The sequence below is a fragment of the Capricornis sumatraensis genome, chromosome 11, assembly GCF_032405125.1.
Source record: "Capricornis sumatraensis isolate serow.1 chromosome 11, serow.2, whole genome shotgun sequence".
Lineage (NCBI taxonomy): Eukaryota > Metazoa > Chordata > Mammalia > Artiodactyla > Bovidae > Capricornis > Capricornis sumatraensis.
In genome coordinates this window covers 92,717,097-92,789,185 of record NC_091079.1, presented here as the reverse complement: position 1 = coordinate 92,789,185, position 72,089 = coordinate 92,717,097, and the positions used below count along the sequence as shown (strand labels likewise).

At 39.0% G+C, this 72,089-nt stretch overlaps 1 protein-coding gene across 2 annotated transcripts; it reads left to right on the top strand.

The window, feature by feature from the left end:
* The first annotated feature begins 24,134 nt into the window (after positions 1-24,134).
* RIPK2 (receptor interacting serine/threonine kinase 2) lies at positions 24,135-57,289 on the top strand. Of its 2 annotated transcripts, XM_068983741.1 has the most exons (12): positions 24,135-24,307; positions 34,013-34,166; positions 38,149-38,304; positions 43,316-43,473; positions 44,445-44,494; positions 45,321-45,482; positions 50,019-50,108; positions 52,874-52,959; positions 53,998-54,091; positions 54,962-54,979; positions 56,020-56,163; positions 56,739-57,289. In XM_068983741.1, exons 1-12 carry the CDS (start codon positions 24,135-24,137, stop codon positions 57,080-57,082), a joined length of 1,629 nt encoding a protein of 542 aa, XP_068839842.1. In that variant the 3' UTR covers positions 57,083-57,289. The 2 variants fall into 2 exon arrangements, with proteins under 2 accessions (XP_068839842.1, XP_068839844.1); XM_068983743.1 differs by lacking the exons at positions 24,135-24,307; positions 54,962-54,979 and having other exon boundaries at positions 34,033-34,166; positions 50,019-50,104; positions 52,876-52,959; positions 56,008-56,163.
* Positions 57,290-72,089: the final 14,800 nt, after the last annotated feature.

The window sequence follows — 72,089 nt, the reverse complement described above, 5'->3', positions numbered from 1 at the left end:
TGGCAAATAGCAAGGATCCTTATATTAGGCTTGAGTGTGGATGCAGGTTACAAAGAGCAAGAAGAAAATAAAATAGAATAATGACCCTCATAGATTGTCAGCTGTCCTGCAGCCTGAAACTTTCAGAATGGCACCCATCAAGTAGGTGTAAGTACTTCTAGAAGAAGAAAAGAGAATAAGAGCAAAATTGTTAAGAACAGAAGACCTGAAAAGAACACAGAATGTGCAAGGATTGATAGAAGTACAGAATGAAAGGATATTCTGTAAATAGTAATGACTATACCAGCCAAGCCCGTTTGTACAAAATCTAAGCTACTTGGACTAGGCAACAAAAAAAGATATAGGAGAGAGAGGAAATAAGAAAAAATAAGCAAATGGCAAGGACCCAAGAAGACAAGCAAAACAAGTGTCGGGAGAATAGAGGCATTGGAAGTGACAAAAAGCTGTCACATTGACAAAAAAGAAGAATTAAATTAACAATGGAGATAGAGGTGCTAGTAGAGCTCTGAAGTCTAACAGGATGACAAAATTCAATGTTCCTCATTTAATCATCATTACAGTGACTATTTCCAGGAGCAAAAATTAAGAATCCATGTAGTAATCAACCCAGGTTTACTCATAAATTCAATGGGTAGAATGCTAGGTGTTTGACACCTAAGGAGGTGGGAAGGAGAGAAATTAAGTGAAAAGAGATTCAAGTCATATAAATCATCTCCCAAGGCCCCTGCAGTCTATCTTATAGGGATGTTCTTCCCTGGGATTTGCTGAGAGCATCCAATTTACCTTCATTCAGTCCCTGCACAAATGTCGCCTCCCCAGCCTCACTAGCTAAATGAACCACTCAGTCAACTCAGTCACTCTGTAACTCCCTAATATGCTTCTATTTTCTTTATATAACTTACTGTTATCTGAAATTATATTGTGCCTTTCAAGTATTTCATTTTCTGCCTTGACTGAGGGCGAGCACATCATCTTGTTCATGACTGTATTATACAGCCTTGAAAAGAGCCTAAGTGTTTGCTGACAGAATGGATTAACGACATTTTCACATTGATGTTCTAATTCACACAGACCTAGGTTGAAATTCTAGGTCTGTGTGTATTAGCAATTTCCATCTCCAGATTTGTAGTGGAAATGTGTTTTCTTTCTCCCCAGCACATTTTGGAGAATCTCCCATCCCTAATCACAATCCAAGTGGCCCAGGAGACTGGACTCATCTTCCAGCTCCCAGGCGGCAATAAACACAGGATGGGCCACTCAGAGAACCCAATTACCCTGGCCTCGATGGTTTGTCCATGGATTGGCATGGAATCTAAATTAAGTCAGTTGATACTCATTCCCAGGGCTTTTTCTGGAATTATCCGGTACATATACTCACTGGGATCTCTTGCAATTAAACTAAGCTTGGAGCCACCAGCAACTCTTTGTGTTACTGCATGGAAGCAGCTACCAGAAAATAAATCCCACATGGAGGGAAATCCACAAGATTGAATCCCTGGATTTAATGATGCTCACAGCCTTCCAAGAATGTGAGATAATCAAAACCTCTGTTTAAGATAATTTGAGCTAGATTTCTCTCACTTGCAATAGAAAGAGTCCTCACTGATGAAAACTGTGAGAATTTGGGAGAATCTCAATTTCATTATTGGAAAAGCAGGGATAATAACACCTATGGGTGCTGGAGAAAAATCAGTACTAGTTTAAATTACAAAAATTAAAATAAAATACTTCACACAGAGTAGATACTCAGGAAATGGTAAAAAGTGGCACCTGAATTATTTATAAAAATATACTAGCAAGAGCAACAGCAGCAGAGTTCACAGTCTGTGGGACATAATTGCTAGTATTCAGAATAAGCAATAGAAAGACATTTTAATGTCAGACCTGTCCATAAGAGAGAGGTCTTATGTGAGGCAAATTTGGACATAAAATGTAAAACAACAGAAGAGAGAAGATAGATTCAAGACAGATATGGACAGGAGGGAAAAATAAAACAGTAAAGCAAATTAGGTCAGCAAGTTAGGGACACGAGTTGATAAGAGATGATAGAGAAGTGAGGTTGGAAATACTAGAGATGAAAAATACATATACAGGTGGGTAGGGACAGCTGAGATGGTATTGTCATCATATGTACTCATCCTGTCACAGAGACGCTGAGCTGACTCACTACAACAAAGGATACATCTTTGAAATGTCAGAAACTTTGCCTAATGTAGTATATTTAGAATCAACTTACCCCAATCAATCAAAGCTAGATACAGACATCCTCTTGAAATATGTACTGTTTTCTTTCTCAAGCGAAAAACAAAGTTTTAAACAATCTTACTCACTCTGAAAGAGAAATGAATATCTGTACATGACTTGAGAAGAGATAATCCTGGAACCAGCTGGATCAAGCAGTGTGCAATCCTCTACACTATTTAACATCAAAAGGGCAGCTGGTCACAGTCTCTGTAATTCTTTAATCAACCAATCATTGAGTATTACTGTATCAAGCAATTATGCAAGCAGTTCCCAGTAAGATTATTTCCCTATCACAGGTTAAAAGTTAAATGAAAATAAATATAAATGTACATATGAGCAAAAAGAAGAAATGTCACTCAGTCGTGTCTGACTCTTTGTGACCCCATGAACTACACAGTCCATGGAATTCTCCAGGCCACAATACTGGAGTGAGTGGCCATTCCCTTCTCCAGGGGATCTTCCCAACCCAGGGGCTGAACGCAGGTTTCTCACATTGCAGGCCAATTCTTTACCAGCTGAGCCACCAGGGAAGTCCATATATGAGCAAATATGATATATTTATCCACAAGTACTGTCTGATGTGGAGAAGGAAATGGCAACCCACTTCACTATTCTTGCCTAGAGAATCCTCTGGACAGAGGAGCCTGGTGAGCTGCTGTCCATGGGGTTGCACAGAGTCGGACACGACTGAAGCGACTTAGCAGCAGCAGCAGCAGCAGCAGCAGCAGCATTGTCTGATGAGTAATTTGATAAGAAACATCAGAGAAGGCTAACAACAGCAGCTTACGAGAGACTTCAAAAAACTTTGTGCCAAAGAAATATAGAGAGTTTTCCAGGGAATCTAGATTAAAGTCAAAACCTCACTCATCCTCTAAAATCGAATCCAAATGTCACTTCCTCCAAGAGGCCTTTTTGGTACCATACCTTCCCCTAAAAGAGCTGCTTCCTTTTTCAACCATGTCTTGCCCATAACCCTGTTAGGACATTCTTCACTATAAAGTGCTCTTTCTTTACTTTTGTTTTCCCATTCACCTCCATTAACTCAGTCCCAAAACTGCGACCTCCTTAAAAGCACATCCTTGTAGACCTAGAACTTAATACAAAACCAGCACCAGGCAGGTGAACAATAAGAGGATGACAACCAAATGAAAGAGCACGGCAAACCTGAGCTGCTTTACACTGCCACTCAAAGGAATCTGCTTTGGCAGACCTTATCATTATCCTGACAGCTGCCCATGAATTAAGATGACATGAGGTTAAAAGGATGAGTGAATTGATTGTTTTAGCATTTGCTAATCTCAAAATTTCTAATAACTTAGAAAATACCATCATCTAGGAGCTTCAAAGATATTTACTCCTTATTACTTACACATACAAGCTAATTCATGGATGAATGAATGAAAAATATTCTTGTATCTTTATCATCTTTTCATATCTTTAGTGGAAGTTAATTTCAGACCTGTATGCTTAGCTGAAGATAGCAAAGCTATTCTACTGCTATAATATCGAAGAATTCACTCCTAAAATGCAAGTTTACTATCTGTTAATATTCTCAGCATTTTCCTATTCTCCATTGTTACCTCACTGAGTCAACCAAAGGGTCAGAGTGTTTCCCAAAATATGAAATGCTATTAAGATTCATCTAAAGGACTAACCTAAGAGTTCTAAGTTCATTACAATATTATAAAGGCAATTCCTGTGATATTGCATATAGTGAGAATTCAGAGTCAAATGTTACAGACGACTTAAAGGGAAAATGTGACCCAAGGTCAATAAGCAGAATTGTTAATGTAGAATAATGAGTGGTTAAGAGCACACACTCAAAGCTAGTGTGTCTGAGCTTAAATCCACCACTTATAGTTAGGGAATTTAAACAAGTTACTTCATCCCTCTAAACATCTTTATCATCTGTTAAATGAAAATACCAATAATAACGCCTACCAACAGATTAGATATTCCATGTGAAATAAATCTTTCGTTACATTTTTAGCTATTATTATTATTGCCCTATGATTATGAAGATATTTTAGGCCACAGGCTTAACTGAGTCTTTCTAAAGCTTCCTGACATACATAGTGAAATAAGGATTATACCTCTTTCCCACAGTAAGGCAAAGTGGTTGTCTGAGGAGGCTTTACAAGTATCTGAGACAAGAAGAAAAGTGAAAGACAGGGGAGAAAGGGAAAGATATGCCCAGCTGAATTCAGCAATGTTCCAGAGAATAGCAAGGAGAGATAAGAAAGCATTGCATTATTCTTAAGTGAACAATACAAAGAAATAGAGGAAAACAATAGAATGGGAAAGACCAGAGATCTCTTCAAGAAAATTGGAGATGTCAAGGGAACATTTTATGCAAGGATGGGCACGATAAAGGAGAAAAGGTAAAGACCTAACAGAAATAGAAGATATTTAGAAGAGGTGGCAAGGATACACAGAACTATACAAAAAGAGATCTCAATGACCTGGATAACCAAGATGGTATAGTCACACAACAAGAGCCAGACATCTAGGAGTGTGAAGTTAAATGGGCCTTAGGAAGCATTACTATGATTTGTTCATAGTGGAGGTGATGAATTCCAACTGAGCTATTTCAAATCCTAAAAGATGATGCTGTTAAAGTGCTACACTCAATATCAGGAAATTAGGGAAAATCAGCAGTGGTCACAAGACTGGAAAATGTCAGTTTTCATTCCAATCCCAAAGAAGGGCAATGTCCAAGAATGTTCAAACTAACATACAGTTGAGCAATTTCACAAGCTAGCAAGGTAATGCTTAAAATCCTTCAAGCTAGGTTTCAGCAGCATGTGAACCAAGAACTTCCAGGTGTATAAGCTGGATTTAGGCAAGAGGAACCAGAGATCAAATGGCCAACATTCATTGGACCATGGAGAAGGCAAGGGAAATATATATATATATATATATATACACTTCTGCTTCATTGACTATGCTTAAGCCTTTGGCTGTGTGAAAGTGAAAGTGAAGTCGCTCAGTCGTGTCCGACTCTTTGTGACCCCGTGGACTGTAGCCTACCAAGCTCCTCTGTCCATGGGATTCTCCAGGCAAGAGTACTGGAGTGGGTTGCCATTTCCTTCTCCAGGGGATCTTCCTGACCCAGGGATCGAACCCAGGTCTCCCGCATTGCAGGCAGATGCTTTAACCTCTGAGCCACCAGGTGGATCACAACAAACTCTGAAAAATTCTTTAAAAATATGGGAATACCAGACTACTTGTCTCCTGAGAAACCTGTATGCAAATCAAGAAGCAACAGTCCTGGACATGGAACAACAGACTGGTTCAGAATTGGGAAAGGAGTATGTCAAGGCTGTATATTGTCACCCTGCTTATATAATTTATATGCAGAATACATCATGTGAAATGCCAGCTGGATGAAGCATAAGCTGGGATCAAGACTGTTGGGAGAAATAACAACCTCAGATATGCAGATAATACCACTCTAATGGCAGAAAGGGAAGAGGAACTAAAGAGCGTCTTGATGAGGGTGAAAAAGAAGAATGGAAAAGCTGGCTTAAAGCTCAGCATTAAAAAAGATAAGATCATGATCCCATCACTTCATGGCACATAGTAGGGGGGAAAGTGGAAACAGTGACAGATTTTATTTTCTTGAGCTCCAAAATCACTGTGAATGGTGCAGAGATAATATTACAAGATGCTTGCTTCTTGGAAGAAAAGCTATGACCAACTTAGCATATTAAAAAGCAAAGATATCACTTTGTCAACAAAGGTATGATAGTCAGAGCTATGGTTTTTCCAATAGTCATGTGCAGATATGAGAGTTGGAACATCAAGAAGGCTGAGTGTCGAAGAATTGAGGTTTTCAAATTGTGGTGCTAGAGAAAACTCTTGAGAGTCTCTTGGACTGCAAGGAGACTGAACCAGGCAATCCTACCCTAAATATTCACTGGAGCTGAAACTCTAATACTTTGGCCACCTGATGCAAATAGCAAATTCACTGGAAAAGACCCTGATGCTGGGAAAGAGTGAAGGCAGAAGGAGAAGGGGACGACAGAGGATGAAATGGATGAATAGCATCACTGACTCAATGCACATGAGTTTGAACAAAATCCAGGAGATAGCGAAGGACAGGGAAGCCTGCCATGCTCTAGTTCATGGAGGTGCAAAGAGTCAGACACTGCTTAGTGACTGAACAGCAAACAGCAACTCCTTCACACTCAGCAAACTCCATGCTAATAAAGTAGATATATAACTCCTGAGTCAATAAGAATAAATGATTTGGAATTGGCTAATATTAATCTTTGAAAGGATACTGCCATCTATACAGAGAAGGAAAAAAAGAGGTTTTCCAGAAGGCTGGAGAACCATCTGGTAAATAGTTCTTCATCACAGAAATGCAGAACACAACACTGAGAGATGCTCACTCCAAACATTGCCCTAAAACTTACTTCCTGATTGATTTATTTTAATTGGAGGATAATGGCTTTACAATACAGATTTCTGCTGTAGAACAAAGCAGTATATATATATATATATATATATATATATATATATATATATATATATACAGTTTGGATTGATTTGCTTTATATATATATATACCTCCCTCCTGAGTCTCCCTCCCACTAACCACTATCCCTCCCTTCTAGATCATCACAGATCAGCAGGCTGGACTCTCTCTGGTATAGAGCAATTTCCCACTAGTTACCTATTTTACACGTGGTGTTTATATGGGGCTGCCCTGCTGGCTCAGCAGTAAAGATCCACCTGCCATTGCAGGAGACACAGTTTTCATCCATGGGTTGAGAAGATCCTCTGGAGAAGAAATGGCAATCCACTTGAGTATTCTTACCTGGGAAATTCCATGGACAGAGAGATATGTCTGACTTTTTGAGACCCCATGGAAAGCAGCATGCCAGGCCTCCCTGTCCTTCACCATCTCCTGGAGTTTGCCAAGTTCATGTCCACTGAATTGGAGATGTTACTCAAACATATCATTTTCTGCTGCCCTCTTCTCCTCCTGCCCTCAATCTTTCCCGGCATCAGGGTCTTTTCCAATGAGTCGGCTCTTCGAATCAGGTGGTCAAAGTATTGAAACTTCAGCTTTAGCATCATTCCTTTCAATGAGTATTCAGCGTTTTTTTTTTTTTCCTTTAGGATTGATTGGTTTGATCTTCTTGCTGTCTATGAGACTCTCAAGAGTCTTCTCCAGCACAACAAGTTGAAAGCATTAATTCTTCAGCATTCAGCCTTCTTTATGGTTCAACTCTCACATCCATACATGATTACTGGAAAAACCATAACTTTGACTATATGGACCTTTGCTGGCAAAGTGATATCTTTGCTTTTTAATACACTGTCTGTTTTTTCATAGCCTTCCTTCCAAGAAGCAAGACTCTTCTAATTTCATGGCTGCAGTCACTATTCACAGTGATTTTGGAACCGAAGAAGAAAACATCTGCCACTGCTTCCAATTTTCCCCCTTCTATTTGCCATGAAGTGATGGGATCAGATGTCATCATCTTAGCTTTTTTAATATTGAGGTTTAAACCAGCTTTATGACTCTCCTCAACACTCATCACAAGGTTCTTTACTTCCTCTTCACTTTCTGCCATTAGAGTAGTATCATCTGAATATCTGAGGTTGTTGATATTTCTCCCAGCAGTCTTGATTCCAGCTTACGATTCATCTGGTTGGGCATTTCGCATGATGTACTCTGCATATAAGTTAAATAAGCAGGGTGACAATATGCATACAGCTTTGTCATACTCCTTTCCCACTTTTGAACCAGTCAGTTGTTCCATGTAAGGTCCTAACGGTCTACAGCTTAGGACAACTTAGCAACTAAACAACTGGTGGCCCAGTGGTAAAGAATCTGCCTGCCAATGCAGGAGATACAAGAGACGTTATTTCGACTTCTGAATCAGGAAGATCCCCTGGGTAGGAAATGGGAACTCACTCCGGTACTCTCACCTGGTCAGAGGAGCCAGGCAGGCTACAGTCCATGGGGTCCCAAAGAGTCAGACGGGAGTGCGTTATGTGTTAATGCTACTTTCTCAGTTCTTTCCTTGCTCTCCTTGCTCCACTATGTCCACAAGTTAGTTCTCAAGGTCTGTGTCACCATTCCTCCTCTGCAAATAGGTTCGTCAATACCATTTTCCTATGTTCCATATATATCTGTTGGGCTTCCCTGGTGGCTCAGAGGTTCAAGCGTCTGCCTGCAATGGGGGAGACCTGGGTTCAATCCCTGGGTCGGGAAGTTCTCCTGAAGAAGGAAATGGCAACCCACTCCAGTATTCTTGCCTGGAGAATCCCAAGGACAGAGAAGCCTGGTGGGCTTCAGTTCACGGGGTCACGAAGAGTCGGACACGACTGAGTGACTTCACTTTGCTACTTTCTCAATTCTTTCCTTGCTCTCCTTGCTCCACTGTGTCTGCAAGTTAGTTCTCAAGGTCTGTGTCACCATTCCTCCTCTGCAAATAGGTTCATCAATACCATTTTCCTATGTTCCATATATATCTGTTAGTATATGATATTTGTTTTGTTCTTTTTTACTTTCTTCACTCTGTATAACAAATTCTAGGTTCATACACTTCATTACAAATGACTCAAGCTTGTTCCTTTTGTGGCTGGGTAATATTCCATCGTATATATGTACCACAACTTCTTTATCAGTTTATCTATTGATGGGCATCTAGGTTTGCTTCCATGTCCTGGCTATTTTAAACAGTGCTGCAATGAACACTGGGGTACATGTGTCTTTTCGAATTGTGATTTTCTCAGAGTATGTGACAAGTAGTGGGTCATATGGCAGTTTTATTTCTAGTGTTTAAAGGAATCTCCACACAGTTCTCCATAGTGGCTGTATAAATGTATATTCCCACTAACAGTGCAAGAGTGTTCCATTTTCTCCATATCCTCTCCAGCATCTGTATTTGTAGGTATTTGATGATGGCCATTCTGATTGGTGTGAGGTGACACCTCACTGCAGTTCTGATTTTCATTTCTCTATTAATAAGTGATGTTGAAAATCTTTTCATGTGTTTACTGGCCATCTGAGTGTCTTCTTTGGATAAATTTCTGTTTTAGGTCTTCTGCCCACTTTTTATTTGGGTTGTCTATTTTTCTGGTATTGAGCTACATAAGCTACTTGTATATTTTGGAGATTAGTTCTTTGTCCCTTGTTTCCTTTGCTATTATTTTCTCCCATTCTGAGGGTTGTCTTCTCACCTTCCTTATAGTTTCCGTCACTGTGCAAAAGCTATCAGCAGATGAATGGATAAAGAAGTTGTGATACATACACACAATGGAATATTCAGTTCAGTTCAGTTCAGTCACTCAGTCATGTCCAACTCTTTGCGACCCCATGAATCACAGCACGCCAGGCCTCCCTGTCCATCACCAACTCCTGGAGTTCACTCAGAGTCACGTCCATCAAGTCAGTGATGCCATCCAGCCATCTCATCCTCTGTCGACCCCTTCTCCTCCTGCCCTCAATCCCTCCCAGCATCAAAGTCTTCTCCAGTGAGTCAACTCTTCGCATGAGGTGGCCAAAGTACTGGAGTTTCAGCTTTAGCATCATTCCTTCCAAAGAAGTCCCCGGGTTGATCTCCTTCAGAATGGACTTGTTGGATCTCTTTGCAGTCCAAGGGACTCTCAAGAGTGTTCTCCAACACCACAGTTCAAAAGCATCAATTCTTCAGTGCTCAGCCTTCTTCACAGTCCAACTCTCACATCCATACATGACTACTGGAAACTCAGCTATAAAAAGGAACACATTTGGATCAGTTCTAATGAGGTGGATGAACCCAGAGCTTATTACACATGGTGAAGTAAATCAGAAAGAGAAGACAAATATCGTATATTAACACATACATATGGAATCTATAAAGATAGTCCAGATGATCCTACACGCAGGGCAGCAAAGGAGACCCAGACATAAAGAACAGACTTTTGGACCTGGTGGGAGAAGGAGAGGGTGGGACGATTTGAAAGAGGAGCATTGAAACGTATACATTACTGTATGTAAAGTAGATGACCAGTGAAAGTTTGATACATGACGTAGGGCACCCAAAGCCAATGCTCTGCAATAATCTGGAGGGATGGGGGGGGGGGAGGTGGGAGGGGGTTCAGGATGGAGGGGACACATGTGTGCCTATGACTGGCTCATACTGATGTATGGCAGAAACCATCACAATATTATGAAGTGATTATCCTTCAATTACATAATTTTTTTCAAAAGAAAACAATTCCTTAATCATATGGTGACTTTATTAAAACCATAGTGTCTAGCTCTTGTAAACAATTTAGAAGTATCCATGAAGATTACATAAATAAACACAACAGAGGCAGGCAGAGGAGAGATAATAAATCAAATCTGACTAGCACAGCTAGATCCTAAAAGCCAATTTGGTTACTCTTGGAACATTTTGCCAATTTCCATGTGTGAGATAACATGCTACATTGTGTGAATTTAAGTGTTACATTTAATTACTTGATCTGCCTGTCTTATGTTAGTCGGTGGAGAAATATTTATTGCGCTCCACACAGATGAGTAAGTTTAGAAACCATGTTAGCAGGAAGCCATCCAAGGGTGGAATAAATGCTAAGCCTCTAAAAACTCTCTCTTCTCTTAAAACTCCTGGAAGGCAGAAAATAGCTCGTGTTTTTCTGTATGTGCCTTGTCCATTGTTCACCCTCAAATGCCACTAAACTAGAATAAAGAAAACCTTAAAAAAGAGCTATCCTTCAAAACTAAAATTAACTAATACGTCGCAATTCATAGAGCACTTCTTCTATGAGTGAGGAAAGCTAGTTTCAGTAAGGATAAGCACCGCAGGTACTAAAATATGGAACCTGACTCTAAAACGCTTTATTGCCCAGAGTGTAGTCAGGCAGGTCCAGACTTCATCTGCCAGTCAATTGCTCTTTTGCAGCATGCAGACCCACCAGTTGTCCTGAAAGATGTGATTCTCATTCTTGGATATTGTAGCCCTCTACAAAATGTACCCAAGAAGTCTCTGAAAGCAACTAAAGTGATTCTTTCCTTTGAACTGACTTTCAGATCATCCTTTCCCATAAATTTTTCCCAGTCATTCACACTTTACAAAATAATAGTGATTCAATTCCTCATTCACTAACTCTCGGGTAACTTCCATATTTCAGCATGAATATAACCGAATCTTTTTATGATGTTTTTGTTAAATATTTGTATGTAAAGTCATATGTACACTCTGCTATATCTCCAATGATAGCTTCTTAATGACTGAAGTATTTCAGGCATTTAATTCAGTGTTATGCACAGCTTGAGTACTCACCAAATATATACAATGCTTTTATTCTAATATGTTACCTGTTGAGCCACAAGGGAAGCAATAAGTTCATCACCTCATCACAAAGCAAATATAAAGAAAGCTGCAAATTTATGATAGTTGCCTTTGACTTTTATATGTATAAGTCCTAGCTTTAGTGTAACTCTAGGAGAGTGTATCACAGACCTCATTTACAAGGGTCCCCTGATGTAATAAACCTGAAATAAACTATCTGGTTTACTCCCAGTTCTATCACTTGTTACTTTTAATCCTTGAGGCTAGTCAATCTACTCTTAGACTCAGTTATCCCATCTTTGAAATGGAAATTGTTGGGGAGAACACTTACCACCATTCACTCATTCCAGATATTATCTTCCAGGAGGAATTCTTTCATTGGAATAATATACCCAGCCAATGGCTGTACCATCCATGCCCCCTCCCTCATCAGGCCTGACCTCCCTCTGGGAGAAAAGGAGTATTTTACCTGACTTGTGAGTTTGGTAACATAGTAGCTCACCCTTTTTTCTTCCCTTTCTCTTTGGAATCTATTACAACACAAGCTTGTCTTATCATATTATATTTGGTAAAACATAAAACATTTTTATGTGTGAGGAGTTAGTATTTGACTTTAACAATTCTATCATTTATTTCACAGTAAGTTTTTAAAGGAAGATTGCTTTACTCATTCAATCAGATGACTGCTTTCGCTAAATCTACTAAAGAATAAACTTAAGTGAATATTTGTAACTATGCTTGAAATAAAACATCTTCCATCCAACAGATTCAGTTATACATGGTTTATTTAGTAATATTTTAAACTTCTAAATAGCTGAAAGAAAATGCTGGATACAGTCTAAGAGTTCAGAGATACGGTTTAGATTCAGAGAGTCATCAGAATATTGGCTGCAAAGATTTTTAGAAGTCTGGTACTTTCATCGTAACTTTACCTCTGTGAACTCTAATGATTTTTAAATACGATCTTGTAACTCTGAAAAGACAAAAACTTGAAATGAGCACACCAGATAACTCCACATGCTTTTCACCCAAGAACTGCAGTCTTCTACTGGCCATAAGATCCTTCCACAGCCTAAAGTGACAACAGGTAGATTATTATGACTTTCACTCATTGCCCTAAGTAATGTTGAACAAGACAGATATACCCCATGTTTTCACAGAGCTCACATTTGAAACAACAGCATGGGTACACAGTTAAGCCACTTTTCAGCAATTCATAAGCCAACCTTGACAATCATCTTACAAAGTTGATCAGTTAAGTTCAGTCTCTAGTCATGCCCAACTCTTGCGACCCCACGAAGTGCAGCACGCCAGGCCTCCCTGACCATCACCAGCTCTCAGAGTTCACTCAAACTCATGTCCATCGAGTCGGTGATGCCATCCAGCCATCTCATCCTCTGTTGTCCCCTTCTCCTCCTGCCCCCAATCCCTCCCGGTATCAGAGTCTTTTCCAATGAGTCAACTCTTCGCATGAGGTGGCCAAAGTACTGGAGCTTCAGCTTTAGCATCAGTCCTTCCAAAGAACATCCAGGACTGATCTCCTTTAGAATGGACTGGTTGGATCTCCTTGCAGTCCAAGGGACTCTCAAGAGTCTTCAACAGTTCAAAAGCATCAATTCTTTGGTGCTCAGCTTTCTTCACAGTCCAACTCTTACATCCATACATGACCACAGGAAAACCATAGCCTTGACTAGACGGACCTTTGTTGGCAAAGTAATATCTCTGCTTTTGAATATGCTATCTAGGTTGGTCATAACTATCCTTCCAAGGAGTAAGTGTCTTTTAATTTCATGGCTGCAGTCACCATCTACAGTGATTCTGGAGCCCAAAAAAATAAAGTCTGACACTATTTCCACTGTTTCCCCATCTATTTCCCATGAAGTGATGGGACCAGATGCCACGATCTTTGTTTTCTGAATGTTGAGCTTTAAGCCAACTTTTTCACTCTCCTCTTTCACTTTCATCAAGAAGCTTTTTAGTTCCTCTTCACTTTCTGCTGTAAGAGTGGTGTCATCTGCATATCTGAGGTTATTGATATTTCTGGCAATTTTGATTCCAGCTTGGGCTTCTTCCAGTCCAGTGTTTCTCATGATGTACTCTGCATATAAGTTAAATAAGCAAGGTGACAATATACAGCCTTGACAGACTGCTTTTCCTATTTGGAACCAGTCTGTTGTTCCATGTCCCGTTCTAACTGTTGCTTCCTGACCTGCATATAGGTTTCTCAAGAGGCAGGTCAGGTGCTCTTGTATTCCCATCTCTTTCAGAATTTTTCACAGTTTATTATGCTCCACACCGTCAAAGGCTTTGGCATAGTCAAGAAAGCAGAAATAGATGTTTATCTGTAACTCTCTTGCTTTTTCAATGATCCAGCAGATGTTGGCAATTTGATCTCCGGTTCCTCTGCCTTTTCTAAAACGAGCTTGAACATCTGGAAGTCCACGGTTCATGTAGTGCTGAAGCGTGGCTTGGAGAATTTTGAGCATTACTTTACTAGCATGTGAGATGAGTGCAATTGTGCGGTAGTTTGAGCATTCTTTGGCATTGCCTTTCTTTGGGATTGGAATGAAAACCGACCTTTTCCAGTCCTATGGCCACTGCTGAGTTTTCCAAATTTGCTGGCATATTGAGTGCAGCACTTTCACAGCATCATCTTTCAGGATTTGAAATAGCTCAACTGGAATTCCATCACCTCCACTAGCTTTGTTCGTAATAATGCTTTCTAAGGCCCACTTGACTTCACATTCCAGGATGTCTGGCTCTAAGTGAGTGATCACACCATCATGATTATGTTGGTCATGAAGCTCTTTTTTGTACAGTTCTTCTGTGTATTCTTGCCACCTCTTCTTAATATCTTCTGCTTCTGTTACGTCCAGACCATTTCTGTCCTTTATTGAGCCATTGGTTAATGAAGAAGGAGACATTTCACTCCATTAGGTATCAAAGCCTCATATATTTCTGCTAGAATCCAATAGGTTAATGCCAATTATATCCCATGGACTCTCCAGGTGGCTCAGTGGTAAAGAACCCATCATCTCAATGCAGGAGCTGCAAGAGATGCTGGCTTGATCTCTGAGTTGGGAAGATCCCCTAGAGGAGGAAATGGCAACCCTCTCCAGTATTCTTGTTGCTGGATAATCCATGAACAGAGGAGCCTGGCAGGCTTACATTCTATGGAGTTGCAAAGAGCTGGACATGACTGAGCACACTCACACACACACATATGCTGGGGTTCAAATTCCTAAAGAGAGACATTCTACAGCATTTGCCTTGATCTGGTCATATCCCAATTCTAAGTTGCTATTACAATAAGGAAGATTTCTAAGGATAAAAATGATGTATATAAAGACTTTAGTCATAACTTTTGTAGGTAGCAATGTAAAGCTTATTTGTCCTGTGTGTCCCATTCTATGTACCAAAGAGCCATTCACACCATAGACAATAAATGCCGAATTAAAATGTTAATGCATAAAAGATAAATGATAGCCAATAGGATTGGTTCCATAAAGTTTAAATTATTCCTAACAGATACCGTTATCAAAAAGACATATCAACACTTTAAGATTACTAGACTGAACTTCTTTAAAACATATCCTTGCTCACATATAATATAACTCTTCATATAAAAATGTACTGAAAGTGTTAGCCAATTAGTCATGTCTGACTCTTTGTAGCTCCCTGGACTGTAGCCTGCCAGGCTTCCTATCCATGGAATTCTCCAGGCAAATACACTATATATACAAATTCTCCAGGCCATTTCCTATCCCAGGAGATCTTCCCAACCCCGGTATTGAACCCAGGAATCTGCGTCGCAGACAGATTCTTTGCCTTCTGACTGACCAGGGAAGCCCTAAAATTGTGTTGAGTGGGGCCAAATCAGTCATGCTCCATCTCTCAGTACTCCGTTTTTGAGAACAGTTGAACTGATTCAGAATACAGCAATATAATTTCTTTTGTTCAGTTGCTGGCTGGCTCTGCCTCTTAATAGCTGTGGGACTTTACACAAGTAATGAATGTCTCTGTGCCTTGATTTCTACATCTGCAAAGTGAGAATGATAATAGCATCTACTGTATAGTGTTGTTGTGTTAAATTAATTACTCTATGGAAATTCCTTACAAGAGTACCTCACACATAGCAAGCATTATATGTGTTAGTTGTTATTGCTGTTGCTATATTGTTGTTTCCATTTTAGAAATTCAGTACCTCGTGTCCATAACCCCATAATCCACAAAGGGCTTGAAGGATGAGATTATGGCCAGACAGAATCTCTTCCTCAGGAGTTCTGTGTTGTGAAACAGAATCAACACCATAGACGTGTCCCTACAGAAGCTGGAAGAGCTGAGACGCAGATAGTGAGGGCTCCAGGCTGGGCAATAACTGCTCTATGAGCCTGTCAATGTCCTCTAGTCAAAGACCATCAGCAACACATCTGCAGTTCTATGAACTGGATTTACTGACTCACTGCAAGCAGGAGTTCTGTAACACTAGGAATCACAGGACATTTCAGTAAGAGGATATTAGAAACAATTTGTTATAGGATTTGGGCTTATTTTAGGTGATTTTGAGGAGCATTCAAGAAAAACAGGTATCTTCCCTGCGTTGGATACTATCTGGAAGAGGAGTGATTCTCTGATTGGATATCTTAATTTGTATCTAGACAAGGAGAACAATGAGATCAAGTTAAAGCTAAAATTGTTAAGGAAGCAGTAGGTACTCACTATTAGCCAAGAAAGGGGGATGTTTGTCCATTTTTGTGGTTTGAACAATGCTTTTACCTCTGTCTGTTCAAACGTGATCATGAAGTGGTCTTATTTTTTCTTGCTCTACAGCGGCAAAGGAGTCTTGTCTGAGGTTGGTGTCCTATGAGAGTTACTTATATTGAACAGGAGAATCCTACAGATTCACTGAGAATGCCAGGCCAGCTCCCCGCTAATAGCAGCTGCTTTTCTCTTTCTCAGACTAGGTAAGAATGTTTTGCTTTAAGGGCAAAACTTGTAAAGTATTATTATATTATTTACATAGATTGACAGGTTTATAATTTATAGTTTTTTACGTTCGTTGTATAACTCGAGTCTCTTAGAACAATTTTGGGAGAGAGGTAAGCCATAAGGCCTCCACGTTGTGTAACACTAGGGGGCCCATTTACATTGTGTTGCACACTGGCGCCTCCCCAGCGGGAATAGTGTCCCCAGGAGTTGTACAACAGGGTTTCCCTGGCAGGGCAGACATTTCTATTCCTTTTTACAACTGGGAAAATTAAGAAACTTCCTGCGTGTTCGTTAGTTCCCAATAAACTTTAGAGTTCTCTCTAGCAACCTGTTCAGCTGCTGCTGCTGGATCCCTGCTTCAGTCATAGTTTCTGATTACACAAGCCTGTGCTGTTATGACCTAGACTATATTGGATACTACAATAAGAAACGTTCTGCCTTCTTCCACAATTTTGTCTGTGTCTGCCCAAAAAAAAGGACGCTAAAAAGGGAACTAAATTTACAATCTCTTTCATACAGTCACTGCCTAAAGCAAAAAAAAAAAAAGTGTGTGTGTGCATTGTCTAAAAAATATACCTTAGTATATTTTGCATACAAGATAAGAATGACAGATGGAGAAAATGATTTTGAGTTGTGAAGTCATTTTGAAAAACAAAATATCCTATTAAATTCAGAGGCTAAAAATTTTAAATGCAGACGGAGCTGCTAGTAACATGGCTTTCCACCCTTGGAAATCTGCCAAGTAAAACATCAAAAGCAAATGGAATTTCCCATGAAGTGTCCATTAATAGTTAGTTTTGGTCCATCATTGTCTTTTCGTAGCTGGGCAATTCCCTCTTGCTACTAAATTCCTCTCCTGGGACATCATATAATGTGAAAATGAAAATGGAATACTCTAGCAGTTCCTGGAAAGAATGTGAGCTTTAATTCAAATAGATTTGTGCAGGAATCATGTCCCTGTAATTGAAACACTCTGTTGACTTTGGGTAGTTGCTTTGCCTCTCTTCATTAAACTACCATCCATGCTTCTTTTGCCTAGCATCCAAGTGTGCTCTGGACTTCACTATCATATGCTGGACTTCCCTATCAGAACAGGTATCACACTCTAATTGTATGCTCAGGTTCTATCTCCCTTAGAATACTAAAAGTATTTTAAGGATAGAGATCACTTGTCTTTGGTTATCCTTGTAGCACCTACATTATGGCACATAACATTTGTTAAATTTATCTGTTGCCTTAGGGAGTTGGATTAGAGATCTGAGGAATCAAGGAAAGCTTACCTCTCATTTACACGTGTGCTTGCTCACTCAGTCGTGTCCAACTCTTTGTGACCACATGGACTGTAGCCCACCAGGCTCCTCTGTTCATGGGATTCTCCAGGCAAGGATACTGGAGTGGGTTGCCATGCCCTTCTCCAGGGGATCTTCCTGACCCAGGGATCGAACCCAGGGCTCCTGCATTGCAGGCAGATTCTTCCCTGCTGAGCCACCAGGGAAACCCATCTCATTTACGTACCTTTCTTATAATTCTTGTGGTTCTTTGTTATGGTAGTCCCAGGAAACTAATACACCCAAGTTCAACTTTTTAACACCTTTTATTTGGAGGTGATAATCGACTCACAGGAAGTTGCAAAAATAATACAGAGAGATCCCTCATATCCTTCACCCAGTTTGCCTCAATGGTTACCAGATGCATTTAGACCAAACAATAGAAAAAAATTAGAATATGAAATGTTTTTAAATCTTTTATTTGTACTTTTAATAAGTGGTTTATTTTTCCACTTTTCTGTCTTGTTTCTAATTTAAGAGACTATGAGAGATTTCAAGCATACCACTTCGAGCAACTATGTCCCTAAAATAGCACATACAGCATAAATAATTTTTATTCTCAGTAAATGGAAAACTGTGTCTAATGATTTTACAGAATTTTGAACAGATGAATTCAACATATACATATGATGCTTCTTTTTAACCTCATTTCCATAAATATTCTCATTTTTTGTTTCTCATTTAGATGATATAGTTTAGCATCAGTATTCTTTAGGTTTTCTGCCTTTAGCCATTCTTTATGGGCATTAATTAAACAGTATACATACCACTAAGACTCATTTGAAAGGACCCTGACACTGAGAAATATTGAAGGCAAAAGGAGAGGGGGACGGCAGAGGATGAGATGGTTAGACAGCATCACCAACTCAGTGGACATGAATTTGAGCAAACGCCAGGAGACACTGAGGGACAGAGAAGCCTGGTGTGCTACCGTCCGTGGGGTTGCAAAGAGTCAGACATGACGGAGCACACACACACACAAACACACACATACACATGAGACATAATATATATATACGTGTATGTCCACATATATTATTTATTTTGTATTTAAATCTATTAACTTTTTATTGAAGTGTAACCATATATATATATATGAAAAGTACACATTGTATAACCTCAAAGAATTTTCATAACTGAGCATACCCATGTAACTGGCACCAAGAGTCTAGGTCCTAGATCAAGAAACAATATTTCTATCACCCCAAAAGCCTCATCATGTCCCTTCTAGTCACTATGACCACCCTACAAGAGTAGCTATTATCCTGATTGCTGAAAGAATAGGCTATTTTGCTTATTTTTGTACTTAATGGAAATTGACTCATAAAATGTATACTTTTCTGCAGCTTTTTTCATCTGATATTATATTTGTGATTCATCAATATTGTAGCCTATTCAATACCATTGCTGTTTCACATTCCATTGTGTTAAACATGCCACAAATTATCTACCCATTCTACTGTTTATGGATATTTGGGTAATTTCCAGTTTGAAGCTATTACAAATAGCATTATTATGAAGATTCTAGTATAAGCTGTGATTAATTACTCAGACGTGTCTGACTCTTTGTGACCCCATGAACTATAGCCCGGTAGGCTCCTCTGTCCTTGTGGGTTTTCCAAGCAAGATTACTGAAGTAGATTGCCATGCCCTCCTCCAGGAGATCTACCCAACCCAGGGATCGAACACAGGTCTCCTGCATTACAGGCACACAGATTCTTTACTGTCTGAGCCACCAGGGAATATCAGTATACCTAGACAATAGAATAGGAAAGAGTAGAGATCTCAAAAAAATTAGAGATACCAAGGGAACATTTCGTGCAAAGATGGGCTCAAAAAAGAACAGAAGTGGTATGGACTGAACAGAAGCAGAAGATATTAAGAAGAGGTGGCAAGAATACACAGAACTATACAAAAAAGATTTTAGTGATCTGGATAACTATGATGGTGTGATCACTCACCTGGAGAAGACATCCTGGAGTGAGAAGTCAAGTGGGCCTTAGGAAGCATCATTATGAACGAAGCTAGTGCAGGTGATGGAATTCCAACTGAGCTATTTCAAATCCTGAAAAATGATGTTAAAGTGCTGCACTATATAGAAAACTCAGCAGTGGCCACAGGCCTGGTAAAGATCAGTCTTCATTGAATGCCAAAGAAGGGTAATGCCAAAGAATGTTTAAACTACTGCACGTGCATGTGTGCTAAGTCATTTCAGTCGTATCTGACTCTTTGCCACGCCATGAACTGTAGCCCACCAGGCTCCTCTGTCCATGGGATTCTCCTGGCAAGGGTTGCCATTTCCTTCTCAAGCTACTGCACAATTGCAGTCATTTTACATGCTAGTAATCAAAATTCTTCAAGCTAGGCTTCAACAGTATGCGAACTGAGAACTTCCAAAGTTCCAAGAACTTCCAAGCTGGATTTAGAAAAGGCAGAGGAACCGAGTCAAATTGCCATTATCTGTTGGATCATAGAAAAATCTAGAGAATTCCAGAAAGACATCTATTTCTGCTTCATTGACTATGCTAAAGCTTTTGATCGAGCAGACCAAAACAAACTGTGGAAAATTCTTAAAGTGGGAATACCAGATGACCAGAACTGCCTCCTGAGAAACTTGTATTCAGATCAAGAAGAATAGAACCAGACATGGAACAAAAGACTAGTTCAAAATTGGGAAAGGAGTACAACAAGGTTGTATATTGTCACCCTGCTTATTTAACTTATATACAGAGTACATCATGCAAAATGCCAGGCTGGATGAAGCACAAGCTGGAATCAAGATTGCAGAGAGAAATATCAATAACCTCAGATATGCAGATGACACCACCCTTATGGCATAAAGCAAAGAGGAACTAAAGAGACTCTTGATGAGATAAAAGAGGAGAGTGAAAAAGTTGGCTTAAAACTCAACATTCAAAAAACGAAGATCATGGCATCCAGTCCCATCACTTCACAGCAAATAGACGGGGAAAAATTGGAAACAGTGACAGACTATTTTCTTAGGCTCTGAAATCACTACAGATGGTGATTGCAGCCATAAAATTGAAAGACACTTGTTCCTTGGAAGCAAAGCGATGACAAACCTAGACAGCATATTAAAAAACAGACATTACTTTGGCAACAAAGGTCCATATAGTCTATGGTCAAAGCTATGGTTTTTCTGGTAGTCATGGTTGTAAGAGTTGGACAGTAAAAAAGACAGAGAGTTGAAGAATTGATGCCTTCAAACTTGGTGCTAGAGAAGACTCTTGAGAATCCCTTGGACAGCAAGGAGATAAAACAAGTCAATCCTAAAGGAAATCAACCCTGAATATTCAGTGGAAGGACTGATCCTGAAGCTGAAACTCCAATACTTTGGCCACCTGATGCAAAGAGCCAACTCATTGGAAAAGTCCCTGATGCTGGGAGAGATTGAAGGCAGGGGAAGAAGGGGATGACAGAGGATGAGATGGTTGGATGGCATCACTGACTCAATGGACATGAGTTTGAGCAAACTCCAAGGAGATGGTGAAGGACAGGAAGCCTGGCTTGTGGCAGTCCATGGGGTCGCAAATAGTCAGACACAACTGAGTGACTGAACAACATACCTAGACAAGGAATTGCTGAGGATGTGAATATCTGTAACTTTAATAGATTCTGCCACAGGGTTTGAATAGTTGATTATACTGAATGACACTCCTATCAGCAATGTACAAGAGTTCCAATTGCTACAAAACCTCATCTGCACTTGGTATATTCTGTCTTTTTAATTTCAGTTATTCTTGTATTTGTGTAGTGTTATTTCATTGTGGTTTTAACTTGTAGTTCTCTAATAACTAATGATATAGAATACCTTTTCACATTCATTTGCTATTTACTCTTTAGATATCTCCTTTTGTGAAGTATCTATGTCTTCTTCTTAATTTTCTATTGGATTATTGGTCCTTTTAAATTTTTAAATTTTGAACCATGTGACTATAATACTATTTTTTAATTTAAAAGAAATGCAATTAAAATATAAATTTTATAACTTCTATGCTGCATGTTCTCTCCTTCTTAGAGATTTATAATATACTAGTATTTCAGAAGCTCTAAAAAGTCTTAAACTTTTCACAACCACAGAACAGTTTGCAGAAATGCTGCTTCCATTCTTGTATAATCTTTAGTTTCATGGAATTAATTTCTTTTTTTCACTTTCCTACAGTTTTAAATCTCCTGCTCAAATTTTATCACATATTTCTTTAGATCTATCAAACATCTAGCAATATAACTACACACAAATACTCAAAATTAATCATCTAAATACACAATTTTTATCAGCCTTTCTTCTTGGAATCTGCCATCTTGCTCCAGTGAAAGCAATTGCTCTCTATTCCTGCCACATATCTTTCACCTGGCATTTCCCTTCCCATCCTTCTGGTCCTGTTTTCTGGGCCCCATGTCTTTCTTGTTTTGCTGTCCTATTCTATTGGAGTACATCCTCTAGTAGTTTTCTTTTTTTTTTTTAAGTAGATAGATGGAAAATAAATGTTTTTGCATCCTTATATATGTGAAATGCTTTTATTCTGCTCTTATACTTTACGAATAGTTCGACTACAGAATTCTAGATTGGAAGCTATTGTAATACAAAATTTGAAATTTCACTGCAGTGTTTTAGCATAAAAGCATTATCACTGAGAAATCAGATGCCATTCTAATATCCACCCGTTTGTTCTTGTTTCTTCCCTCTGAATTCTTAAAATCTTCTATTTGCTCTTAGTGTCTTGATCTTTTTAATGATGTACTTCAACATAGATCTTATTCACTGTGGGTGCTGTGTGTGTGTGTGTGCGCGCGCGCGTTCAGCTGTGTTGGACTCTGTGACCCCATGGACTGCAGCCTGCCAGGCTCCTCAGTCCATGGGATTTCCCAGGCAAGAATACTCCAGTGGACTGCTATTTCCTCCTCCTCTTCCCACCCCAGGCATCAAACCGGCGTCTCTTGAATCTCCTGCACTGGCAGGTGGATTCTTTACCACTGCAGCCACCGTAGCTGGTAGACCCTTTCAATATGAAGACCTTTGACCTTTGATCCTGGCAAAAGTGCTTGAGTTATTATTTTGATAATTTCCTCCCTACTTTTTGTTCTCTTTCTCCGGAGCTCTTAGTTTGTAAACTGGATGAATGAGTGAATGAATGAATACGAAAAGTTTTCTAAGCACTTTTTGTAGCAAAAAGCTTATTTAGAAATAAACCAGATTATCAGACCATAGCTTTAAAGCTAAGCAATTTAAGTTACCAGATTTCAAAACAATCTTAATTACAGCTTCCATTAATTGCAAAATGTAGCATTGCTACTCACGTTTTGGGCAATAAAGAAATACAGGAAGCGTTGAATTTCCCTAGGCAGAAATCCCTGATTCAACTCAAGCATTTCCTATTAATTACGTTTTCGAACTCATTAAATGCCTAGCACGAACTTGCTATTGTGAACAATATCTGCAACACACGTTGCGAAACAGCCATTTCAGGTGTAGACCGGTGTTTAAGGTAAAAAAAGACGAAAAGATGCTTCCATCGTTTTTTGGTTGGCATTAAATACTGCGTTCTTCCCAGATCTATGAGAAAGAAATGTCTGCAGTCTCATCTGAAATCAGAGGCAAGGACTCTCTCAAGGTTATTTTTCAATCTCTGACTGTAATTATGGGCGTCAGGAGACAACATGGGTGAGGGGAAGAAAACTACGTTGCTAACAGACGGGACCAGAGGAGAGGCTTCCAGGCGGGAGGGCCTGCGGACCAAGTGTGAGGCGGCTGAGGGGAAATTTCCTCACAGGAAATCCTTCCAAACCCTGGCTGGTCGGGGACGCGGAGAGAAGACGCACCGAGCGCCCCGGGCTCCTTTCCCACTCGCAGGCCGTCGCCGGTGCCGCGCCGGCCCGGGACACGCGGTCGGAGCTCCCGGCGGCGGCGACCTCGGGCGGACGCGCGGGAAAGCCCCCAGCTCGGCGTCCGCCCGCTGACGTCACTGGAGCGTCTGAGGAGGCGGAGCTCCGAGCGGCGGGCAGCAGAGGCTGCCGCGCCCTGGAGGGCCGGATCGGTGAGAGGGAGCCCGTCACCGGAGTGCCTCGTCGCCTCGGCGTTAACCTGTCTCCAGAGGGAGTTCGCTCGGGCCCTGGATAAGGAGCGTGGCGCGGGCCGCCTCGGGGATGAACGGCCTCGCGACCTAGTGTGCTGCCCGCACCGGGGCGGAGCTGCGGGCGCGGCGGGCACTTCCGGGAGCGGCCGGCGGCCGGAGGGCCGGCACGGCCCGCCGCCATGAGCGCGGAGGCCGTCTGCAGCGCCTTGCCCGCCATCCCGTACCACAAGCTCGCCGACCTGCGCTTCCTGAGCCGCGGCGCGTCCGGCACCGTGTCGTCCGCCCGCCACGCCGACTGGCGCGTTCAGGTGGCCGTGAAGCACCTGCACATCCACAGCCCGCTGCTCGACAGGTAGGGCCGCGGCGCTGCCCCTCTCACTGGCTCTCACCCCGGGCACACGGGCTCTGGAGCCCCGACGACGGTGACCGCCTCCCCTCGAAGCGGCCCTTCAAAGCTTAGGCTCACCTGGGGGAAACGGCCGGCTTCTCTGGAGATGCCGCAATCTCGCTTCTTGTCACTGCTTTGGTATTTTTTTCCTAGGCTTCCTTTCTCCAGACACCAGAGCCAGCAATCACAGCCCAACTCTAAACGTCCTCTCTATTGAAATTCAGTTGTGTTGGCTTCGTTTCTTCCTTTTGAAGTCTAACTCTAGGGTCGCATCGCCCAATGGGTAGCTCTTAGCCACACATAGCTGTTGAGCGCTGAAAATATGGCTGTCCGAACTGATAAGTGTTGTTAGTGGGAAATACACGCTAGATTTTTAGCACTTACTTTCAAAACTTGTAATATCTCATGTATAATTTTATATGATATGCTTAGATGGTATCTTTTGATATGTTGTGATAAATATATTGGTAAAGTTCACTTTGCATATTTCTTTCTACCTCTTTTTTTAAGTGGCTACATGAAAATTTCAAATTGTGTATGTGGGTCACATGGTTTTATTGACCAGCACTGCTGTAGAATCTGGGACGTTTTGCTTTGGGCTTTTTGTGGTGGCTTTTGGTTTACTACATGTAGTCAGAGAAGTTTAGACATCAAACTCAACTCAATTTAGTTTCTCCTCACTCTCACGGGAAAGGAAGTCTGTCTCTGGAGGAAACTTGTGTGATTTTTACTAACGATAAACTGGAATCAGAAGACTGTTAAATGACAAAACTTTTGAATGCCTCTCCCATTGAGCAATTTTAGTGCACTATCCAGATTTCATGGGAGGGCTAGCATTAGTTTCTGTTTCCAGAAAAACCTTTCAACTTTATGTATTGGTAAGAGAGTTTAGTCACTAGTCTGTTTTCCTTCCGGTAGAAATCTTAACTAGGCTCTGCGTTCAATTCTTAGCAAGTTAACACCCATGACTGCAAACATTCTCCTCTTCCCCGCCCCCATGAAAGTGAAAGTTGCTCAGTCCTGTCTGACTCTTTGTGACCCCCATGGACTATGCAGTCCATGGGATTCTCCGGGGCAGAATACTGGAGTGGGTAGCCGTTCCCTTCTCCAGGTGATCTTCCCAACCCAGGAATCGAACCCAGGTCTTCCCCCTATATCATATAAGCGAAAATACATCATGCTAGATGCCTGATTTATGGCAGAAAGTAAAGAGGAACTAAAAAGCCTCTTGATGAAAGTGAAAGTGGAGAGTGAAAAAGCTGGCTTAAAGCTCAACATTCAGAAAATGAAGATCATGGCATCTGGTCCCATCACTTCATGGGAAACAGTGTCAGACTTTATTTTGGGGGGCTCCAAAATCACTGCAGATGGTGACTGCAGCCATGAAATTAAAAGACGCTTACTCCTCGGAAGAAAAGTTATGACCAACCTAAATAGTATATTCAAAAGCAGAGACGTTACTTTGCCAACCAAGGTCCCTCTAGTCAAGGCTGTCGTTTTTCCTGTGGTCATGTATGGATGTGAGAGTTGGACTGTGAAGAAAGCTGAGCACCGAAGAATTGATGCTTTTGAGCTGTGGTGTTGGAGAAGACTGTTGAGAGTCCCTTGGACTGCAAGGAGATCCAACCAGTGCATTCTGAAGGAGATCAGCCCTGGGATTTCTTTGGAACGAATGATGCAAAAGCTGAAACTCCAGTACTTTGGCCACCTCATGCAAAGAGTTGACTCACTGGAAAAGACTCTGATGCTGGGAGGGATTGGGGGCGGGAGGAGAAGGGGGTGACAGAGGATGAGGTGGCTGGATGGCATCACAGACTCGATGGACGAGAGTTTGAGTGAACTCTGGGAGTTCGTGATGGACAGGGAGGCCTGGCGTGCTCCAATTCACAGGGTCACAAAGAGTCGGACACGAGGGAGGGACGGAACTGAACTGAACTGAGATGCCTGATTAGCTGTCAGTATCCAACAGCAGTTAAATTCCTCAGTTTCAGCCCTGGTAATGCTGTTGACTTTCATCTGCCTGTGGTTTTTTTTTCATTCTCTTGCTATCAGGCTTGGATGGGCTAAGTCCCACAGTAAGTTTGAGATACCTCTAGGGATTGCTTCCATTTTTTGTGTACCATGATTCAGATTTAGTGATATACGGGATATGTTTACCCTAGCTCTTGAATTCTGTGTAGCAAGTATGGGGCAATACGAGTATGTGTATGTATATGTAGTCAACGTTGAAGGATGGTAATTGGCTAGAGAGGGTGGATGTATTTTAGAATCAACTTAAAATAGATGAAAATCGAGCAGTTATGGACTCATTAGGTATTTTAAAGCAGATTGATCCTCCCATTTTGAATGCTGCTTCTCAAGATTTTAATTTATCTAAGTTTTGTGCCATTTGGAGCCAAGAAATGAAGGGGGAGTTCACTTTCCATGTTCATTAACAGTTTTCATAATCCAAAATTCCTGCCACATTGGGTAGGAAATTAATTCTGCCTTCAAAGAAGCCTTAAGGACCAAGGCAACACTCTGGCATTACTGCATCATGTATTTCCTCCTACTTGTTACCTGGAATGTTAACATTAGCTGTGTTTATGACGTCTGAGCATAGGACTGGATATGTAGTTGACTCACAGGATGTTTGTGTCCTCACTTATGAAGTGGGAATAACAAATACATGTACTTCTTGGGCTCTCGTGTGGATAATGTTTGCATTGTTCTTTGAAAGGAAAGAAAAATAAGTTTATGTGCTATTACATGTTCTTATTTTAGTGATTGGTGAGTCATTCTCTATAACCTGACTTCTGCCCAATGAATGGACCTTCCCCAGCAATCTCCCAGCTCCTTATGAGTATGTGAGTTTGACTGGTTGTTCAAACACCTTGTGTAAACAGTTTAACTGTTTTGTGACTGAAATTTTCTATTTTGCCAATATGTCTGTAGAAGCTGTATTTTATGTTTCTTTTATCTTTTTTTTTGTTTAATATATTGGGTTGGCCAACAAGTTCGTTCAGATTTTTCTGCAAGATGGCATGGAAAAACCCAAATGAACTTTTTGGCCAACTCAATAAAAACCTATTTTTAAACTGTTGTAGCTTATTCTGTTTTCCCACTCTCTCATTCTTTTCAAAATATAACTTCAGGAATTTTCCTTCTCTGATTAAGCAGTGATAGGAAAAAACAAAGGTGTTAGAACCCACTATTGCAATTCAAATCTGACTCCAAACCTGCCACTTATTATTAACATGACCATTAGAAAATTATTCATTTATCTAAGCCCAGTGTGGCACCCCACTCCAGTACTCTTGTCTGGAAAATCCCGTGGACTGAGGAGCCTGGTGGGCTGCAGTCCATGGGGTCACTAAGAGTCGGACACAACTGAGCAGCTTCATTTTCACTTTCGCTTTCATTCATTGGAAAAGGAAATGGCAACCACTCCAGTGTTCTTGCCTGGAGAATCCCAGGGATGGGGGAGCCTGGTGGGCTGCCGTCTATGGGGTCGCACAGAGCAGGACACGACTGAAGCAACTTAGCAGCAGCAGTGCTCTCATAGGGATAATAAAACCAACTTTAGTAAAGTGACTGATACATAGTAGGATCACAAGAGAAGGAAGAATGCCTCATACTCCTAATGGGAGGAGGAATTAGAATGTTAAATATCACCAAGATTTCCCCTAGCATGCCCTCTCTATAATTCTCAGGGTATCTAGGAACCTTCAGGTCAATCTTGTGTTTTCCCTGCACAGGTGCTACTCTGTAACTGTCTTGTTGATCTACCTTTCTTAAGGCAAATACAGACCTGTTTCAGTTTAGGAAACAAATTTAAATAAACCTGGTCTCACAGACAGGTATAATTGGTTGCCTCACAGTTTGGGTACTCTGCATCTGAAGAACAGGAAGAAGGATAGAGGCTCTTTATGTATTTTTGTAACGCTTGAATTTAGAAACATGTAAATATATTACCTATTCAAAACATGGATGGCTAAGATATTTTTGCTTTATTTTGTTTATTGTTTGTTTTTAAAAGGAAGCCTTATAGTCTGGTCTGGAATGTGTTTTTCAGCAGCCATTCATCAAGATCTTGGGTGATTTAAACAAAAGCATCCAGAAAAATTATACATTATATGCAAGATAACAGTTAAATGAACTTCTTTTAAATAAGCTTTTTAATGAAAGCATAACATCTGTATAGAAAAACACAAATATGATTGTTTAGCATGACATCACAAAGTGAAGATAACTACAGTCACCACCCACATAAATAACTATATCCCTTCTTAGTCATTACTCGTCATCCTTCCCAAGGGTAAATACCATCCTGAATTCTAACACCAAAGATTAGACTTGATAGTGGTTAGCCTTTAAATAAATTGAATACATAATGTATCTTTAGTTTCTGGCTTCTCTTATCTAGCATTGTAAGATTTATCCATGTTGTTACCTGGAGCAGGTAACATTCATTCATTCATTTTCATTGCTATAAAATGTTCAGTATTCTGCTTTGTGTTAGTTGCTCAGTCGTGCCTGACTCTTTGCGACCCCATGGACTGCAATCCACCAGGTTCCTCTGTCCATGAGATATTCCAGGCAAGGATACTGGAGTGGCTTGCCATTTCCTTCTCCAGGGGATCTTCCCAACCCAGGGATCGAACCCAGGTCTCCTGCACTGCAGGCAAATTCTTTACTGGCTGAGCTACAAGGGAAGATAACACATTTATTTATCCATCCCATTGTTGATAGAGATGTTTCCATTCTTTGGCTGTTAGGATGAGAGCTTCTATGAACATTGTTGTGTATGTCTTTTGGTGCACACATGTATGCATTTGCATTGTATTCTCTTATTACACCTAGTAAACAACTTAAGGAATTTTTTGGTCCCTGAAGCTTCAGTCTTAGTAGTTTTGGAGGTTTTAGTACTTAAGGGAGGAGTGTTTCCTAGGAAACTTGGTTTCAGTGAATTAAAAGTGCACATGGCTTGCTGGCAGGATTTTTTCCTGTCATTAACCAATGCAGGTGGGGGGAACATTACTGACGGAGGAGAAAGATTCGTTTTAAGAGGGGGATCTTGGATTGCTGTTGCACAGTGGAGTAAGTCCCTGGAGAAGGAAATGGCAACCCTCTCCAGTATTCTTGCCAGGAAAATCCCATGGATAGAGAAGCTGGTTGGATGAGCCACAGTCCATGGGGTCACAAAAGAGTCGGACACGGCTAAGTGACTAAACAACAGTCATCATCTCTTGCCAGATAGCTTCTACTAGAGAGTGAAAGTGAAAGTCGCTCAGTCGTGTTCGATTCTTTGCAACCCCATGGTCTCTACAGTCCATGGATTTCTCCAGGCCAGAATACTAGAGTGGGTAGCCTTTAGTGCAGTGTGTTATACTTCCTTAATAAGGTATGTTATACTCCCTTAATCAGTAAAGTCAGTCAGTCATCACAGCCTGGGCATTCTATTCAGCTAATGTTTTTCTTCCCATTTCCACTGCAACCTTTATAGCTTCAGACCCTCATTGCTTCACATTTTTTGTTGTTGTTTTGCTTTTTTAAATTAATTTTATTGGAGTAATAGTTACTTTACAATGTTGTATTTTTTCTGTACTGCAGACTGAATCATCTATGTATGTATATGTGTGTGTGTCTATGTGTGTATATATATATATATATGTCTCCCCTCTTTTTTGGATTTCCTTCCCATTTAGGTTACCATAGAGCACTGAGTAGAGTTCCCTAAAGTATACAGCAGGTTCTCATTAGTTATCTACTTTACCCATAGAATCAATAATGTATATATGTCAGTCCTTATCTTCCAGTTCATTCCACCACCCCCTTTCCCGACTTGGTGTCCAATGTTTGTTGTCTGTGTCTCAATTTCTATTTTGCAGGTAGGATCCTCTATACTATTATTCTAGAATCCACATATATGCGTTAATTATACGATATTTGTTTTTCTCTTTCTGACTTAACTTCACTCTGTATGACAGTCTCTAGGTCCATCCACGTTTCTGCAAATGATCCAATTTAGTTCTTTTTTATGGCCAAGTAACAATTTTCCATTGTATGTATGTACCACATCTTCCTTATCCATTCATCTGTAGATGGATATCTGGGTTGCTTCCATATTTTGGCTCTTGTAAATAGTGCTGCTGTGAACGTTGGGGTGCATTTATCTTTTGGAATTATAGCCTTTCTCTGGGTATATGCCCAGTACTGGGATTCCTGGGTCATACAGCAGTTCTATTTTTAATTTTTGAAGGAATCTCCATATTGTTCTCCATAGTGCTTGATCAATTTACATTCCCACCAACAGTGCAAGAGAGTTCCCTTTCTCCACACCCTCTCCAGCATTTATTGTTTGTAGATTTGTCTTTTAATGATGGTCATTCTGATGGGTATGAGTGATGTCTCATTATAGTTTTGATTTTCACATCTCTAATAACTAATGATGCTGAGCATCTTTTCAGGTGATTGTTGGCCCTGTGTATGCCTTCTTTGGGAGAAGTGTCTATTTAGGTATTCCACCCAGTTTTTGATTGGGTTGTTTGTGGGGTTTTTTGTTGTTGTTGTTTTATTTACTTGAACTGTTTGTATGTTTTGGAGGTTCATTCCTTGTCAGTTACTTCATTTGCCAGTATTTTTTCCCATTCTGAGGGAGAAAATATTGGCAAATATTTCCTTGTTTGTCTTGTTTATGATGTCCTTTGCTGTGCAAAAACTTTTAAGTTCAATTGTGGCTCAGCAGTAAAGAATTCGCCTCCAATACAGGAGATGTAGGTTTGATCCCTGGGTCGGGAAGATCCCTTGGAGGAGGAAATAGAAACTCACTCCGCTATTCTAGCCAGGAAAATGCCATGGACAGAGGAGCCTAGCGGGCTGCAGTCCATAGGGTGGCAAAGAAACAGGCACAACTGAGCAAATGAGCTTGTGTGCACATAATAAGCACAGATCCCATTTGTTAATTTTGGTTTTTATTGACATTATTCTAGGAGATGGGTCAGCAAAGATCCTACTATGATTTATTTCAAAGAATGTTCTGCCTGTATTTTCCTCTAAGAATTTTTCAGTGTCTGGCCTTCATTTAGGTCTTTAATTCATTTTGAGTTTATTTTTGTATATGGCATTAGACTTCTAATTTCATTCTTTTACAAGCAGCCGTCCAGTTTTCCCAGCACTACGTATTGAGGATGTCTTTATTGTATATTCTAGCCTCTTTAGTCATAAATTAGGTGACTGTATGTGCATTGATTTGTTTTTGGGCTTTCTATCCTATCCCATTGGTCTGTATTTCCACTTTTGTACCAGTACCATACTGTCTCGATGACAGTAGCTTTGTACTATAATCTGAGGTCAGAAAGCCTGATTCCTCCAGGTCCATTTTTCTTTCTCAAGGTTGTTTTGGGCTATTTGGGATCTTTTGTATTTTCTACAAATTGTAAAATTTTCTGTTCTAGTTCAATGAAAAATGCCATTGATAATTTGATAAGGGTTACATTGAATCTGTAGATTGCTCTGGGTAGTATAGTCATTTTCACAATATTGATGCTGCCAATCCAAGAACATGGTGAATCTCTCCGTATGTTTATATCTTTGATGTCTTTCCTGAATGTCTTTCAGTTTTCTGTGTACAGATCTTTTGCTTACTCAGGTAGATTTATACCTAGGTATTTTATTCTTTTTGTTGCAATAGTAAATGATATTGTTTCCTTAATTTCTCTTTCTGATCTTTCTTTGTTAGTGTATCAGAATGCAAGAAATTTCTGTTTTAATTTTGTATCCTGCAACTTTAGTAAATTCACTGATGAGCTCTAGTAGTTTTCTGGTGGCATCTTTAGGATTTTCTATGTAAAGTATCATTGTCATCTGCAAACAGTGACAGTTTTACGTCTTCTTGTCCAATTTGGATTCCTTTTGTTTCCTTTCCTTTTCTGATTGCTGTGGCTAGGACTTCTGAAACTATGCTGAATAATAGTGTAGAGAGTGGACACCCTTGTCTTGTTCCTGATCTGAGAGAAAATTCTTTCAGTTTTTCACCATTGAGAATATTTGCTGTAGGTTTGTCATATATGGCCTTTATAATGTTGAGGTAGGTTCCCTCTATGCTCACTTTCTGGAGAGTTTTTATCATAAATAGGTGTTGAATTTTGTCCAAAGTTTTCTCTGCATCTATTGAGATGATCATGTGATTTTTACTCAGTTTGTTAATATGGTTTGTTATATTCACTGATTTGCATATATTGAAGAATCCTTGCATCCCAGGGATATATCCCACTTGATCATGGTGTATGAAGCTTTCAGCGTGTTGTTGTATTTGGTTTGCTAATATTTGGTTGAGGATTTTTGCGTCTGTGTTGATCAGTAGTACGGGCAAGAATACTGGAGTGGTTTGCCATTTCTTCCTCCAGGGGATCTTCCTGACCCAGGGTTTGAACTGAGTCTCTTATGTCTCCTGCGTTGGCAGGCAGGTTGTTTACTGCGAGCACCACCTGGGAAGCCCACTAGTCATTGGAAATGTGCAAGTCAAGATTATGATGAGTATGTATGTTTCTTAAAAAGGTTTCTGGACAGCTTGAGATCACAGACTGTATTTTTTTTATCTAATTTTGTATTTACTTGACATGTACACACTGCTTTATTGATTTACCTTTGGTTGGGCTAGGTCTTTGTTGCTGCACATGGACCTTGTCTATTTGCAGGGAGTCGGGCTACTCTAGTTGTGGCACATGGGCTTCTCATTGCGGTGGCCTCTCTCCTTGTGGAGCACAGACTAGGTGCGCTGGCTTAAGGAGTTGTGGCACAGGGGCTCGTTAGTTGTGTCTCCAGGGCCCTGGAACAAGCAGGCTTCAGTCAGTCATTATGGCCCGTGGGCTTCGTTGCTCCATGGCATGTGAAATCGTCCCAGACCAGGGACTAAATGCATGTCCCCGGCCTTGGCAGGCAGATTCTTATCCACTGCACTGCCAGGGAACTCACCAAACTATGTTTTGTTTTTTGTTTTGTTTTAACTTAATTGTCTCCATAGGGCTGAGCACTGTGGCTTACTCGTAATGAAAGTTCAACACATTTCTTTTATGAATGAATAAGGAAATAAATCTGGAACCCAGAGTTAGCCCAGGAATGTTATAAGCGTTTATCTCTTCTCAGTGTTCTTTTTCTGAGTTCCAGCCTATAATTTCTGAGTAGTATCAACCCTTATGCAACTATTATCATCGAGTCATTAAAATCTACAACACTTAAGTGTTTTAATATTCAGGATATTTAGAAAATTTTTACATGGTATGCAACAGTAAAATTGAATGTAACAGTCTAATAAAATTTTATCATTTTAATAAAACAGAAACTTAAGTAATTAGTTCAAGCACCTATTGTTTTAATACAAATAGACTTTATAAACAAACACTGTGTTCTTTCCCTTTCCTAGGAAAAGTACAGTTTTAATCTATGTGTAGCACTTCTTTCTGTCAGTGGTTTATATATATTATTTTGGTCTCTAAACAGACCTATGGAATATGTAGGGTAGATATTATCCCTCCTTTAAATACGAAAAAACTAAGAAAAGTTGCCTAATTTACATGAGGTCATAAGCTAATGAATGAATGAAAAAATCCAAAATTAATTAATATTATGGACATGATAATTGTGTATTTTTCATTATTTTGAAATAATTATGCTTTTTTTTTTCTTTAGTGAAAGAAATGATGTCTTAAGAGAAGCTGAAATTTTACACAAAGCTCGATTTAGTTACATTCTTCCGATTTTGGGAATTTGCAATGAGCCTGAATTTTTGGGAATAGTTACCGAATACATGCCAAATGGATCATTAAATGAGCTCCTACATAGAGTAAGTACTATACATTTTCAGTGGCTAGAATTCTATTAGTTAACCTATAAAGTGCTTTGGTTTTACATGTGAGCCAAAATAATAATGACAAACAGTTGCAGTGGTAAAATTTCACTATTTCTGGCTGCTTCTGTGTTAAAAGTACTGTGCAGCCAGACTCTGCGTTCTAGTCACCTCGATTATGCCGCTTAGGTTCCTGAGGCTTACACTGAATTCCAGTACCCACAGGTTAGGGTATGTGGGAGAGGAGCAGGAGAGAGAAAAGACAGACTCTGCACACTGCACAGTGTAGTGTTGGCTGAAGCCAGCTTTTATTTTATGTTAAAGACAATTTAGTATTCTAATTAAATGTTAGTAGTATCAGTTCGCAAAGTTCTGAATTAATAGGCCAAATTATCTATCTCTGACTATCAAATACCTGAGTTTTTCCAATAATATGCAATGGCACGAGCCGTATTACCTTTTTCTCAAGGTACCAATTACTCTGTCTTCAACTATGAAAGCCATTAGTAAACAACTTTGAGGAGGTGAGGTCCTTATTCTCAAAATGTGTGTATTCATCTACTGTTGTTTGCTTGACCTTAAGATTATCTCTAGCCCACAGTTTCCCTCAAGAAATATTTTTAAATACCTGGGTCTGTTTTGTGAAGGTTGCTTTAGTTAAAACTGAGTAGTAACATAATCTGTAAAATTCAGTCACTGAACACTCCTAAATTCCAGTGCATCACAATGTTCTATAAGCACATGAGGGAGCATGGGTGCCCCTATCACCACTCATGGAGTGACTTCCTCTTTATTTTTAGGATGCAACACATTCTGTTTGTGACAGCAGGATCTAAAACAAGGGCAGAGTAAAGTGACTAGTGTCAGTGCGTAAGATTTGTGTAACCAACACAGCAATTAAGATACAAAACACAATTTCCTTTTTTTGAATGAATGTAAGCATAGATCCTAATGTTTTCCTCCCATACCCCAGCACCCCAGTAGATAGTCTGGTACCCAAATTTGCAGCCCATTAGAAATTCTAGAGCCTCCTAAGGGGCATTGCTAATTTCTGGAAGGAATCATAAAATACAGGTTGAGCACTCATCTACCTTCTTCCCCATTGACTGTCTACTTCTGAGTATGTTCATCTTCCTGGGAAGCTGTATTAATATTTAAGTTAGGAAAGCATTTAAGAAAATTCAGATGATTATTACTTGTAAGTACCAGGAAATAAAGGCATTACATTTGTAATGTTTCTATATTATACATGGAATGCCAAAGTAGGAAGTTAAGAAATACCCAGAATAACAGGCAAGGTTGGCCTTGGAATACAAAATGGAGCAGGGCAAAGGCTAAGAGAGTTTTGTCAAAAGAACATGCTGGTCATAGCAAACAGCCTTTTCCAACAACCCAAGAGACAACTCTACACATGGACATCACCAGATGGTCAATATCAAAAAAAGATTATGTTCTTCATGACCAAGGGTGGAGAAGCTCTATACAGTCAGCCAAACAAGACCTGGAGCTGACTGTGGCACAGATCACGAGCTCCTTATTGCAAGATTCAGACTTAAATTGAAGAAAGTAGGGAAAACCACTAGGCCATTCAGATATAACCTAAATCAAATCCATTATGTTTATACCGTGGAGGTGGTGAACAGATTCAAGGGATTAGGTCTGGTAGACAGAGTGCCTGAAGAACTATAAACAGAGGTTCGTAACATTGTACAGGAGGCAATAACAAGGCCATCTCCAAAAGGATGCAGGAAGGCAAAGTGGTTGTCCAAGGAGGCTTTACAAATAGCTGAGGAAGAAGAGAAATGAAAGGCAAGGAAGAAAGGGAAAGATACACCCAACTGAATGTAGAGTTCCAGAGAATAGCAAGGAGAGATAAGAAGGCCTTCTTAAATGAACAATAGAATGGGAAAGACTAGAAATCTCTTCAAGAAAATTGGAGATGTCAAGGGAAACATTTCATGCAAGGATGGCACAATAAAGGACAGAAATGGCAAGGAGCTAACAGAAGCAGAAGAGATTAAGAAGAGGTGGCCAGAGTATACAGAAAAACTACACAAAAAAGATCTTAAAGACCTGGATAACCATGATGGTGTGGTCACTCACCTAGAGCCAGACATCTTGGAGTATGAAGTCAAGTGGGCCTTAAGAAGCGTTACTGTGAACAAACCTAGTGGAGGTGATGGAATACCAGCTGAGCTATTTAGAATCCTAAAAGATGATGCTGTTAAAGTGCTGCACTCAATATATTAGCAAATTTGGAAAATGTGTAGTGTCCACAAGACTGGAAAAGGTCAGTTTTCATTCCAGTGTCAAAGACAGGCAATGCCAAAGAATGTTCAAACTACCATACAATTGTGCTCATTTCACATGCTAGCAAGGATATGCTCAAAATCCTTCAAGGTTTTTGCAAACTGCTAGGTTATAGCAGTATGTGAACCAAGAGCTTATAAGTGTACAAGCTGTATTTAGTAAAGGAAGAAGAACCAGAGATCAAATTACCAAAATTCATTGGATCATGCAGAAAGCAAGGGAATTCCAGAAAAACATCTCGTTTCATTGACTATGCTAAAGCCTTTCAATGTGTGGATCACAACAAACTGGAAAATTCTTAAAGAGGATGGGAGTCATCAGACCACCTTACCTGTTTCCTGAGAAACCTGTATGTGGGTCAAGAGGCAACATTTGGAACCAATCATGGAAAAACTGACTGGTTCCAAATTGGGAAAGGAATACAACAAAGCTGTATATTGTCACCCTGCTTATTTAACTTCTGTGCAGAGTACATCATGTGAAGTGCTGAGCTGGATGAATCACAAGTTGGAATCAAGATTGCTGGGAGAAAAATCAACAATCTCAGACGTGCAGATGATATCACCCTAATGGCAGAAAGTGAAGAGGAACTAAAGAGCCTCTTGATGAGAGTTGAAAAGGTAAGTGAAAAAGCTAGCTTGGAACTCAATATTGTAAAAACTAAGATCATGGCATCTGGTCCAGTCACTTCATAGCAAATACAAGGGAAAAAAGTAAAAGCAGTGATGGATTTTATTTTCCTGGACTCCAAAACTCACTGTGGACTGTAACTGCAACCATGAAATTGAAAGACACTTACTCCTTGAAAGGAAGGCTATGACAAACTTACCGTATTAAAAGGCAGAGACATCACTTTGCTACAAAGGTCCATGTAATCAAAGCTATAGTTTTTCCAGTAGTCACATAGGTATGTAAGAGTTGGACTATAAGAAGGGTGGGCGCCGAAGAATTGATGCTTTCGAACTGTGGTGCTGGAGAAGACTCTTGAGAGTCCCTCAGACAGCAAGAAGATCAATTCAGTAAATCCTAAAAGAAATCAACCCTAAGTACTTATTGGAAGGACCAGTGCTGAAGCTGAAGCTCAAATACTTTGACCATCTGATGGGAAGAGCCGACTCATAGGCAAAGACCCTGATGCCGGGAAAGATTGAAGGCAAAAGAAGGGGGTGGCAGAAGATGAGATGATTAGATAATATCAACAACTCAGTGGCCATGAATTTGAATGCAAACTCCAGGAGATAATAGAAAACAGAGGCAACTGGCATGCTGCAGTCCATGGGATCACAAGTAGTGGGACATGACTTAGCAACTGAACAACAACCTGGAATGAGAAGACATGTCAAGTATAAATATATGTGTCTGGGTATTACAGATAAAAATAAGCTATCTCAACTGGAGAGAGACCACATACCATGTAGGACATTGCCAGTATATACTAAAAGGAAATATTAGTACTGTAAAGTCATTATTTTCTCTATAAGGAAAATAAGATCCAAGGATAGTAAAGAATGTCAAATAGATACTATATAATAAAATAAGTATATTTTGCCCTATAACTTAGTTATACTAGATATTTAGTTTATACTATTCCTCATTGAATATTTCATTTTCAAAGTGGAAATAAATTTGGCCACTGATTTTGGTTTTATTTATTTTCATATATATGAAGAAAATCGAATATCCTGATGTTCCTTGGCCATTGAGATTTCGTATTCTGCATGAGATTGCTCTAGGTGTAAACTACCTGCACAATATGAATCCTCCTCTACTTCACCATGACCTGAAGACTCAAAACATCTTACTGGACAATGAATTTCATGTTAAGGTAATTACTGTTTTTCAAAAAAGCTTATCTGCATCCTTGTGTTTAATAGTTTTAAAGACTTTTTAGTTAATTTTTGTACCTTGCTAATTTAGTATCTCTGCCTTTTCTATGGCCCCTAATTCAGTGCCACTTCTTCCTGCTGCAATGGGTTAGTTATTCCTAGACTATAGATATTCATAAAACTACGGTTCAGATACAGGGTCATTATATTCTTAATTTAAATTGTTAAGTATACCTTTATTTGCTTATTATTTTGAAATTATTAGAGATTCTTAGGTGGTTGCAAAGTAAAGAAGTCTCATGTACCCTTAACCCAGTTTCTACCAGTGGTTACATCACATATAATTATAGTACCATTTCAAGGCCAGGAATTTGACATTGGTACAGTACACATGTGTAGTTTGTAGTTCTGTTTCACTTTATGTGGTGTAAATTTCTGTGACTATTACAGCAGTCAAGATATAGCACTATTCTATCACAACAAAGATACCACTCACGCTATCCCTTTATAGGCATGTTCACCTTCCCTCCATCATCCCTAACCGTTGTCACCCAGTAATCTGCTTTTCTTTTCTATAATTTTGTTGTTTTGACAATGGAATCATACAGGGTATGATATTTTGAGATCAGCTTTGTTTATTTAGCGTAAGGCCTTTGAGATCTATTGGAGTCTTTGCTTGTGTTGTTTTCTTTTTCATTGGTGAGTAATATTCCATGGTGTGGGTGTACTAGAGTTGTTTAACCATTCACTTATTGAGAGAGATATGGTTATTTTTAGCCTTTGGCAGTTAAAATAAAGCTCCATTGAATAGTCCTGTACAACTTTTTGAACAAACGTAAGTTTTTATTCCTCTGAGATAAATGCCCAAGAGTTTTAACTGTATGGTCATATGGTAAAGTATGTTTAGGTTTTTAAGAAGCTGCCTATTTTCTACAGTGGCTGCACCGTTATAGATTTCACCAGCAGTGTAGGAAAGACACAGCTTTTCTGCACCCTCACCAGCGTTTGGTTTTATCACAGTTTTTTATTCTGGCATTCTAACCATTACAGTGCTCAAATCAGAGCTACACAACATGGTGCTAAAAACCTCCCTTCAGGTCAAGTTCAGGCCTTTTATTAACTAGGACTTTTGGAGAATAAGCATTCATTTTGTTTGGCATACTCCTAAAAGAACTGTTAGCCCATTTTTCTCCTTTTTTTTTTCATACAAGTGTTACAAAAGTCCTTTTTTGACTGCTTTCCTAAGTGTCCTTGTTACCATGTCCAACTTTATACTGCTTACCACACAACAGAGCGAGTAAATCAACAGATGAGGTGTTGGGGCAAGGGATAGCTACCTTATTTGGAAAGCCAGTAGACCAAGAAAATGGTGGATTAGTGTCCCAAAGAACCACCACACCCAAGCTAGAATTCAGGCTTTTGCTTTTATACTAAAAGGCGAGAGGGTGTGGATGGTGGTGGCAAGTTTCTTGGGACCTTTTGTGTTTGCAGCTCTCCTTATGGGTCAGGTCATGATGTTCGTACAGACCGTCAACAAATACTATTTTCTGTTCTGCACCGTGGAGGTATTTGCTAGTATGCTAACTAAACCTGAAATATATGTAAAATGAACTGAGACTTGTACTATATAAATTTTTCAACTTCCTTGGACCTCATTTTCTTCATCTCAGTCCAGAAACCATTCTTGATAGAGAAGACCCAAGCAAAGTAATAGGTGATGACGATCCCTGCTTTCTCTTTTTCATTGATGAGTAGGGTATCCATGGTATTCATTTGACATGAATAGAATTTAAAATAGTTTGGCTTTGTGTTGTTTTTTTTTTAATTTTTGTTACTTTTAGCACATACAAAACTGTGACCTTTCTAATACAGTTCTTATAAATTAGTGACACTCTTTTATATGTATCCTGTGTGTCTCTACTTTTTATTTTATAAATGTCCCTTAAAAGTAAGAGTTGCAGTGACTCATGAATAATTAGGTTATCCTATCTACCTGTCTTCTTGAAAGGGCCATTTAAATGAAATACAAAAATTCTCTTGAAGTACTTAATGAGATTAAATGGAACCTCACACCTTGTTAGTTTTTTGGTTTTTTTTAAGTAAATTTTCTCACTATAATGATAATCAGAAACATATTAATAGTATCTAAAATAAAAATCTTTACCACTAGTTAAGATCAATCAAGACTCTTCTACTTTAAAAAGAACATGTTCAACTTGTTGGTCTGCTGGTCAGCATCTATTAGTGCACCTTAAATACAAATGAACCCATGACAGGCGTGTGTGAAGGAAGCATTTATATGCACCATGTCCGGTTTCTCTCCTGTTGTCAGTCCTGTGTGAAAACCAGAATGCTTGGAGGTTCTTCCTCATAGCTTCTAACTGATGATAACTTCATAGTTTTAAAGAGACAGACAGTATTATGTAAATGAAAATAACTATTCTGGTAGGGTGGTAAGATTAGTGATGATTTTTATGAGCAAAGTGTTTTAATTTCCTCTGATTTAAAAAATTTTTTTAATTGAAGTATAGTTGATTTACAGTATTATATTTTAGTTATATAGCATAGTGATTCAATTTTATATATTTTTTAGATTATTTTCCTTTATAGATTATTATAAGATACTGAATATAGTTTTCTGTGCTATGCAATAAATTCTTGTTGCGTTATCATCTGTTTTTAACTAAAAAGATCCTTTACCTTTAAAATGTATGTTAAGATCTTGTGTAGAAATGAAAAGCTCCTATTCTCTGTCTTCATTGTTGAATGACAAATATTTCAGGATCCTCAAGAAACCATAGAACTTGTATCCCTCTCATATTCTTCACTTTTTCTCTTCTTTGGAAGATCCAGATTTAATGAATCATGTCTTTTGTATATGATGTTTGTGATAGAGAAGGGGAAGAAATGTAGTTCCATGTGAAAACCAAACTAAATTGACTGATGAAGGGAATTCTGATTAATTCTTCTAGATAAGGTTTCAAAACACAAATGTGAAGTAAAAGGAGCACGTAAGCAAACTAAGAATGCATTTTCTGCGCGCTGTATTCACAGCAGTGCTTAGCCCAGTAGTCTGCAGTTTACGGTTCAGGTATAAGAAGAGCCTGTTGCTGTTCAGTCACTAAGTTGTGTTGGACTCTCTGCGACCCCATGGACTGCAGCACGCCAGGCTCCTCTGTCCTCCACTAACTGCCAGAGTTTGCTCAAATTCATGGCCATTGAGTAGGCGATGCTGTCTAATTTCCTTCTCCTTTGGCCTTCAGTCTTTCCCAGCATCAGAGTCTTTTCCAGTGAGTCACCTCTTCCCATCAGGTGGTCCAAGTATTTAAGCTTCAGCTTCAGCATCAGTCCTTCCAGTGAATATTGAGGGTTGAGTTCTTTTAGGATTGATTGATTTGACTTCCTTGCAATCCAAGGGACTCTCAAGTGTCTTCTCCAGCACCACAATTTGAAAACATCAATTCTTTGGCACTCAGCCTTCTTTGCCTTCTCATAGTAATGTTTATTATCCTAGCCAATGCTGTAACTGGAACACTGTTTTTGCTTTTAGAGGATAAGTGAGAGGAATAAGAGTTTGTAGTAGCAATTAAGAGTAACTGGGATACAGTTGCCCGGAGTCTTAATACTGCCTAAAAGTTTAGATTAAAGACCTTCAAACAGCATTCTGTGTTGTTGGTGTTGTATGAATAAGAGTAAGCTTTAGAGGTTTATTCCTGTGTATAAAACATTAATAATACTAACACACATGGTTCACCCATTATGTGTCAAATACGGTTCTGAGTGGGGCTTCCCTGGTAGCTCAGTGGTAAAGAATCTGCCTCTAATGCAGAAGACTTGGGTTCAATCCCTGGGTTGGGAAGATCCCCTGGAGAAGGAAATGGTAACCCACTGCAGTATTCTTGCTGGGAAGTCCCCTGGACAGAGGAGCCTGGCAGGGTGCAGTCCATGGGATTGTAAAAGAGTTGGACAACTTAGTGACTAAATAACATCTTGCACTGCCTTTAGAAATCAGTCCAGTTTAGCTCTTCATGTCGTGGCACCATTTTTTCTCTTGGTCTTTTCTAATTTTTTTTCTTCAGTTTACCCTTTCATTATGGTAATATATGAAAGATTTGTATAGTCCTCCATCCCTTTTTGGAGTCGGGCTGTAATTTTTTAATCTCAAATTCATCTAAAGAAATTATTTCTTCTGTTAAAGCTTGTAAGTATTTTAAGAGTTAAACGATTGAAACACAAAAGGTATGGTGGATGGAGCTCATTCCACTCTGTCAACTCCTAAATGGCACAGTGTAAGGTCTAAGTAATTTAAATTAAATGTCTTCAAAGCTTTCCTTATACTTTTTTGTTCATTAAATATTGTTTCTGTTCTTACATTTTTGTCTCCATTTTTAAAAATATTAGAACATTTTAGATAGCTACAAAATATTGTGTAGCATCTGCACAAAATTTTCAAGTGAAGTAAACTATAAAGGACATGTCAAAAGTACAGAATGTCTGTCACTGACAGTTCTTTAGGTGCCACTTGGGACGGACATGAATATGTTATATTGCTAACTACACTATTGTCAACAGATATTCTTTTCGTGGTAAGCAAAAATCATATAATAATGAGTTATACTTTATGGAATTCTGCTTATTTCAAAATGTAAAAGTACTACTTTAAGCACATATAAAGAAGAATTTATACACAGTGATGGTCATATTAGATATGAGTAGTTTAGCAGTTTTGTGAGGTATAGGTAAATTTTGAAAGCACATGATGTAAACCTACTTGTCACAAAAAGTAACATGGATGTACTCATTCCATTCTTTTATTCTAAACGCAAAAAATATTCCTGTATAATTTTTCAAATCTTAGTTTCTTTTAAAACTTCTGATATTATGCTGAATTCTCAGTTTGTGTTGCTTATATGTGTATATATAGCATTTATTCTGGTCTCATGTCTAAACACAGTAAATATAAAGAAAGGCAAACAATTCCTGGATTTAAATTACTCTTTTCCCTTCCAGATTGCAGATTTTGGTTTATCAAAATGGCGTATGATGTCCCTTTCACAATCACGAAGTAGTAAGTCTGCACCAGAAGGAGGGACGATTGTCTATATGCCACCTGAAAACTATGAGCCCGGACAGAAAGCGAGGGCTTCTGTCAAGCATGATATATATAGGTACAGTATGTTACTTTTGCTCAGAGTTCACTTTGCCTAAAGTGAAGCAAAGTCGCGAAGTCGTGTCTGTTTGCGACCCCATGGACTGTAGCCCACCAGGCTCCTCTGTGCATGGGATTTTCCAGGCAAGAGTACTGGAGTGGGTTGCCATTTCCTTCTCCACAAGATTAATCAATCAGAGTTTTACAGCTACATTTTTTTTTTTTGAAGCTACAGTTTAAAAGTATGATTCTTATGCTTCTCTCATAGGTGTGGTGAAAATAAATTAGAGGCAGTGGTTAATAGTCTTCAAATTAAAAATACCTTGCTTTGAGGAATTCCCTGGCACCTTAGTGATTAAGATTCCAGGCTTTCGCTGCCATGACCCAGGTTTAATCCCTGGTCAGGAAACAGATCTCACAAGTTGTGCAGAGCAGCCAAAAAAATAAAAATAAAAGCATATAAAAATAAAGGTGCCTCGCTTTAAGCTACTTATACATCCTTAAAAAAATATTAAAACTTGTCTATTATTCTATTAATTTGTAATATTCAAGGGCTTTTATCATATGTGACCTTGAGAGAGGGAGGGAAAAGTGTGAATAACATTTAACTTTACCAAAGGAGACAGTACTCACACCAGAAAAAAGTCAGTAGAATAGGGTTACATGAGACAGTTTTTTTTACTCTTTATTTTGTGAGTAATAAAATCATGTAATTAAAGGACATAGTGTTAATGAATCATCCACAAGTTATCCTTGCCTATTACTTTGTTTTTATTGTACTAATTTCCTAATTTTTCAAATTGAATTATTTTCCTTTCAAAGTAAAACTGTATATAAATATTCAGCATCTTGGTTCTATATAGTGATTCTTTAAGCAGCATTTCACTACATTATTATTTTCAAAAATGGTATCTCCACTGTCAGCTTTTAAAATCGGTACTATTCAGTTTATTTTGCATAGTTACTATATGTATATTTTATCTTAAACAGCTATGCAATTATTACATGGGAAGTCTTATCCAGAAAACAGCCTTTTGAAGGTAAGTGTACTTTGACTTCCTTATTATGACATCATGTTGGTAAATCACACTCAGAACTATCTAAATAAAGATCACCTATTTTTAATCTGTCTACTATTCATTTTGTGGAAAGCACACTAGAAAAACATAACAGTTTATCAAGGTGAATCCCATGTATATTGGAAAATACTGAATTAAGGATCAGAAAAATATAGATTTGTTTTGTTCTGATAGTAATTAACTCCATTATTAAGCCGTTGAATCTCTTAAGTCCTCATTTTTTTCATCTGCAAAATAAGAATTTTGAATTCTTCTAAGGTTCATTCCAACTATAAAATTCTTTATATGAAAATTTAATTAGTGCTCCTTTAAAGACCAGCAGACATTGAAGAATAATTTTCACATTTTCTGACAATGTTGTCTGTTTCTTTGAGGTTCGTTTAGGTCAGTTTGCTGTGTAACAACCTTAGAATCTCAGTAGCTAACAAGCTAAACATTTATAATATTTCTTATTCACACTAGATGATTAGTTGCTGTGACTTCTCGGCTCTGCTAGTTCTACTCAGCTCTGCTGAGCTCTGCTTTGCTCTGCTGTCTTCATATTCCATTGGCCAAATCAAATCACGTGGCCAAGCCCAGAATTAAAGAGGTGAAGCTATAAACTCCTCCTGTAAGTCTGGGAATAGCTGGGATATAAATATTCCTTTGACAGAAAGGGAGGTAATGAACTATACCTAAGATTTTTAAGATTCTCTGATTTTCATTTGGTTGAGCTTAGAATGTAATTAATATGTTAGATTATAATATATTTCTAATGAATGAAATATATTTTCATTTGTTTTGACAGACGTCACCAATCCTTTGCAGATTATGTATAGTGTGTCACAAGGATATCGACCTGACACTAATGAAGAAAATTTGCCACTTGATATACCTCATCGAGCACTTATGATCTCTCTAATAGAAAGTGGGTGGGCGCAAAATCCAGATGAAAGACCGTCTTTCTTAAGTAAGTGTACAGTTTTAATCTGGACCTTTTGAATTGCAGAAATACCGAATATGCTGTAAATAAAGTATTCCTTGAACAGTCACACAAGTTAGATGATGAAGTCAAAAAATTTGTTGTTGTTTTTTTTATTTAGTTGTTAGATGATGAGATTGAAATGGTAAGGAGAGACTGTTAGCTATCATAAAAAGATTAGAAGGTTATTCCAAATACAAGCTTTCAGAGAAAGAACATGATAAATTTAAGTTTAGGAGCTATTTGCTACTGTGTAAAAAAATTCATCAGAGAAGGGCAAGAGTAGAATCTCTAGACCAATCCTGGAAATCAAAACATCAGATAGAATTAGAGGTAGAATGGATCATCACCTAAATGTAAACATAGAAAATCTTCATGACCTCGGATTGAGCCAAGAGCTCTTATATATAACATCAAAAACAAGATCTATTAAAAAAATTTTGATAATTTCAAAAAAATTGAAAAATTTTGCACTTCAAAAGATGCTACAGAAAATGAAAAGACAAGCTATAGACTGGGAATCTTCTTTCCAGCTAGAAAAAAAATTAAATATATTTTGCATTCAAAACTTATGTCTAGTGCTTATCTGCATTGTACTCAAAAAAAATCAAAATTCGCTGTAATAATGGATTAGCATGTTCTCTCTTATTTCCAAGCACCATTTAATAGGAGATATATATATATATATATCTTTTGTCCCCAGTGCCATTTTCAAACTGTAATTTCTTCTCCATTCCCTAAGGATTCTGGCTCTTCTGAAGATCATGTCATTAGTCAAAACTTACTTTACTTCTCGCCAGCAAGAATACTGGAGTGGGTAGCCATTCCCTTCTCCAGGGAATCTTCCCCAACCAGGGATCAAACCCTGGTCTCCTGCATTGCAGTATGATTCTTTGGGTCAGGAAGATCCCCTGGAGAAGGGAATGGCTACCCACTGCAGTATTCTGGCCGGGAGAATTCCACGGACACAGGAGCCTGGTGGGCTGCAGTCCGTAGGGTCGCAAAGAGTTGGACACAGTTGAGCAACTAATAGTTTTTTCTCTTCTCTAAGACTAAGACTAATACTCACTTAACTTCTCTGCAAACTTCTAGCTTTTCCCTATTGTTTATTGAAAACACTGGCTTCGGGCTTAGTGACTTCTACGTCCTGCATTGGTCAGTGCTGCTGAATATTTGAGAGGAATGTTCTGCAGATCTCTGGAGTTCTCTCAACGTGTACTACTCCTCTTTCCTACAGTGTCCCATAAACTCTCTCTGCTTTGGTCTACCCTAACTCTAAGCCCTGTGTCTTCAGCTTTGAGGTTCCACCAGGCCTCACCTTATTTGCCTATCCCTGTAGTATAGCTGGAAACTCTCAAGGCAGGATGCTTGGGCAGTCAGGCTGTGGTAGAGCTCACCTCAGTTATTTCTCTTCACTCAGAGATCACTGTCCCTTTTTGTTGCCTGATAGCTAGTGTCTTAATAACCACTGTTTCATGCATTTTGTCTGACTGTTGGATATTTAAGACAGGAGGATGAATTGGTCCTTGTTGCTTCATCTTGTCCAGAAATCAAATTCATTGGTTTTTCTTTAATAGCTAAAACTGAACTCTAAACACTACTTAGCATTCTGTTATGTTTTCAAATACATTCTCATAGATCACCTATTCTTAAGTTGTGGTACAGGGACCCTGGAGGTGGGGTTGGTCCCTGAGACTTAATAAAGGATTCACAAAATCAAAACTTTTTCAAACTAATAAATACTAAGGTATTATTTTCCCTTTTCATGCTCATCCTCTGGAAAAATAGTTTCCAGAGACTGAATGAGGTGTAATGATGTCATTGGGATAATGTAATGTATTTTCATATACTCTGATGTTTTAAAATGTTCTCAGTTTTAATTTCTAATGTAGTAAATGTCAGTAGACATGATCAATATACACAAAAGCTCTTTGGGATAATTTTGAAGTTCTGAGACCCAAAAGTTTGAAAATTACTGTCCTAGATAATCATCTTGAACTACTGTAGGCGATGCGTAAGTTCCATACTTTATGTTCCCAAAGTGGAGATGAAATACTGTTTCAGTCTCCAAGAAGAGGAGCATGGGAGGAACATTTCCAGCTTCTGTCTGCCCCTCAACACTCCTGCTCATCCGTTAATTTTGGAGAAAAACTAAGCATACTTACCTAATCCATTCTCAGTTTTCTCCTACTTTTGAAGTAAGGTTGTCTAAAAGATGCATACATTTTTCTGCTTCCCCGTATGGAAGCAGGTGAGGCCTGTAGCTGAGTGAGTAAAACTCAGTTGAAGGGGCAAAACATTACTAGTAAGCCTATATGCTACAGATCTGAAAAGGGATGTAATTCCATTTAGTTCTATCTGTAATAAGGGTGTTATTTTGATCACCACCTGTCATAATTGTGTAGCTTTTCTTAATAGATTCTGAACTCAGGAAGAGAAGACAGAGGTAATCCATATTGTACCTTAGCTTCCCTTCTTAAGCTTCCTACACCTCATGTTCCATGTTTTTTTTGAGGACTGAGAAAATAGAAACCATGAGAGAGAACTCCCTCGTAGTCCCACTACCAGATCCATCAATTTAGTTGTACTTGACCTGTCTTCCTGCTTCTCTCTTTTACAGTGGAAAGAAAAGTGTTCTTATACAGCTCTCAGCGGTGTTTCTTCATCTCTGGATGCCATCTCTTCCTCTCTGCAGCATTCTGTTCCTTAACATTCTCTCTCTGCTCTTGCATTGCCAGTCTCTGCCTGTGTACTGGATCCTTCGTCTGTCGTACAGATCTGTTATACTATTGGATCCTACCTTTATATAGGACAGAAATTCTTGACCCCATATCATCCTTCAGCTACCACCTAATTTTTCCACTTGAATTTGGATCTAAACACTTGGTAGGAATTGTCCATACTTCTTGTCTCTACTTCTTCCCTTCTAATTTATTTATTAACAGCCTTACAGCAGTCTTCTGTTTCATATTGCCACTAAAGCTGTGTTTGTTCAAGTTACCAAGGAAAGCAGTGTTGAAATACTGATTATCTCAGCCTCTCAATAGAAGTTTTGGCTGACTCCTTCCCTCCTTGAAACTTTCCCTTTGATAGCTTCCAAGGCACAAGAGATCATGCTTCCCTCCCTGTTATCATCTCTTCCTCTCTCTTTTTTTCTTCCTCTGCTCAGTTTATAACTGTTGAAAATGACTTAGAGCTAAATATGGGTTCTTTACTGCACTTTCTCCCTTAGACAATGCAGTCCAAACCGTGGCTTTTATACCATCTCTACCTTCTTGATGCTCAGTTTTATTTCTGGATCCCTGACCTCTCACTTGTGCAGCATGTCTATATATTACTGTAGTAATAGCAGAATCACGATGTTTCTCCTTGTTGGCTATTATTAATCATACTGCTATGACTGTTCATATGCATGTGTGTATGTGAACATATGTTTTCATTTCTCTGACCTACGAGTGCAATTGCTTGATTGTGTGGTAAATTTATCCTTCATTTTAAAGAAATCACCAAGCTGTTTTTTCCAAAGCAACTGCTTCGTGATACGTTCCTGCCAGCAATGTGGGAGGTTTTCCTTTTCTCTGCATCATTGTCAGTACTTGTTATTTTGTCTTTTTAATTACATCTATTTTAGTGAGTATGGAGTGATACCTCACTGTAGTTTTAATTTGCATCTCCTAATGTCTAACGGTGTTTCAGCATATTTTCATGTGCTTTTTAGCTATTTGTATGTCCCCTTTGCTGAAATTCAATCCTTTTCTCATTTTTAAATTGGGTTATTTGTCTTAAGTTGTTAGAGTTCTTTTTCTATTCTAGATATAAGTTCTTTACCAGATCCATGATAAGTAAAAGTGTTCTCCTAGTCTGGGGCTTGTCTTTTCATTTTTCTTAATTGCATTGTTTTTCTTAATGCATCATTTTTCTTAATGTAAATGTTTCAACATTTTTGAAGTCCAGTTATCAAAGATATTTTATGGATCCTGTTTCTGATACCATATCCTAGGAATCATTTGCCTAACTCGAGGCAGTGAAGATTTCCACTTACATTTATATTTAGGTGCATAGTCCGTGTATGCATGCTAAGTCACTTCAGCCACGTCCCACTCTTTGCAACCGCATGGTATGTAGCCCACCAGGCTCCTCTGTCCATGGTGCATAGTCCATTTCAAGTTAATTCTATGTATGTTGTGAGGTAAGAGTCTAAAATCTGTTTTCGTGTGGGTATCCAACATTTGTTGAAAAGACTGTCCTTTCCTCATTGAATTATCTTAGCAACTTTGTCAAAAAATAATTGACCATATTTGCAAAGGCTTATTTTTAGACTCAGTTATATTCCGTTGATCTGTTTTTATTTAGATATATCTATCTTTATGCCTATAATAAACATTTTGGCAGTAAACATTCTAATGATTTTGAATGTCGTCAGCTTGGGAAAAAATTGACTTAAGGCCTTATCACTTAATATTAGCATTTATGTTTTTCATTTTAGTGGTTATAAGCAACCTGAGCTCTTTTTTTCTTATTTAGAATGTTTAATAGAACTTGAACCAGTTTTGAGAACATTTGAAGAGATAACTTTTCTTGAAGCTGTTATTCAGCTAAAGAAAACAAAGGTAAATTGTCATATGAAATGTTAGAAATGTAAAACTTTAAATCGTGGAGACTTAGTTTAGTTCTTTTTTCTTTTTTCCTTTAGTTTTATACCTTCCAAAGATAGAGGTTACAGTACTGAGGCAGTAGAATTTATTAGAGAATATGAATGCGGTCTTAAATCTGTCACCAAAGAACTTCTCCATTTTATTCAAATAGCCACCTCCAGATTTCCAAGACATTTTCAGACCTCCCATATATCACATGTAAATTTGAAATGTGCAATGAGTGCCTGAATTGTGTATAATTATTACCCTAAATTATCACAGTTGTTGTTGTTTAATCTGTTTATTTCCCAACAGTTTTGATACATACACAGTAAAAGATGCCTGGATTATTGTACTTATCTTTATTCAGGTTTCTTGGGTTTTTCAGAGGTTTATTGCCAAATTAAGCTATAGAATTTTTATTAATAATTGAGACCAAAATGTGAATGTTTTATTGCTTATTTGTGTGGGGTTTTTTTTGTTTTCCCACTCAGACACTCCATTGTGCATGGACCAAAGTAGCAGTTGATATGAATTACCTAGAATGGTTGTCTCATTTACTCATTCTGGCTCTTGTAAATCAGAACAACTGAAGGGACCTATTACTGCAGGGTTTTCTTGCTATTATTAAAAATTGTTTAAAAAGCAACTACAGTTGTTTGGGGACAGAGTCAGCTTAGTTTAACACTTGCTGGGTTTTCCACTAAATGACATTGCTTGCCTCTTGCAGTTTGTGGATCTGTTAACATAATTTTGGTTTAAAAGGGAAGTGCATAAAGGATAACCATAAAATTTTGGTTTAAAAGGAAAGTACATAAAGGAAACAACTGCCCTCACTCAAACTTAAAAAAATGTTGGCAATATTAGTGCCTGAATGTTTTGAGGAACTGTGTTTTAATATTTTGATAAATTTTAATTGACTTCCCTGCTTCTGAGTAGATGGTCTTTTCCAGAACATTCCAGTCTTTCCACTTCTCAGTAGAAACAAACTTCTGATAATATTTCTTTTTGCTTTGTCTTTTCAGTTCCCTTTTCTCTCCTTACAACTTGCTGCTCTTCTGCCAAGCAAAGGTGGATAGAAGGATCTGTTTTCTTGTACCTTTCCTACAACCTTGATTATAAGAAACTGAACTGGAAGAGAAGCAGTTCAGTTCCTTTTTTGTCCCCAACCAACTTAAATACTAGGATCTGTGTTTAAAACTGTTAATTTAGGGGGAGAGATTTTTGCTTCTTAAATAAAGTAATTTAAAGTGTGTATTTTTCAAATACTTGAATATCATTTAATAATAGCATTACTGTCTTTAGTCAGTGTTTTTAAGTTGCAGTATTGTTTTCACTCAGAGTTGTTTTAGTTACGCTTTTCTTTTTTTGGAATCTTTGTATCAATTCTGTAAAACTCTTAGGGAAAGAATATCATCTCCATTTTATAGACAAAATAACTGAGGTATAGGGAAGTAAGTCACATAACACTCTACACAGCTAGCTAATGGCAGGGCCAAGAATAGAATACAGATTTAATAAGATAATAAGATATTTCATAAAGAAATTTCTGAAAATATCACCATTTGGGGTGAGTTGTTCTGTTTGAATTTTGTACATTTTTTTCGTTTTTTCTTTGAACTGGCTCCTATAATACATGTTTTCATGGATAGCGTCTCTTATATCTTCAATAGTAAAAACTGAATCAAAGTTTTTTCTTCATATTTCATTGTATTTCTTTCTAGGGTCTGACTCATAAATAATTTGAATTAACTGATCATTTATGAAAAATGATGTTTGTAATTAATGATATTGCATAATCAGAAGTATTTTATTTTTTTGTTGTTTTTGTTTTTTGTTTTTGTTTTTTATTTATTTATTTATTTATTTTTAATTAATTTTTTTAAATTTAATTTTAAAATCTTTAATTCTTACATGTGTTCCCAAACATGAAACCCCCTCCCACCTCCCTCCCCATAACATCTCTGTGGGTCATCCCCATGCACCAGCCCCAAGCATGCTGTATCCTGTGTCAGACATAGACTGGCGATTCAATTCTTACATGATAGTATACATGATAGAATTTAAAAGCACAGAAAAGATTTATATTACAGAAATGGATCTAAAGATGAATTTATATAAGAATATCTATATATATATATAATTTAGATATTCTTATCTCTAGTTTACAGATAAGTAAACCAAGATTAAGTCTCATGCCCCGAATCAGACAGAGTTCCTGGCATTCTGATCAGATCTGATTGGCCCCCATCTTTCTGTTAGGTCACTATGCCTCCTTTACTTAGTCCAGCCCTCAACTTCTTATCATTAAAATAGAAATAATAATAGTACTTAGAATCATGGTGCCTAAAATATAGTAAATGCTTAATAATTATGGATAGATAGATATACACACAAATTGAAATATATAAAGTACTTAGATTGAACTAGGTACTTTATTATCTCAATCTCTGGAATGATCCTGCACGTAAATATCACTCCATTTTAAAGGATGAATTTGTTCAAGGTAACCAGTTAATATGAGACAGAATTCAAAGCATATATCTCTAAAGTTATTTCCCCTATTCTATACTATCTCTACCTTTATGTTAGATATTATATTCTCCACTGATTGAGCTTTTCTTTCCATTGATTTTGCATAAACATATAAAATATGTTAAGTAGATTGTATTTTACTCATATAACCTTTTAATCACCTCTAATTCAAACACATGTATGATGTATGTATGTATGTATTTCGGTTACAGAATGCTTCAAGAACTGTTCACTTAAGTGACAAGAAGAAAAGGGAGTTATCTCCGAACATACCTGTAAATTCTGGTCCACAGGAGGTAAAAAAAAAAAAAAAATTATGCTAATCAAACTCAAAATGTGAGAAGAATATGAAAAATCATTTAGTCTATCTCGGTCTTTTATAGATGAGAAGCTCAAGTCCAGGGAGGTTTTAGGATTTTAAGATGGCAATCTCCAGTTTGGTTCATCTCATCAAATCCCAGTCCTCACTTCTTTCTGAGGCATTGAATTCTATCCCTGTCATCATTTTATGTGAAGACTAGTTTCCCAGGGTAGTACATCACAAATCACTGATACACTTCTGCCACTATAAGCTGTACTGCCTGCCTTGTTCTTAACTTCTTACAATGACTGGATAAAGGGAAAATGCTATTTATGTGGCTATTCAAATAGAAGGATTTCTTTAGTAGCATTTATTCAGAATTTTTCATATTAATCATTTCTTTTAGGAATATATAAGATGTGTTCTCTTTACAGATTCAGAAAAGTAATAATACCTTCAAAATGAACCATAAAACACAGTATGTAGTCTTTACATATGCTGTCTCTTGAATCTTTGAGCCCATACATGCACGCTTTTAGATAGGTATACAGAAAGAACCTGAGAACCAGATTATTTAAATGACTTGTCAAAGGTTAGGCAGTAATTCCACGACACAGCTAGGATTGGAGCCAAGTTCAGTATTACTTCTTCCATGAATTTCTGCTCCTCCGTGTTGAAGGAACCTGAGGCTTGAGAATAGGCATTTGATCTGAATCAGTATTAGGTAATCAGAGTTACAGATCTCTAGTTGTTCATCAGTTGGACAGTCTGTGAGATTATATACAAAATACTGAAAAAATAATGATTTCTAATATATTTAACTATTGCCCCACCCACTCAATTGACCTGATAAATCAAGTTCCCTTTGCTTTTTATTTCATATATGTGTTTAATTTTGTAAAGTATAATTTGTGTTAGTCTTGAGTCTTTTTTTATAATAAGCCAAAAGCAAGACCTGTTTAGAAATTAAAGCTGTATAACTTTTTAAATAATTTTGCATCAACATAAATAATTTATCTTCTATTTATTTTAGGAATCATATGGATCCTCTCAGCTCCATAAAACTAGTGGTTCTCCTGGAACCTCAGTGTCCCTGTCAACTCCTCAAGACAATGACTTTTTATCTGGTGTGTATGTTTTTCAGTCAGTTATTACTTACAAGTTTTCAATTTTCTTTCAAGATCATATTCTTGCAGGTAGTCATGGTTCGTATGGAACATGTCTTTCGTTTGCATTTGTAACTTATTTTTTAAAAGTGACAGTCTGAAGATGTAAAAATAGTAATGGGATGTTAAATACATTTAAGTATAAAAAGCATTCTGTTAGACACTACAGAAAGATTTTTTTTTAATATCTTGTAAGAAAGAACAAAAATATTTCTAAGTCACCATAATATTAGATAAAAAGCAATATACTGTATGAGATATAGGGATGTAGAGCTATGGTAGTATAGTGGAAAAGTAACATTTTTTACAAAGTACTTTCACAACAACCTTGTGAGGGAGATATTCCTCATTTTACAGATTCTTAAGATCAAGACTGCTGGATCACATAGTTAGTAACTGGCAAATCCAAGATTTGAACCCAGGTCTTTTTGATAAATATTTTCATGTCACTCTACTACACCATGTTGTCATCACGAAGAAATTATTTCTGGCTGAAAGTTGGATCTATAGTTATAAAGGATGGGCATTCCAGGCAAAAGGAGCTACATAGAGGCAAAGAAGCAAGAAAACCCAGAGAACAGTGAGTAGTTGGGTCTAGCTGGCGAAGACGGTGAATGAAAGGTCATCAAAGATGAGGAGGGTGGAGTCATCAGGACGAATTCTAATACTAGGCTAAGCCATTTGGACTCATTTGCTTGAGTAGGAAACAACTATTGCACATTTTTTAACAAGGGTGTGTGTGACATGATAAACTTTTTTGCTTTAGAAAGATTCATCCTGGCTGGAATATGTAGGATATTTTGGAAGGGAAAGGAGATTCAAGGTGGGGAGCCCAGTTAGGAGACTGCTGCTGCTGCTGCTGCTGCTGCGTCGCTGCAGTCGTGTCTGACTCTGTGCCACCCTGTAGACAGCAGCCCACCAGGCTCCCCCATCCCTGGGATTGTCCAGGCAAGAACACTGGAGTAAGCTGCCATTTCCTTCAATGCAGAAAAGTGAAAGTGAAGTCGCTCGGTAGTGCCCAACTCTTGGCGACCCCGTGGACTTCAGCCTACCAGGCTCCTCCGTCCATGGGATTTTCCAGGCAAGAGTACTGGAGTGGGGTGCCATCGCCTTCTCTGAGTTAGGCGTCTATTGGTCTATTAATGTACTCCATGAGAAATTATGAAACCTTCTCCAGAGTATAAGAAGCGGAGAACAGTGTGAGAAACATTACAGAGGACACACTGATAGGACTGCAGCTTTTCACTTGTAGGAGGGAATAGAGAAAAAAAAGATGAACAGAAAGCTAAAGCTTTGAACAGGTTTAGTTGGAAGAACATTGGTGCTATTAACAGAAATAGGAGTTGAAATGGGTTTTAGAGCTAAGATGAATAATTTTTTTTAACTTTTTACAGTTTGAGGTGAACATGTAAGGGTTCATATGAGGGTTATGTCCTGTTGAAAATCCAAGACTTAAGGTTCAGTGAAGACAGAAAATTCAGTTACATGGATTTGGGAAGAGAGGTGACCATTGAGACGTTAATGTTTGATAAGATTGCCAAAGGAAACTGGCAAGACATATATATAAATTCACCGGACACATTTGAAGTACGGAAGGGGGAAGATGACACAAAAGGAAAAATATGATACGATATAAAGAAGTAAAATCCTATGATTTATAATTTATATAGGACAGACAAGCACAGACAGAAATATGGTTTAAAAAAATTCATCATAAACCTTTTTGATCTAAAAACTATTTACCTGTGAGTTAGGTTTATGGGCGAGCTTATGCAATGAAAATGAAAAGACAATTAAATTCCACCCTCTGTGTGATCCAGACATTCATATTTTAGCTAATAGGGATATTCTACCCCTAATGGAGATGTGTTTTATAGGAAAAACTGAAGATTTCTCTGCGCTGCGTCCGTGTTCAGTGATTCACAGTCGGGACAGAGACATCTGTGTGGATCATCGGGCAGCGTTCTGTAACCACAGGACTGCCCCATGCTCTTCAGCAATAGTGAATCCTCTCTCAGTTGAGGGAAACTCAGGTAAATCCGTGCTGTGAAACGCTTTGTAAATGATGCCGTTTACCTCACAACTGTGCTATCACAACTGTATATTCAATAGATACGCTATTTAATGTTTAGTATTCTTCAGTATGTTATATACGTACTATAAATAGGGAAGCACTCCCAATCCCTGAAGACAAGAATGTTAACATGTAAACACAGGCCTAAATGGTATTCCATGAACATCTATCTAGGGAGGGAGGGCTCAGAGGAGGTGTGACTCAATATGTCACTAAAGTTAATATATTTTTATTTATCAAATATTCAAGTATCCTTTATGTTTTAAAAAAAAAATCTGAAAAAAAGTGACATTTGCCTCCATGATTTACAAAGAGTAAAACTGCAGTGCATTTTCTTGGAGGGGAGGGGAGGAGATAACCCAAATATCAGATTTGTTCCTGAAAATTAATAGCATCCTTCAAAATAGTGCTGTTCCATATTAGCATAATTACAGAAAAATTAGATTTTATGTCTTATTATTTTGTTTATCATCTGATTTTACTCATAGCTATGTATCTGTCCCCACTTTTTTACCTGTCATTGCTTCTCTACAGGGCGATTTCAGCCTGGTATAGCCCAACAGTGGATCCAGAGTAAAAGGGAAGATGTTGTAAGCCAGATGACTGAAGCCTGCCTTAACCAATCTCTAGACGCCCTCCTGTCCAGAGACTTGATAATGAAGGAGGACTATGAACTCATTAGTACCAAACCTACAAGGACCTCAAAAGTCAGACAGTTATTGGATATCACTGACATTCAAGGAGAAGAATTTGCCAGAGTGATAGTACAAAAGTTGAAAGATAATAAGCAAATGGGTCTTCAGCCTTACCCAGAAATACTTGTGCTTTCTCAATCACCATCTTTAAATTTCTTTCACAATAAAAGCCATAAAAAGTAACTCCTTCCAAGAAAAGAAGTCAGTGTATAAACGAGTAATTTATATATTTTTTTGCCTTGATAATGTTGTTTTCATGAGATTCATATGAGTATTTAAAACTTTAATGCAGTTTCTTCTTCAGATAAATATTAGTTTCCTTCCATGATATTATAGTATTTTTTTAAATTAATACAGTAGAAAGTTTGTGTTTTGCTGCACAGTTCAATTTTTATCTTCTTTGGCTAATTAAAATATTTTTTCAATTAATTATATGTTTCTTATACAAAGTAATGTTTTCAGGTTCCACGTGTTTCTCATGGAAGCCATTTTCACATACGCTTTCTTTGTGGATTATTTGTTGTTTGAGATGCCTGGCTTTCTGAAGTGTACCCCTTAGACTTAAATCAGAGGTAGTATAGCATTCTTACCCTACAGTCTTGGGTTCCAGTCCTCTTCAGAGTTGTTTATTAAGCTCTGTTATCCACATTACACATTTAAATGTTATTTATTGACCTCTTTAAAAGATTGTTTCAAAGATAAAGGAGTACAGTGTATAAAGAAAAACAATCCTTCAACATGTGCTTTACTCCTGTTTCTAGCCTGAACTAACAACCAGGATAACAACCAAAATTAACAGATTGATATGTATCATTCTATCGCTTTCTTCCTGTTCATATTTAAAATATATGCTCATCTGGGGAAGGATTGTTTCTTAATATTATCATTGTTATAACATATCATACTTCAACCTGATTTTTGCATTTAGTACATCATGTGAAGCCTTCCAGATCACATTCAAGCTTAATTAATAAGTTTTGATTGCTATATAATATTATTAGAGCTATTTTTTTTTTCATTTTCTTGTTCAAACCAATGATAAATACAGTGTGAGGTGTTTTGCTTTTTTTTTTTTTTTTGGTTAATGGGTTATGTCACTAAGGTGAAAACTAATAAGGAATAATAGCCCTTTTCTGAAAATGTTTATTAGCAATGTCAGCAAAAAGTGTGATGTAAGATAAATTTGAAAGGACAAACTGAAGTTGGGCTATACAGTATGACCCACTGTTTGAAAAAAGTAAAATCAATAGATGTCATTGAGGCAATTAAATGTTTTATTAAAATAGGTATTTTAGTCTCCATTTTGGAGCTGGGCCTCTGGTGCCTCATTACTATGTCTCTGAGAAATATGGCAGTTACTAGGGAAAGGCAGAAACCACACATATGAGCTATCTTTTATTATATCTTATTTTTAAAGTGTTTGGATAAAGATTTAATTTGGGAAATGAGGGAGAAAATCATTTGGAGGTTTTCCCCTTTATACAGTTTTTTTATTATTATTTTGAATCTTGATGGCTTCAAATTAACTTTCTTCTCAGTTTAATGATGTGGTATCTGGATTGATAAAGTGAACTTCACCCTGGGTTTTTCTTTTTGTTTGTTTTTTGTTTTTCATTTTCTGCCCAGATCTAAAAACTCAAGGTTTCCAGTCTGTATGCTTATGACTACATGCGAATCAGCCACTTTCTTCCCTAACTTAATATATGGGAAGCACAGATGCAGTCGTCCATTTCAGCTCTGCAGACTTTTTCTGCATGAGTAATAACAACGTATTGACGAAGATGGTGATGACAAGGATCAAGAAGAATCTACAATGAGCTCTCAGTCCCTAGTAGAACTGTTGCAGTCTCAGCAGCCAGTTTCCATTATACTAATACCTGATAATGCAGTGAGGTTTAGGGGAAGGTGCCACAGGGCATTCTGAGTCTGACCTGTCGGTATAGCACAGGGCCTGGCAGAGACGCTGTCTGAATATCTCCTTAGTGAATGTCACTGGAATGAAAGCTGGAGAAGAGAGAAGGAAGAGGTTTCCTTGAAATCACACTTCCAAGATGTAATGGGAATACAGCTGGTAGTGGATGAGATTGCTTTAGGTAGTATGCAAACAGCACTAAATTAACATTTTAGTCACATAGGATAGGAAGTTCTTTTTAGTCAAATCTTCTAGTTAAGTAAAGGAGAAAGTTAAAATTGTGCTATCATCCTTTATCCCCTTTAGTAAAAAGAGACTACGGGAACAATGTTTAGCAGGAATTTTGTAACCTTGAATTGTTTTGTAACTTTTTGAATTCATTTGAAGATGACCTACATACGTGTCACCATTTTTCTATGTATAATGAATACTATGTAAAGTGTTTTATAATATTCAAATAACAATTTGAAGTACTAAATTATAGGTAGTATATGTGAATGTGAACAGTAGAATAAAATGACATTGATTCAATCAATCTAAGGAGGGACCTAAAATTTTGTAATAGTCTATTTTTTAAATAGGTAGTAACAGGTAATGCTCACGCACTCTGCACTATATGTTAAGGCAGTGCTACCCAGAAGATTGGTCCGCAGAGCAGCTGCATGAAAATCAGCCAGAACTTGTGAAACGTACAAACTCGTGGTCCCTAACTCACTCAGATCTTTCCTACCACTCAGACTCAATCTCTGATGTTTGAGACCTTTTGTTTTAAGAAACAGAGAAGGGGATCAAGATGACAGAGGGGTATGGAACTCACTTCCTTCCACAAATTTTAATGCATAAAAAATAGATCTACCTGTGAAGCAATCCTTGCAGAAGACGTACTGAAAGCCTGCAGGAATTCTCATACAACCTAGGCTACAACTGAGACCCCCAGATAACCAGGTAAGATAAAGGGGAGAGGGAGGAGAGGAATCTGGACAGGATCTGCCTGGGAGAGAACTGGGGAAATATTTCCTCATCCTGGGAACTTCCTTCACTGGCGGGGAGGTCTGCCAGGACAGAGGAGCTTCAGAGGCAAGTGCAGAAGCTGCCCTATACACCGAAGGATGAAAAGAGCCCAGCACTGTCGGTCTGATGCCTCTCCACACTTCCCCGCCCCAGAGACACACCTGTTGCCGTTCCCAGCTACTCAGTGCTGAGACCTGCGCTTCGGCAGACAGACCAGGGGAGGGGACTTGGTCTGGCTGCACAGCCAGCCTGAGGGCCTGGGGTGTGCATGGAACCGTGTGAGTCTGCTACAGGAGCCACGCTGTCGACAGAAGGCAGGGATGGGGTGTGGGTCCAGCGGAACAGCACCATTATCAGCTTGCTCATGGTGGGGCAGGAGCCAGGTGCAGCAAGTTTAGCAAACAATGGGTGTGAACACTTGGAGGCGGGGCTGGTCCAAATTACTAGCATTCCCAAGCTGGGCACAGGAACCAGCTTCTGCAGGTTTTCATGCCAGTGGCTTTGTGAGGACACACGCTCGTCCAAGCCAATGAGGGCACCCCCACCCCACCCCCCGCCATGGAAGCAGGCACAGAGGACAGGCCAGCAATGGTGATCTTGGTTGGCATGCACACCCGGTGGCAGGTGACATCACAGAACCGCATTTACTAGCAAAACAACTATTGGGGAGAAAATGCAGTCTCTTGCTTTCCCAGAAGGAGCCCTCCCGTCCTGTCCATCTCACAGCTCAGCTTAAAACTGTGCTTGAAACTTGTGCAACAACTGGGCAAAAGATCCTGCCCCCAGCAGGGTGATGACAACCACGAAGAAGAGCTCCTGCCCCAGGTTCGTTGCAAGCACCGGTCACCATGACCCTGGCCACACCCAAGAGCAAGGGAATAAGGGCCAGCGCACCCTGAGGAATACGTGGCAAGCATCCACACTGAAAACAGTGCTTGCACCAAAAGTCTGGGCTCATACAGTCTCAGTTCAGTTCAGTTCAGTTGCTCAGTCGTGTCCAACTCTGCGACCCCATGAATCGCAGCATGCCAGGCCTCCCTGTCCATCACCAACTCCTGGAGTTCACTCAGACTCAACGTCCATCAAGTCAGTGATGCCATCCAGCCATCTCATCCTTTGTCGTCCCCTTCTCCTCCTGCCCCCAATCCCTCTCAGCATCAGAGTCTTTTCCAATGAGTCAACTCTTCGCATGAGGTGGCCAAAGTACTGGATTTTCAGCTTTAGTATCATTCCCTCCAAAGAAATCCCGGGGCTGACCTTCAGAATGGACTGGTTGGATCTCGTTGCAGTCCAAGGGACTCTCAAGAGTCTTCTCCAACACCACAGTTCAAACGCATCAATTCTTCGGCTCTCAGCTTTCTTCACAGTCCAACTCTCACATCCATACATGACCACTGGGAAAACCATAGCGGACCTTTGTTGGCAAAGTAATGTCTCTGCTTTTGAATATTCTATCTAGGTTGGTCATAACTTTTCTTCCAAGGAGTAAGCGTCTTTTAATTTCATGGCTGCAGTCACCATCTGCAGTGATTCTACACAGGGTCAAAAAAAAAAAAAAGCCTTTCCTCACAGGGGATTGAGACACAAAGAAAGTCAAGAGATTCCCAGAATAACAGGCAAGTTTGGCCTTGGAGAACAAAATGAAGCAGGGCAAAGGCTAAGGAATTTGTCAAGAGAATACTCTGGTCATAGCAAACACCCTTTCCCAACAACACAAGAGAGAACTGTACAAGTGGACGTCACCAGATGGTCAACACCGAAATCAGACCGATTATGTTATTCGTAGCCACAGATGGAGAAGCTCTATGCAGCCAGTGAAAACAAGACCGGGAGCTGACTGTGGCTATACCATGCAAGAAGGCAAAGTAGTTGTCTGAGGAGGCCTTACAAATAGTGGAGAAAAGAAGAGAAGGGAAAGGCAAGGGACAAAGGGAAAGATATGATCAACTGAATACAGAGTTCCAGAGAGTAACCAGGAAAGATAAGAAAGTCTTCGTAAGTGAACAATCCAAAGAAATAGAGGAAAACTATATAATGAGAAAGAACAGTGATCTCGTCAAGAAAACTGGAGATACCAAGGGAATACTTCATGCAAATATGGGCACGATAAAGGACAGAAATGGCAAGGATCTAAGAAGCAGAACAAATTAAGAAGTGGAAAAAATACACAGCAGAACTGTACAAAAAAGCTCTTAATGACCAGATAACCATGATGGTGTGATCCCTCACCTAGAGCCAGACATCCTGGAGTGTGAAGTCAAGTGGACATTAGGAAGCATTACTATGAACAAAGCTAGTGGAGGTGATGAAATTCCAGGAGAAAAGGAAATTTTCTGATTTCCTTTAGGATTGACTGGTTTGATTTCCTTGCTGTCCAAGGAACTCTCAAGAGTCTTGTCCAACACCACAGTTCAAAAGCATCAGTTCTTCGGTGCTCAGCCTTCTTTATGGCCCAACTCTAGCATCCATATATGACTTCTGGAGAAACCATAGCTTTGACTAGACAGACTTTTGTCAGTAAAGTAATGTCTCTGCTTTTTAATACGCTGTCTAGATTTGTCAAAGCTTTTCTTCCAAGGAGCAAGCGTCTATTTGCCATGACTTGATGGGACTGGATACCATGCCTGTGACTTTTACCTCTAAACAAACTCAAGCTTAATGACCACATCAGGGAAAAATAATTAATAACTTCTATATGCCTATTCATAGGGCTTAGTTGGTGTTCAGTCACTAAATTATGTCCATCTCTTTGTGACCCCATGGACTGCAGCACTCCAGGCTCCTCTGTCCTTCACTATCTCCTGGAATTTGCTCAGATTCATGGCCATTGAGTTGGTGATGCTATTTAACTATCTCATTCTCTGTTCCCCCAGCTTCTTCTTTTGGCTTCAGCCTTTCCCAGCATCAGGATCTTTTCCAATGAGTAGGATCTTTGCATCAGGTGGCCAAAGATTTGGAGCTTCACCTTCAGCATAAGTCCTTTCAACAAATATTCAGGGTTGAGTTCCTTTAGGATTGACTGGTTGGGTCTCCTTACAGTCCAAGAGACTCTCAGAGTCTTCTCCAACACCATAGTTCAAAGGCATCAATTCTTTGGCTCTCAGCCTTATTTATGGTTCGATCCATACATGAGAACTGGAAAAACCATGTGCGTGCTTGCTAAGTCACTTCAGTTGTATCCAACTCCTTGCAACCTCATGGACTGTAGCCCCCTAGGCTCCTCTGTCCATGGGAATCTCCAGGCAAAGATACTGGAGTGGGTTGCCATTTCCTCCTCCAGCAGATCTTCCTGACCCAGGGATCAAACCTGCGTCTCTATGTCTCTGCCATAGCTTTGACTATACGGAACTTTGTTGACGAAATGATGTCTCTGCTTTCTAATACATTGTCTAGGTTTGTCATAGCTTTCCTTCCAAGGAGCAAGTGTCTTTTAATTTCATGGCTGCAGTTACCATCCCAGGTGATTCTGGAACTTAAGAAAATAAAATCCATCACTGCTTCCAATTTTTCCCCTTCTATTTGCCATGAAGTGACAAAAATGAATGCTATGATTCTAGTTTTCATGAGACTAACCATTTATTATTTTGCTATCTACTGTTGGTCTTATTTTGAATGTCAATATTAATTCAATATAGGGAAGGAAGAGATAAATCTTACATTCAGAGTGAAAATGTGACACTTACTCCTGTGTATTTCAAATGATAAACCATAGTTTATTACTTAAAATAAGAAAATAGTTTTAAAAAATTACAGGGCAGATGGTTGTCTTGAACTATGGCTCAGGAATGTGTTGTCTTCCTTGTTCTTCCTTTAAAGATAATCTTAAATGTTTATAAAAGGTGATAACCTGATTCTTTCTGCTTCCAAACTAAAGGGAGAAAATTCTGCCATATAAGATGGGAGATGGAAGAACTTTTGTACAATGAGGCTTCTATGATAATGGATTTTTTTCCCCAAAGGGAAATAATGAATTTTTTTCCTTGGAATTTTTAATAAAAGGTCTGCCATATCCTAAAGTATGCTGGGGGAAAACCTCTATTGAAATGCCTCTAGGAGTCATACTTAGCAATGTTTAGAGTAAATATTTCCCCAAATTGTGTTTCATTAATGTGATTTCCAATGTTTTGTTTCTCTGTGTATGATGTAGGTCCAATAACAAAATAACATTCAGTTACTGTGGTAGTGTTACCTGAGGAATTTGGATGGTCAACAAGAGAAAAAGAGGAGAAAAATCTAAGTACAACTCATTGGATGTTTACAATCATGTGTCATTTTCTAAAATGACTTGAACCTGTCTGTAGCCTAGTTCCTTTATATGTGTGTATATACATTTATATACTGTGAATACCCTTTCTCTGCTAGAGAGGGCTTATTTTACTGGTGAAATTTTAAAAATACTTGACTACATAGTTATACTTCTTTTTCTTTATTTTTCCACAAAAATTCACCCAATATCCATAATTTGGGCAGGAGGGTATCTTATATCAAGGGCATATATTTATGACCTTAGTTCATTAACAAAAAGTTAAGTTGTATTACAATCATAAAAGTGAATAGTGAATGAAGCTAGAGCTCTAAACTCTAAGTAGTTATTGCTCTTATAAGCTCACAGTAAACCAACATCAGTTTCTTCTGCTAATGTTTTCTTAATACTAACAATAATGACATTGTGCCATTGGTCTTTCACTTCACTGATCTAGTCATGATTTATAGTAACTGTGACCCTTTTCCACTTAGGTTATCTATTTCAATAGAGCTTGTTTCTGTACAGACAGTAGGAAGTGAAGAATTTGCATGTCTATATATAGGCAGAAAGAGAAAGATGAGGAAATGAAAGCCTTTCAGGAAAGTGGAAATTTTTATGAAAATCCCTAGGGCATTAAAAAAAAAAACTATTGTAAACAACCTTTGTGAATCATCCAACTTCAGTGTTAGCTGTTTTTCAAGAAATATTTTAAGATGAGGGTCCTGAACATTTAGAGAGAATCAGATGACACACGCTTTATCACTTTTCCTCACTCCTCTGAGTGAACCAAGAGCATTTCAAGGCTATTGCTCTTCAGTTAGGCTTCACACCCACGGCATTATGATTCAGAGGCATGAGCACTATAATTGGAGTTTGGATTCTAGCCCTGACTTGGTCCAGCAGTGTGACCTTGGACATTTCCTTAATTCATATACATTATTTAACTCTCTGAAGTTGCCTAAAATTTCTACCACTAGGGATTACAGAATATTGCATTTAACATGAATTCATAAGTCCAAACTTATCATCTAGAAGGAAAAGGAAAAAAAATTTGCCTGCTCTGGGCTCTCATGTATTACTTTGGTCGCCTTATTGGATGAGAAATTGAAATATCAATAATATCAGATATGCAGATGACACCATCCTAATGGCAGAAAGCAAAGAGGAACTAAAGAGCCTCTTGACGAAGGTGAAAGAGGAGAGTGAAAAAGCTGGCTTAAAACTCAACATTCAAAAACAAAAATCATGGCATCTGGTCCTATCACTTCATGGCAAATAGATGGGGAAAGAGTGGAAACAGCAAGAGACTTTATTTTCTTGGGCTCCAAAATCACTGTAGATGATGACTGCAGCCATGAAATTAAAAGACGCTTGCTCCTTAGAAGAGAAGCCATGATGAACCTAGACAGTGTATTAAAAAGCAGAGACATCACTTTGTCAACAAAGGTTTGTCTCGTCAAAGCAATGGTTTTTCCAGTGGCTAGGTATGGATGTGAGAGTCGGACTATAAAGAAAGCCGAGCATGGAAGAATTGATGCTTTTGAACTGTGGTGTTGGAGAAGACTCTTGAGAGTCCCTTGGACAGCACGGAGATCAAGCCAGTCCATCCTAAATGAAATCAGTCTTGAATATTCACTGGAAGGACTGATACTGAAGCTGAAACTCCAATACTTTGGCCACCTGATGTGAAGAGCTGACTCATTTGAAAACATCCTGACTGGGAAAGATTGAAGGCAAGAGAAGAAGGGGACAACAGAGGATGAGGTGGTTGGATGGCATCACTGACTTTAAGTAAGCGCCAGGAGTTGGTGACGGACAGGGAGACCAGTGTGCTGCAGTCCATGGGGTCACAAAGAGTTAGAAACGACTGAGCAACTGAACAACAACAAATTGGGTGAGAAAGCATAGAAAGCTCCACTGTGAGGTATGAAAACAAAGACACAGTTGATTGAGATTGAGTGTATCATGCTTGCCTCTTTTCCCCAAGGCCAGAGTTGACTGAGAAAACTGGGAGCAACATGACTTGAGGACAGGTGATTGAGGGATGGAAAAGAACAATTGTTCAAAAGTGTCACCAAGAAACTAGGAGAAAGACGCTGCCCTGATACTACCAATAATGTTCTGGAGTGAGTATTACATCTGAGGTTGCATAGGAAAAAAAGGAAGGTTAAATATGAAAGTATGGAAAACATAAGAATTATACCTTTTTTTTTTGTAACACATTTTGTAACACATTGACATTATGGAAAAAGTGCAGACGACTGCTCACTATAGATAAGCATATCATTTGAGGTTAAATGATTTTAAACTTTTAAAATCTGGCTTAGGCAAAAGTGCCATTAACATTTAAAATCTGTAGAAATTGCATTATGGTTTTGAAAGTTTCATTTGTTTCTCAAGGTGTATACCAATGGCGTTTAAATTTGGGAATTTCTGTGTCATTCAAATGTGTACTTCTGCAGTTGTGAAAAGTATCAAGTTTTACAATCTGTGGGTTGTACTTGCTAGATAAATCTTAAATTGCATATTTTTAAAATCAGTGTTGCATTGCAGACAGATTCTTTCCCTTCTGAGCCACCAGGGAAGCCCCAAGAATACTGGAGTGGGTAGCTATTCCTTTCTGCACGGAATCTTCCCAACCCAGGGATCGAGCCTGGGTCTCCCACATTGCAGGATTCTTTCCCATCTGAGCCACTAGGGAAGCTCCAGAATACTGGAGTGAGTAGCCTATCCCTTCTCCAGGGGAACTTCCCAACCAAGGAATCAACCCGGGGTTTCCGGCATTGCAGGCAGATGCTTTACCCACTGAGCTACCAGGAAAGCCCCTGCTGATGGTTGTTCAACAGCTAATTGTGATTTTCGTGCTCTCACAGGAGGAGACAAGCACATGACGTTCTACTCCACTATCTTGAACCAGAAGTCTGTTTCATTCTGTTTTGAATAGCTGAGTAATGCTCCATTTTATATATATACACCACTTCTTTATCCATTAGTCTGTCCGTGGACATTTATGTCGTCCCCATGTCTTGGCTACTGTAAACAGTGCTGCAATGAACATTGGGGTGCATGTATATTTTCGGGCCCTGTTTCTTCCTGGATATATGCCCAGGAGTGGGATTGCAGGGTCATGTGGTAGCTCTATTTTTAGTTTAAGGAACCTCTGTACTGTTTTCCAGAGTGGAAATGCCCATCTCCAGCATTTGTTGTTTGTGGATTTTTTGATGATAGCCATTCTGACCGGTATGAGATGGTATCTCATTGTAGTTTTAATTTGCATTTCTCTAATAATTTCTCTAATTTAATTTGCATTTCTCTAATAGCGGTTTTGAACATTTTTTCATGTGCCTATTGACCATCTGTTTGTCCTCTTTAGAGAAATATCTACTCAGGTCCTCTGCTCAGTTTTTGAGTGGGTTGTTTGTTTTGATGCTATTATGTGTCACAAGCTGTTTGTAAATTTTGGAATCTAATCCCTTATCAGTCACATCATTTGCAAATGTTTTCTCCCAATCTGTAGGTTGTCTTTTTGTTTTGTTTATTGTTTCCTTTGCTGTGCAAAAGCTTTTGAGTTTAAGTGGGTCTCATTTTGTGTGTTTTGTGTGTGTGTGTGTGTTTTGCTTTTATTTCCATTATTCTGGGAGATGGATTGTAAAAGGTGTTGCTGTGATTGGTTTTTCTAGGTGTTTTTTCTTCCCTTCCTATTTTCTTCTCTTCTCTTTTGATAACTATCTTTAGAGTTGTGTTTGGTTTGCTCTGTGTGTGTGAGGGTGTCTATTGTGGATTTTTGGTTTGCAGTTACCATGAGGTTTTGATATAGTAGTATATAAGCAAGATTGCATTATAATTTGTTGGTCTCAATTTCAAATAATTTCTAATAACCTGCAATTTCTAATACTCTCCTTTTCTAATGATTTCTGGGTTTGATATCATATTTGTGTAGGGGTGATTTTCTACATTTACTGTATCCTTGCCTTTACCAGGGAGCTTTCCCATTCATGATTTCTTCATCCAGATGTGGCCTTTTCTTTTCTACTTAGATAAATTCCCTTAGCATTTTTTGTAAAGCTTTAGTTTTTGTAAAGCTTTGGTTTAGTGGTGCTGAATTCTCTTAGCTTTTGCTTATCTGTAAAACCTTTGATTTTTCCATTGAATCTGAATGAAGCCTTGCTGGGCAATGTTTGTTGTAGATTTTCCCTTTAATCACTTTAAATATATTGTGTCACTCCCTTCAGGCCTGCAGAGTTTTGCTGAAAAAGCAACTGATAATCTTATGGGGATTCCCTCGTTTGCTATTTGTTGCTTTTCCCTTGTTGGTTTTAATATTTTTATTTTTGAGTCTAATTTTTATTGATATGATTAATATGTGTCTGGGCATGTTCCTCTGTGGATTTACCCTGTAGGGAACTCTGTGCACTTTCTGAACTTGAGTGAGCATTTCCATGCTCATTTTGGCAAGTTACTGGCTATTATCTCTTCAAATATTAACGGTTTCCCGGGTCCTTTATCTCTCTTTTCCTTCTGAGACACCTAGAATGTGGATGTTGGCACATTTAATGTTGTCCCAGAGGTCTCGTAACTGTCCCTATTTCTCTTCATTCTTTCTCTTTACCTTGTTCTGCAATAGTGATTTCTACCATCCTGTTTTCCTGGTCACCTTCGTTCTTCTGCCTCAGTTATTCTGCTATTGACTCCTTCTAGTGCGTTTCTTATTGATTGTGCTGTTCATCTCTGTCGTTCTTTAAATCTTTCAGTCTCGTTAAATAGTCTTTGTATCGTCTTGGTCTATGTTTCCATTTGTTTCCTGAGACCTTGTATCATCTGTATTATCATTACTCTGAGTTCATTTCCAGGTAGACTGCCTATCTCCACTTCACTTAGCTTTTCTTCAGGGGTTTTATCTTTTTCCTTCTTCTGGAATGTATTTCTCTTTTATCTCACTTTGTCTAACTTTCTGGGTCTGCGGTCTCCATTTCTAAGGCTGCAGGTTTACGGCTCTCACTCTGGTGTCTGTCTCCTGGTGGGTTAGGCTGGTCTAGGGGCTTTTGCAGGCTTCCTGGTGGGAGAGACTGATGCCTGCCCCCTGGTGGGTGGAGCTATGTGTGTCCCTCTGTGGGCAAGGCCATGTCGGTGGGTGTGTGGAGAGGGCGCTGTGCACTCAGGGTGACTTTGGACAGCCTCTTGCTGAGAGGTGGTGGGTCTGTGTTGGTTCTCTGACCTGAGGCACCCCAGCACTGGAGGCTGCAGGCTCCTGTGCAGGGTCAGACCTCAGTGCCAAAATGATGGCCTCTGAGAGAGCTCACACTGATGAATATCCCCCAGAGCCTCTGCCACTCCTGTTCTTGCCCCCACAGTGACCCGCAGCTGACCCTGCCTCCCCAGGAGACCCTCCACAACCCACAAATGTGTCTGGCCCAGATTCCCGTGGAGTCACTGCTTTGCCTGGGTCCCAGTGCACGTGAAACCTCTCCACTCTTGGAGAGTGGAGTCTCTCTTCCCCTAGTCCTTGCAGCTCCTGCACTTGAGCCCCGCTGGCCTTAGAAGCCGAAAGCTCCGGGGCCTCCTCCTCTCAACATCAGACCCCCAGGCTGGAGAGCCTGCCGTGGGACTCAGCACTCAGTCCTACGAGAGAAACTCTATGATATAGTATTTTCCAGTTTGTGGGTTGCCCACCCAGCAGGTATGGGATTTGACTGTATCACAAAACTTCCCCTCCTACCACCTCGTTGCAGGTTCTTCTTCATCTGTGGATGTAGACCTCTTTGGTAGGTTCCAGTGTTTTCTGTCACTGCCTGTTCAGCAGGCACTTGTGATATCAGTGTTTTGGTTGCAGGAGGTAAGCCCAGGCATTCTCCTCTGCCATCTAGTTGCCTGTCGGCACATTTTCAATGAATGAGTCAAAGTGACAGGGTATTTCTGCCATTTGTAAAGAAACCACCTTTATTTTCAAGCTAAGGACTGTCTCAGAACACTTTTTAACCCTTCCAGACTTTTGGTTGCTTTTGTTTCCCTTCCAGTTCAAGTTCCTTCTGAATAATCTGCAAGTAATTCTCACATGGCAAAACTAATATTCTGAGTTAAGTTTCATTTAAAACATGACATTTTGGCTATATCAAAAGCATTTTGCCTTTTCAAAAGGATTTCCATTTGTGATGGATTAAAAAAAAAAAAAAAAAGGAGTCAGCAAAGGGGACCGCAATGGGCCTGAAAGGCAAAAGGAAAATCAAGAGAGTATACTACTGATGAAGCCAAGGACAGAGTTTCAAAGAGTAGAGAGAGTAGTTACAGACAGCAAAGAGCCGGGAAGGTTGTCACTTGCAGCCCATTCTGACCGGACTACTTCATCTCCCCTCTCTCATCTCTTCTTCTGGGCCTGAAAATACAGTCTGTTCTCCCCTAGCTACTAGTCCCCTCTTTCCTTTCAAAGGCGTGTTATCAAAATAGAAAGGAACTGAACTGCAACAGCATAGACGACAGAGCTTTGGAATCTGTAAAACACGGTGTACGTGGTGAAGCCTCTTGGTCTAGATGACTCATTCATGTCAGTAGAACAGTTATTACGACACAGGTCGGAGGTGACAGGTGGGACCCAGCACGTCAGCAGGGGAGTTCTTACATCCGTGATATTTTATCAGCAAATTCTTCAGAGTTTATTATTCACACTGCCTGTATTTCGTCACCAGTGATTTACTCCTACTTCTTACTTTCTGGCCTTCAGTTTCTCCTTCTACCTTTACTGCCCTTGGAGAGCTGCTAAGATGGTACAAGGAGTCATTTCAAGCACTCAGACTTTAGAAGAACAGGTACACAAGATGGCAGCAGAGGTGAAAATCAAGAGCAAATTTAGCGTCATGGCCAGGCCTCTACGACTAATGCCAGCAGTGCCGGAGCCCGAAATCTGTTTATCCCTGAGAAAAAATTAAAGGTCAGAGATAATAAGGACAAAAGGGATTCCTTATTATTAGTGGTGATGGTGTAATATTTAATAGGCAGGGGGGAATGTAGAACTGTACAACTTCGGTCTGGCCGCCTTCTTTGTAGTCAATAAAAAGATCTTCGGTGAAAAGTTCCAACGTCTGAAAAGATAAAGTGAGCACATCTAAGAGCGAACTGAAGTTCATTTGAATAGGTGAGGAATGTGAAGATCATTTAGCTATCTTCGATGTCCCCATGAAATACTTTCCAGAGCGCTGAAAGGGACTGTCAGTGTCAGCAAAGGACCGCGGGCAATCTCTGAAAACCTACAGAGAATGGGAGAGATGCAAGATACGTGGATACACACGTGCCCTAATTTAAGAACAAAGAAAACGATGTCTTCTAGAAACAGGTTGGGGAGGTTGCTGTGATTCCCAGTAGCACTCTCTGCTGGTCACCAAAGAAGGAAATCAGCGGCTTCCCACCAGAGCTGGTTGAATACATGCATTTACCTCTGTTCCCAAAACCCATAGAAATATTTTTAAAAGGGTAAATATTTAGAAAAATTTTTAGAAAATTCAGAAGGGAGTTATTGATAGTCAACCCAAATAGTGAGAAATTTCTGGGAAATACTGATGCTAAAATACAATGCAATAAGCAATCTGCAAGTCCCGACTCATGAAAAAGAACTTCAAAAATACAAGCTGTCCCAGCAGAATTCTGCAAAAGCCTTGTAATCAAAATAAGCAGAAGTTGGCAGGAAGAAGAGAGTCCTGGCCAGGGGCCAGGTAACTAGCAAAGACAGAGCTCTGTTGCCCTAGGCTGTGAATTGTGAGTTGTTTTTTGTTTTTTTTTACGCAAGAGGCTTTCAAAATGGACAACATATCCAGAGACTCAGGGCTTTGTCACAGACGAGAGAGCTTCATAGCCTTGAGACAAGCCATTTCCACATCTTAAATGAAAGCCCACCTTCCTGCCACATGTGCCCACTTAAGTCAAAGCTGATTTAGTCCAAACCTGACCTTTCAGTCAAGCCGGTAAGAATTCTTACTCCCCAGCCACCAAGTTAGGGTTTTGTCTACAAATACGATAGACCAACCGTCACTGAA

Bases quoted from the DNA above. Each gene is read 5' to 3' on its own strand.
- RIPK2 (XM_068983741.1), top strand. From the start codon at position 24,135: ATGAGCGCGGAGGCCGTCTGCAGCGCCTTGCCCGCCATCCCGTACCAC. The intron at 44,495-45,320 runs GTAAGTGTACTT...TTGTTTTGACAG, and splicing joins CAGAAAACAGCCTTTTGAAG to ACGTCACCAATCCTTTGCAG. The intron at 56,164-56,738 runs GTAAATCCGTGC...GCTTCTCTACAG, and splicing joins CTCAGTTGAGGGAAACTCAG to GGCGATTTCAGCCTGGTATA.